Genomic DNA, 72089 nt, shown 5'->3' on the forward strand with positions numbered 1-72089 from the left:
TCCCTTTTCAGCCTGAAAAAACGAAGTGTCATTTAAAAAGTCATGGACTACGTAAATGTAGAATTAGGGTAGGTATATAATATGTCACGTTAATTTATTTATTTAAACTTTGTTTCACAAATACAGAAAAATGTACGAATGGCGGACTTAATGCCAAAAGGCATATATTATTATTCTCTACGGGAAAAAACATAATACAATTTTTCCGAATAAAACGATTTAAACAGTTTTCAATCGGTTATTTTTCTGAATACTGGTGACATTTGACATCGGATCGGTGTCAGTGTCAGTTCAGTTCAGTTGTCACAGTTGTGTCATTACGCTTATCAGTCGGTTGGCTTTTTCTTTAAAAATCCGAAAAAAAACCAAAATTTCATAAGTTCTCGAAAAAATCATTTGATTTTTTCCGACATTTCCAACGCTAAGTGGGACATATAAGTAGGCTGAATTATTATCATTATAATAGAATGGAAAAATAATAAACTGTAAAATATGAATAGTACTATATATGTCCAACTTACAAGTCTACCTAAAAATCCTGGCCAAAAAATAAACGCTAAATTCAACTTCCACCAACCAATATACGTATTGTAAACTGGGCTTTACTCCAACGCATTAAGGTTCAAATTCCAACCAGTTAACCGTACATTATTTCACAATAAAAATTATCGTTGCTCGCTTGTTTTCAGGGCTGCCCCAATAAGCATAACAGAAAAGTCAGTTTGAATTTAGACTTTAAGGCGCGGGATTACGGTACGTAATTAAATGTGTTTTGCAATGGCTGTTACGGCTTTTATGCGTTGTAAGGCTAGTCTCAAATGAAGGCAATTATCGAAGCACATTCATTGTACAAGGAGATTTATATTAGGGCTTGTGTACCTGAACCTTTTTACCTTTCCCTCGAATTCACACATTGTTTAGGCCTCCAGGTGAATGCGGCTTTATTTTTACACAGGTCATGACATTACAATTTTATTTTTTTATTTTTGTTTCAATTAGTATGGGTATGGTGAATTTCCAATATTTCTTTCTTTATTTCTTTATTCTGAACAATAATTATTGTGTGAATAGCTTAATACCTAATTAAAATTCATCATTATCATCATCATCATCATCATCATCATCATCTCAGCTATAAGACGTCGACTGCTGAACATAGGCCTCCCCCTTGGACCTCCATACGTGCCAGTTGGAAGCGACCCGCATCCAGCGTCTTCCGGCGACCTTAACAAGGTCGTCTGTCCATCTTGTGGGTGGACGTCCTACGCTGCGCTTGCTAGTCCGTGGTCTCCACTCGAGCACTTTTCGACCCCATCGGCCATCTTCTCTGCGTGCAATTAAAATTATGTACATTGTAATCTAAAAATAAAATAAATATATATTCCAGATATAAATATGACTTGGAACTCCGGTAGCCATTTAAGGAGTGTAATTCTCTTACGGTAGATGTCGCTAGGGTCTCCTTGACCCATATGGTGGAAAGATTTGCTGGCTATGGATGAGGTCTTGGTGGCTCAGATGGCAGAGCGCTGATGGAGTATCGATCCAGAGTCCGTGAGTTCAAGTCTCACCCAAGACAGTAATTTTACCACTTTTAAATTTATGACATGCAATGTTAGCACTAGCAAAGGTGTATTTGGCAACCTAACGAGCCTATCCTACCTATCTATTGGTTTAATGTGACCACCGTCAAAACATTACACAGAAACTTTATGATCGGCCTGATTTTACAATCTTCCGCCGACATATACATTAATATAATTTAACAGTTCTTTGGCAATATTAATTACCACTTCGCTGTGTCACTAGTAATCGTTTGAGTAAGTGGAATGCTATCCACAAATAACATCTCATAACACAACCGCATGCTTTTGTGTGCCTTGGAAAATTATTTCGTTACTGAGGTTTTAAGAATAAATGGTTAGCCACGAAAAGGGACTGAAATTCATTAGCAAATTATTCTTCTTTGTGAAATATTCCTTCATTAAAAAGGCTTTAAATGCTTTAATCTATTGTTTTTTGTTTGAAAATCTGAAGAAAACTTTTTTGTTTTATTTAAACACAGAATGAAGATATTGTTTCTAGGGGAGACTTGGTCCATTCAATAATTATTAAGTTACGTACATGTATAATTACAATATACATATGTCGGAGAATGGCTGAAATGTGCCATCTGTCGCCTTCAAGAGGTGTTACGTACACCTGAGTGGCGTTCGACGCAGTTCCGCTAAGACGTCATAGAGTGCGCTATTAAAACAATTGAAGTCGAGAACAATTGAAGTTATGCTGTCAATCAATCTTCAGATGAAGCACGATGAGAACGAACGGGAGAAGATGACGTCTGTGGCGGCTCCTGGGTCAAATCCACTGGTTTGCTTAAGATAAGAAACGTATCGCGTGCTGTGATTTGTAATGAGTCTTGTGCAGTAAAGATTGTGAGTTGAACAACGTATTTCATTGAAGGCCGTCGTCATCCACGATTGAAGGTTCTGATGTGCTACAGATAGTATGATACGCCCACAATTCCCGACACATATATCTAAAAAACCTAAGCAATTCTAGACCAGGTAGACCAATAAAAGTCTGCAACGATTTTGATAGCACACGCAGTGCAAGTGTTATTTTAAACATCAAACTTCTATGAAATTATGACGTAGATATAAAAATAATAATATGAAAGAACTAAATGTACCTAATCAGACGAAGTCACAACAGAAGCTAATACCATTTAAAATTGCAAAGCCATAAATACAAGCATTAAAACTTGTTAATTTGGGTAAACAATGTGATCGTTAACTTAAACGACCGTTAACGTTAATTGTCCCATTAAGCGCTTGTTAAAAGTAACTTTATTGCCATTTAAAAATGGACTTAAGTACTAAGAGCATAAGATATATTTTTCCAGTGCAAGCGAAAGATACGTGCTTGTAAGGAAAGTGTCTAAGGCGGTCGTGACATTGGATCCGGTGTGCGAGCGGGAGGCTATATGCATAGCGCTGTCTCGCTCACGTATCGGAGCGGAGTGAGGATCCACATTAATACATTCAGCCCCAAGAACCCGACTGTCGGGTACTGTTCGTAGCGACTATACGCGCTCCATACGGCGAAACCGTGGCTACGCGCTACGAGCGTAACCCGTAGCACTTAGTGGCAATGAATGTGTTAAGGTGACGTTCCGGTGTTAGCTGCAGCTGCAATACTGTTGCGTCGTTGTTGCCGCCGCTGTATCTGTCAATTTCCTTGACAAAAATGAGTAAAAGTGACATTCCATTTCCAACTGCAGCTGCAATACTGTTCATTTTCTATGGAAATTGACAATGACAGCGACGCGTTTCCATAGTAAAATGAACAGTATTGCAGCTGCAGTTGGAAATGGAATGTCACTCTAACGGTATGAGCGTCATAACCGGGGCAGTAATGCGGCTGCAACATCACTCATTTTATAGAAGTACATATTATCAGTGGGAAGACACTCCTGACTTCGGTCGAACTCGGCTCCGTTCGGCTCAGCATTGCTTCGAGTAATTATTAGGGTTGGCACCACTTGACTTCCTTGTGCATGCACGACCACAGATAAGATAGAGTCTGTGCGGAAAGAGAAGAGTCGTGGAATGTATGGGGCCCAATACATTCCACAACTCTTCTCTTTCCGCACAGACTCTAATCACTTGAATTTTGACAACCCTAAATAGCCGAAAGGGATGGTGCTATATATTAGAATGAGATAGCGTGATTCGACCCTGAATCGCTGTCAAACTTCGCGTTTGTAGGAAGTGTCCTTTCTGTACGGTAGTACTATTATTTCTTCTGCGATATTATTATTAGAAGAAATTAAATTATTTTCAGGGGGCGCCATAAGCTTCTAGAAAAAAGTGCATATATGCCGCTGTGGCCCGGTGGCCGAATGGCACAGGGACCTTTTTTTTGACGGAGTGGGAATGCGGTTATGCACGGCGTGTGGGACTCGCCGCTCCTTTCCCCTCTCCTGACAAGGGAGGGGGAGGTCTTGGCCCTACCCACTAAACCCACTCCGGCGTTCACCCTCTGCCGTACGTGACGGCGCACTGGGATCGACTAGGAGCCGCGATAGTAGAGGACGCTGGTTCGCTCATTTTATCAAGAAAATTGACAGTGACAGCGCCCACGTTAATGGTAACATTCCATTTCTAACCGCAGCTGCCCTACCGGTACTGAACGCGTCGCTGTCATTGTCAATTTCCATAGTAAAATGAACAGTATTGCAGCCGTCGTTGGAAATGGACTGTCACCTTAATGCCGCATCAGTAATGCAGCTGCAGTTGTCATCTGAACGTCACATTTACTTTTCGATTATCGTTTATTGAAAAATGATTACCATGTTATGATTAAAATTTCATTACCTATTGTGAAATTACCTAACTGTCAACTAAATTGTCTATCACTGTTAAAGCGTTTGCTAAATTGTACTGTATGGGAAGTTTCATAGTCAACTGCCGAGTGACGTTAATCAATCGTCAATTGAGGTTGGTGCAACTGGCCCTTACTGCCGTATTCGAACTTCAAGATATTCACAAGAGACGACACGTAATAGATCCATTCTAGATACGTTATAGTTTAGATATCAACTAGTTCTCTTTTGCAGCGCAATTCGGGCAACCAATGTCACTTTTACGTTAGATAGAGTAAGATATCTATTAGATGTGAATTGGATATCTAAGTCATATCCTGTGGAAATCGTTCAAGAGTATCTCCAGACTCGGGCAAATGTCTAATTTGACAGGTTAGATCTTAAACATAATCGTTATTCGTATCTTGGCGATGTCTACAAGATGTCTAATAGATGTCTATTTCATAAACCGAATCGGGCCCCATTACTTGTTCCCACTTAAGTAATTGCACAACGCAACTGCATTCAATCTCAAATGAAATCACCAACCAGCATGGACTGTTTGTTAGCCATCAAACGAACGACTTGACGGCAAACGGGCCGGCCTGCTTGACGCAAACATTGCAAGACTTGCCAAGAAGGACGGGTCTTAGTGCAAAATCGTTGGCGGTTAAGCCCTTTCTTACGAAGTGTAGGGCAGTTCACAAAGCTGATAAATACGTGACGATGGTTGGGCAGCCAGTGTATGTTAAGTAGGTATCGAGGAAGGTGAAGAACATTATGTTATGACATTTGCAAAATTACCCTTTCACATGGGTTCAGGTTAGTAAGTAGGTTGCATAATACATGTAGATATGCTAACGGCTCGATTCAGAAAATGAATTAGATTTCTACTAGACTTCAACAAGTTACGATAAGGATAATTTAAAGATATTTGTAAGATAGATAAGTATGTCAAATTTGACGTTTCCGCGATTCTGGAGGTCCTCTTGAACGATTTCGACAAGTTATGACTTAGATATCCAAGTCACATCTAGTCGATATCTAATGTAGATCTAGTTGATCTCTAAATCGTCTCAAGATCTTGTGATTATCTCGAAATCCGAATAGGCCTCATTTTCAAGACACGACTTGTGTCAAGGTCAATTACAGGTGCTACAAAATTACTGCCACAAGAAATATCTGTACGGATATGATAGTCGCTCTTGTCTACGTGACAGCGTGATAAAACGGTGTCAGTCACTTTCTATCCCACGGTGTTAAAAAGTGACAGTTATTTTATCAGGTGGATAAAGATGGATAAAGCCATCCATAATACACCGGCTGACTTCCTTTCAAGTTAGCATTATTCCATTTCAAATCAGCGGCTGTACCAGGGCATTTTCATTTAACTTGTACAAGTTAAGCGCGACTTAAGTCGTGTTTCGGTAACGTCTAACCGTTACATTCCTGACAAAATGTATGGGATTTGACATTGACCGTCAGTTTTGTAACGATTGCTAACCGGCCGTTAAAGGTGTTTAATTTTTAAGTGAAAATGCCCACCACAGTCGTATTGTTATCACTTGTCACCATGCCAGTCACGCTTTAACAAGTATGTAAGTGCGAAAGTGACATGTATAGTGACAACAAAAATGTAACCATGCTGCCATCGCAGAAGTTGTTTTAAATCAGAAGGGATATTTTACGTAAAAAAAACATTTATAAACGTTTCACAATCCCTATCGTTTTGCAAAAGGACAAAGCAAGCAGGTTTAAAATGAAAAGGTCTAGCTATACTAGCCGGTCTAACCGACGTACATAACGTTTTATAAATATGTGGCCAAAACAAACTGAACTAAGGGCCCGATTCGGATTATGAAATAGACATATATTAGACATCTTTTAGACATCACCAAGATACGATAACGATATATGTTTAATAACGATATAAGGTTAGACCTGTCAAATTTGACATTTGCGCGATTCTGGAGATACTCTTGAACGATTTCCACAGGATATGACTTAGAGATCTAATTCACATCTAATAGATATCTTACTCTATCTAACGTAAAAGTGACATTGGTTGCCCGAATTGCGCTGCAAAAGAGAACTAGTTGATATCTAAACTATAACGTATCTAGTACGTGTCATCTCTTGTGAATATCTTGAAGTTCGAATACGGCAGTAAGTTGCTTGTGTACTAACTAGCAGAGCTCGGTAAACATGGGTTTGCAGCTGCAGTTCTGTTGCAGGCGTTCCAATGGTCAGCTGTCTGAATAGCGTAATGGTAACATTCCATTTCTAACCGCAGCTGCACTACCGGTACTGAACGCGTCGCTGTCATTCAGCCGTATTCGAACAATGAGATACCTACGTCAAATAAGTGACGTTTTTGTTTGAAGAAATGTCAATTTTGACACTTGTTTGACACTGACATATCTAATCTATATCGTTTCAATATTTAGTATTTGACGTATATCATTGTTCGAATACGGCTGATTGTCAATTTCCATAGTAAAATTGACAGTAGTGCAGCTGTCGTTGGAAATGGAATGTTACCCTAATGGTGTTTTATGCAACGGTTGTTAAAAGGCTGTTAAGTTTTGGTAGGGTAGGCGTTAATCATACTAGATACTCGTATACATAATTCTATTTTATTCAAAATATATTTTTTGTTAATTTTTAATAAGTATAAATAATCAAGTATAATTAATCTCGAAAAAAGCTAAAATCGTAAAAAAAAACCCTGCATACCGTATTATAAATTTCTCATTCACTTAACATTTCGCAACCCCCCTCTTCCCCCACCCTTACCCTTGAAATGAGCCTGACGCATTTGAAACAACGTCGCCGATTTTAATCTGCATGAATAATAGACCTATAAATCTATTTCATTATCAAAAGAGGGTCCAAAGAAGAGACCCTTACCATGGGTTTCCGAACGATCCGAGCGTCACCTTAAAGTTAAAGGTTGAGTCACGTTAGACCAGGCTGTGTCCGGGCCGGAGCTTCCGGAGCTTACTTTTCTATGACATGACAGGTGATCACGTGATGCTTTCCATAGCGAACGATGCGCCGGAAGCTCCGGCCCGGACACGGTCCGGTCTAACGTGAGTCATCCTTAATTCGTCGTTTGATTTAAATTCTTGACAGAAACCCACGCGTAAATTTCATTCGATAGCATGACGGGCGTTCGCATTTGGTTTTTATTTGTCTATTTTAGTATAGGATTGTGAACAGGCGCGCCAAGCGGAACATCTGGGAAACTCAAAATCCCATACAAAATGACACTTAAAAAGGCCCACTGATTATCAGTCCGCCGGACGATATCGGCCTGTCAGTTGTTCGGAGCTTTCAAATTTTGCGTTTAACTGACAGGCCGATAATTATCGTCCGGCGAACTGGTAATCAGTGGGCCCCTTAACGCGTACGTCACCAGTGTTGCCAACTTGGCATAAATGATGCCAGATCTGGCATATTTTCACTCGCTTTGGCACCAAAATTTTCCATTTTGCATCTGGCATATTTTTTAGCATAATTTAGTCTAAGCCAAGTTTGTACCAACTTGGCAGCAACAATATGCGCCATCGCCTTATATGGTTCATATTTTAATATGAATTTTGACTTTAATGGACGGATGGACGACTGGACGTCGACGAACTATATGTATAAAGTTAGTCATGCAGATCTTGTCAGTAGAAGGCGGCAAATTTGAAAAATGTATGTGGTTTTAAGTGTCTAATTTCAAGTGATATTTTAGCATAGGTATTTCGACAAAGTTTGGCATAATTTTGGCATTATAGACATTAGTCTAGCATTTTTTCAAAATCCGAGTTGGCAACACTGTACGTCACGTCACTCTATCGAATGAAATTTACACTAGGGCAGGCGTGGCTCACTCCGCGATTTCGTCGCTTTGCTACAGGTAGCTAAAAGTACATCCGTTCCACACCAATTTTGGTGACTATCCATAAGCCGCGCGTGGCGCTGTCGTCACCTAACGGCCATATCTGTCCTGATCGTAACATACGCGTTTTTTTAGAGAGTGAGTCTTCTGTACCTAGTACTATTATTCTGTGACTAGGGGTTCTGTTCGAAACCGACTCGTCTCAAAGTTTCTCGAATTCACAAACCTTAACCAAACCTCGTGGTAAGCGCTCTGAAAGGTTTTCCTTGTCAATGAGAATCGTTAGAGATTTCCGATCCTCCCTATCTAGCGGGCAGAGATAAAGAAACAGATGATTTCGTAGCTTTTTAGGGTTCCGTGCCCAAAGGGTAAAAACAGGTCAGCGGAGTCTTAGAGTTAGATCAAGAAAAGTTTGCAGCGATTTTGATATTTCACGCAGTGGAAGTGTTATTTATACGTCATAATTTCATAGACGTCTGACGATTAAAATAACACAGCACTGCGTGGGCTATCAAAATCGCTGCAGACTTTTTTTGGCCTAGCTCTAGTAATAGGGATTACTAAGACCGCCGTTCGCCTGTCTATGCGTCTATTTGTCTGTCAACAGGCTGTATCTCAACCGTGATAATTAGATAGTTGAAATTTTCACAGATGATGTATTTCTGTTGCCTCTATTAACAACAAATACTAAAAAGTACGGAACCCTCGGTGGGCGAGTCCGAATCGCACTTGCGGTTTTTAGTTATAGGTACTAGAAATCTATATTCAAATCTGTAAACTCCTAATGAAAATAGGACAGTGTATAAAAACTAATTTTCATGGTGGCAAAAACAAACTCTTGCTAAATATCTTACAACGTAATTAGGCTCACTAATAGTGCAGTGATAGAATTAGCAGGTAAACAGATTAGGTATAATCTTAGACATGGTAAACTAGAGTCAACACGGGCTCAGTCCAATTAGGGCGTAATCTAGACTCGGACGGGGCTAGATAAATAGCCTTTAAGGTTGCGGCACACATACTAGGAGCTCTGCATCTAGCGTATAAGGTATTATACTGTATTTAAAATAAATTATTTTACACCATGCATGAAATAAAGCACCAGATAATTATTAGAAAAACACAGATAAAAGTTATTTTTAAACACAAGTTCTATTTAATAAATCGGATAGAAGTATAAAAAGTAGGTGAATTGACCGTGACGTCACGATGTAATGTTTCATATAAATTCCATATTATCAAATCGTTTTGACAGTTCTAAAAAAGTTACTGATTTGACTAGTAGGAAAATACCCTATTATCGAATTCGCAAATGGATCTCAGCATGGATCATCTAAAACTATGAATAGAACTCAACCAACCATAAGGGATGAAAGGTATCTATTATTTTAAACGAATTATTTTCACCAATAGTTCGCGTCTGAGTCAGAATGATTGCTGATTTTGACCCGAGTTAAACACTCTACTTTAATTTTTTTTGAATAAGAAGAAAATAATAAAGTCTAATGTATCATTCATAGCTGTTGGAATACCTTGTATAAATAAATAAATAAATAAATACAGTGAAACCTGGTTATGTGGGACCTGGATAAGTGAGAAACCTCTATAGCTGGGACTCATGGTGCGGTCCCGACACTTTAGCACTGAATTACCTCTGTTACTGAGAAAAAGCGGCCAAGTGCGAGTCGGACTCGCCCATGAAGGGTTCCGTAACAGCAAGTAACACAATAAAATTGCGGTTTACGGTTTATTACGTATTAAAAAAAAACTACTTACCAAATCTTGTTCAAACCAATTTTCGGTGGAAGTTTGCATGGTAATGTACATCATATATTTTTTTTAGTTTTATCATACTCTTATTTTAGAAGTTACAGGGGGGGGGGGTTACACACATTTTACAACTTTGGAAGTGTCTCTCGCGCAAACTATTCAGTTTAGAAGAAAATGATATTAGAAACCTCAATATCATTTTTGAAGACCTATCCATAGATAACCCACACGTATGGGTTTGATTAAAAAAATTTTTTTGAGTTTCAGTTCTATGTATGGGGAACCCTAAAAATATATTGTTTTTTTCTATTTTTGTATGAAAATCTTAATGCGGTTCACAGAATACATCTACTTACCAAGTTTCAACAGTATAGTGCTTATAGTTTCGGAACAAAGTGGCTGTGACATACGGACGGACAGACAGACAGACAGACAGACAGACAGACAGACAGACATGACGAATCTATAAGGGTTCCGTTTTTTGCCATTTGGCTACGGAACCCTAAAAACGAACCTCTATAACTGGGATTTGTTGTTGTGATTTTATAGTCACATTTACCTCTATAATTGAGACAGAGAGTGTATTTTACCTCTATTACTGAGACTATATTTATAAGATTACATTTTCCTAATTGTTTTTTAGAGTTTTATAGGGAATTGACTTCTGTATCTGAGATAACGTCAATTTATGACCTCTCTAACTTGGACTTCATTGAACAATTTCCGTATTCTTACTAACTCTTAGTCTATCCACAAAATCCGCATTTGCCTAATTGTGTCTAAACAACTTCAAGTTTGATTTAGTTAATTTATGTAAGTAGTTAAAACTATCGAAACGAAAGCTGAAATTTTGATCAGTAATACGAAAAAATAATTTATTATTTATTATCTAATAAGCAATGAAGTCCGTATCAAATTTAATTTAAATTTGAAATTTCTATCCTTTGAAGAATCATTCATAATAAATTCAATTAAATATTTATACAGACTTAAAACATATTTAGGGACAAGGATTATTTTACCTTATTTATTTTTAAAGATAATTACTAAATACCTTATTAACCACCTCTATAACTAAAATATACTCTATTCTCACCTCTATAATGGAACCCTCTGTAAATGAGACAGAAATTTATTTGTACCTGGCTAACTGGGTAAGTGGAAAACCTCTTTAAGTGAGACCAATTTGCTCGTCCCTTGAGATCCCACTTATCCAGGTTTCACTGTATAAAGTTTAAAAAATTGTAATTTTTGTAAATTTGATTGTAATTATTATATAATCTGTGATTGTAAGGAGTATAGACAAAGTCAATCCTTAGCTTTTAGCTTGCCAAGCGGCTTAAAGAATAAAAAGAAGGAAACCATTAAGCCAAAGAGATATTGGTTGACAGTTACGTGATAGCTAAGTAGGCCAGCTAAGTAGACCATGATTATAAGTCTGTAACGATTTATTTAGTTTCAAGTTTTTATTTAGTTTCATCTGGGGCCAAATTCGACATGTACAACTGTCAGATTTCGCATCCATGTCAAATCAACAGTTGATTTTATTGCATACTGAGTGTTGATTCCATCAACTGTGGATAATATCATTTTGTACAACCAAAACTCAACTCCAAACTAAGGGTGGTTCGGTTTTTTTGCTTGTCACCCTAACTGTGGATTGTTAATGTAAAATTTTGACATTGTACGTATTCGAGAACTTATGATTTTTCCCACATCAACGGGAGATCAACACGATACGTCAAACGTCGCTTGTCGAATAGGGGTCCTGACCGTTGTCTGTAATCAAATCTTGCAAGTTAAATTTGATCCACTTCCCGGTTTCCGATTGAGCTGAAATTTTGCATACATACGTAAGTCGGGTGACGATGCAATATTATGGTGTCATCGAGCTGATCTGATGATGGAGACCAGAGGTGGCCATAGGAACTCTGTGATAAAACAACGAAACCTAATTGTGTTTGGGGTTTTTAGAATTGTCTCGATGAGTATTACCTAATTAATTGCCTGTGGAAAGAAAAGTACAGTCAGCGATAAAAGCTTGTACCAAAAATGAAATTTTTGCCAAAAACTTATTTTTAAACTTACCTTGGCCTAACTCTAGCCGTCTTTTTGACGGCTATTCTATATAAATCAGACGTGATATGTGGGCGTGAACCCGAAATCACACACGATCGGACAGTGTATGTACACTGTAGATACACGCTGGGCGTCTGTAAACGACCCGGATGATGTGAAGAGGAACATTTACTGCTGACGAGACGACGGCGATCATGGATGTTCCAACTCTCTCTCTAACTAGCTCTTAGGGGGTGTGTTGCCTCCCTGTCACACATACGTACGAATGGACAAGTGCGACAGAGAGGCCACAGGTCGAACGTGGTTTACAGTAGGCCCTCAGGTGACTAAATGATGTAGCCAATATGATAGATGACACATATTGTTAATGGTTGGTGGAGGTCGGTCGATTCGGTTTGTTTTGAGGATCAAATATATATATGAAACCCATTGTGTTAAAGCAAAACAAAAGACAGAAATGACTTATGACTATCAGTGACGATCAATTGCATTGCCGCAATTAATATCATCACTACACCTTATAAAACAAAGTCCCCCGCCGCGTCTGCCTGTGTGTTTGTAATATAAACTCAAAAAGTACTGAACGGATTTTCATGCCGTTTTCACCTACCAATAGAGTGATTCGGGTACCTATGATTCCGATTTTGATTTCTTGTTCTAAAACTATGTTAATAGTTGAGTGAATTGCAAAAAAATTGTGATGATGAAAATTAAATGAAAAAAATTGTACATAATCGATATTAAACTTTCGTGAGACATATTTTAAATTGTTTATACGACAACGAGTGAGTGAAACCGTTGTCGTATAAACAATTTAAAATTGTACATAGTTAGTTAAGCCCCTGTAATTAGTCTAAAGTTTATTGATTCCAATTGTGTTATCAAAGTTAAGCCATTTCTATGTATTTAAGTTTAGCTAAGCAGAGTTTAGTTAAGCATGAGAGTGTGTTAGCGTATGCTATAGACTTCTATGTGTACGAATTAAGTACAATACAATACAATTTACAAAGTTAATTTTCGTAACACAAACGAATCAATTAAGACTTACCACAGCTTCTTAACTGCGCTTAATTACGTACAATGTTTTTGCAATTCACTCAGTTATTTTACACAGTTGTTTAATTCACAATCGGACACCCGGGCTTACGGTTCCAAGAGTCCTTACCACCATCGGCTTATGATCACAAAGGAATTGCTGAACTATGGTCCAATCTTCACATTGTGCACATCACACTGAGGGTTTCTAGGAACGGAGCATCTGGCGGATCCTTTAGATCCTTAAGCTTATCTTGTCTGTCTTGCTTTACGAGTAGACGTGGGTATATCTCAAGAACAGCTACAGATGGCCTACCGCGAACCACGTTCGACGTGTTTCCTCTCTGTCTCACTTGTAAATTCGTACGTAAGTGTGACAGGGAGGCAACACGTCGAACGTGGTTCGCGGTAGACCCTCTGTTCTTTAGCTTGTAATATATTATAACAATATAATAATATAGTTAGGGATCATAAATAGAATAATTTTAGGCTTTAGATTCACTTGTTTTAAGTCATTCGTGAACGCTGCTCGCACTGATATGGTAACATTCTATTTCTAACCGCAGCTGCATTGCTGTCAATTTTACTATGGAAATTGACAATGACAGCGACGCGTTCAGTACCGGTAGTGCAGCTGCGGTTAGAAATGGAATGTTACCATTAGTGCTTGAGAAAGGAGGACCTATAGGCTCTCCGAAACATAACGCGCGAGTGATTTAAAACAAAGTGAGTCTAAACCGTAAACTTATTAGTTTTTTGGCACATTTTTTTTGCATTTACCTTGCGATAGACATTATCCAAATCTACAAATCTCGCTAGGAAAGGTATCATCTGCGTGAGCAAATGACACCCCCCCACCCCAAGCCGCTTATGTTCTTTGCGTCTGCTCTACAATAAGATTTACTTCAAAGTACGATTTAAGGGAAAGTCGACTACATATTTAATTACACAAATAGGTCTACCGCGATATAATTTCATTGTTTTTACCTTAAATTCTGACGTTTCAACTGACTTGCACCAGTTGAGTGTGGTGTGGTGAAGCTGTGGTAGGCCCGTTTGTGTAATTAAAATATGTGTACAAAACGCGAGAGTTTAAAGTGTTAGAAGGTCGACTAGTTAAGTCCCCGTAGGTTAAGTAGGTAGCAGTGGCGGCGCGTCAAACATATCCATAGGCAAGCCGGGGCTAATTTGGCTTACATATTTCCTTTACAACTCTGCTCAAACGTCTAAAAACAGGCAAATCGGTGGAAATCGACTTTTATGGACGCGCCGCCACTGGTAGGTAGTCCCCGTTTTCCTCTCTGAATATTGACATTACGGATAATATTTTCAAATCATAGGTCATTTGGAACCAGAGAGCTCCTAGAGTTCTTGTGCATAAATGAAACTTTGGCGACGAAAAAATTACAAGTAATGTACAGTCACCTGCAATAAGTAGTGTTGGATACGATCTTATTCGTAGAGCCCTAAGAGCGTGTCACATAACAAAAATAATAGATAGTATAGAGGGGTCCTGTCATAGTAAATGTTGTAGTCACTGTAAATTTACTGCCATCTATCGACACACGACTACCCGTAACTCAAAATAAACACGCATAAAAATGAATATACAGATATAATATAGAGAATGAGTATATGAATGTTCAAGAGTGAACAGGCACCTTCTGGGCGAGCTCGCTCCATCGTAGGCCACGTCTACGCCTCGGCTAGTCTGTGGCCATGAGTAAGCCCATTCATAATAAAAAAAATATATATATGGATACATTATTTTATTATTTTTATATCATTTTAACCCATGTTCATTCACTAATACCTATGTGTTAAAATTGTTAAATATAAAACGGTGTCGTCACGCCATCTAGCCGAGGATAGGCTAAAGGTGTGTGGGGCATCTATCCGAGAATGACTTTTTCTTGATTTCCGAGGCACGTTTTTTCCTTGGACTTTATTCATCTTATAAGAAGTTACATGTCTTTGGTAGAGCCCTAAAAGCGTGTCACATATTTTTGCCGCCTTCGAAAAGTAACATACTAGTGCAGATAACTGTACAAAGTCAACAAAAGAGGCAGACGTTCCCCTTAAGCCCGATCGATCTCAGAGTACCTCATCTCATTGCCACGCAAATTGGATCGCTGTGCGAAGCTCTCGATACGGAGCCGTCTCCAGTCTCCATAGCCGAGCCATATCCTACAAATACCATAGAGAAATATAGTAAGAATAGAGTGCTAAAAGATAAAAAAAGATAAAAATAGTTTATTCATGCACGCATATTACAATGCGCTTATGAACATCAAATAAACCTGTACCGGCTCCAACCCTACACCTCTGCCTCGAGAAGATTTAAATCCCACCTCAATTGGAGGAGGGTATCCCGATATGGGACCGGCAACAAACTCACTCACTCCATACATCAGTTTTAATGCCAAAACGACCATTATTTTCGCAGTCGACATCTAGCATCGAGTAGCGGAATTATCAGTACCACTACTTGATACTAGAATTCTCTAGAGTCGCGACTCACGAAAATTGTATTGAACAACAATTTACAAAGAATATTAAAAGCAGATGGAGTTGAAAATAGAGTTCCAGTTAATCCGGTTATAATATTAGCTGACATTTGTTAAGCATTAGGCTTTCCGGTCGTCGGAACATCTATTGTCAAGTAGCAGTACTGATAATTCCGCTACTCGATGCCAGATGTCGACTACCAAAATAATAGTGGTTTATTACTAAAACTGATATATGAAGTGAACACTCTATGTATTTTTTTCTCTATGCTAATACTGTGTGGAAACCTACGATAAGGTGTATGACTGGTTTCAATACTAGGCAATATTGAAGCGAGATCTTTCCGACTTTAGTTCGTTTTCTTTGCATTAGAAAAAAGGTAAACAATATTGACGTGTCTTTTTATTGAAAAACACTTTTGAAGAACAAGTCACAGCAGCAAATGTAAGAAAGTAAAAATTATGAATCAAAAAGAATCCTGTCAAAGGGTAGCCCAAGCCGAAGCTGACGCGACAAAATCAGTCTCAAAGCGACCCGAACAAACACGCTTCTTGTTCCTCAAAGATCTGCTTTTACACTCTACGATATATGCTACGATTAACATTTTTTAGGGTTCCGTACCCTAAGGGTAAAACGGGACCCTATTACTAAGACTTCGCTGTCCGTCCGTCCGTCCGTCCGTCTGTCACCAGGCTGTATCTCACGAACCGTGATAGCTAGACAGTTCAAATTTTCACAGATGATGTATTTCTGTTGCCGTTATAACAACAAATACTAAAAACAGAATAAAATAAAGATTTAAATGGGGCTCAAATACAACAAACGTGATTTTTGACTAAAGTTAAGCAACGTCGGGAGTGGTCAGTACTTGGATGGGTGACCGTTTTTTTTTTGCTTTTTTATTGTTTTTTTTTTGCATTATAGTAAGGAACCCTTCGTGCGCGAGTCCGACTCGCACTTGCCCGGTTTTTTGGAATAATAATCCAGCAATCGATTCCTTAACTATCTTATCTTATACCTTGAAACGAGCAATAAATGTATTTCGGGGATCTCGGAAACGGCTCTAACGATTTCGATAAAATTTGTTAAGTACATATGGGGGTTTTCGGGGGCGAAAAATCTTATCTCAGGGAAAATTATAATTAATTTTTATGTTTTCCGAGCACAGTTTTCGTCGCCTGAATCAACTTTTTTTTTTATAAAACGAAATAAAATTTCCAATGCCGGAATTTTGATTTTTCGATATATTCGATTCGATTCCACTTAGTAGGCAAAGATGAATGCTATAGAAAAGTAGTAGCTATGAAAATGTTTTGCTTAATTTAACGGGCCAATTCTAGTTTTAGTTGTGCGATCTGATTCCGATACGATACATTAAGCCGGGGTTAACGGGTAAATCGTTTTTCACTGTTTCTGGTAACCAGCGTAGGACGTCCACCCACAAGATGGACGGACGACCTTGTTAAGGCCGCCGGAAGACGCTGGATGCGGATCGCTTCCAACCGGTACGAGTGGAGGCCCAAGGGGGAGGCCTATGTTCAGCAGTGGACGTCTTATGGCTGAGATGATGATGATGATGATGAACCACGGTAACTCCAGTTTTATCCGGTTAGTGCAATGGTGCAAGTGGTGCTTAGAGTTTAATCTTGTGTTAAGGGCTCCGGGGATTTTTGTAGTTACTCGAGCATGTTAGATTAAGATATATGAGTGATGGGTCAAAAACAAAACTGTGTTCGCGTCTTTCCTGTAGACATACACAAGAGTTAAGGGCTATAAAGGTTAATTTTCTTATTTAACCCTTATCCACGTAAATTTTTTCGTACGTTTGTTGTTTAACCTCTTCTTCCTGTATTATTTGTATTGTTTTCTGTAATGAGGTGTGCAATAAAGAGTATTTGTATTGTATTGTATTTTTTCTCCTGTGGGCAATAGTTAACAGCTTGTGGGCATGTAAGTAATGATTTTATCACAGTTCTCTGAATAAAAGGAGGACCTTTTCACTTGGATAAGGGTTAAATAAGAAAATTAACCTTAATAGTCCTTAACTCTTGTGTATGTCTACAGGAAAGACGCGAACACAGTTTTGTTTTTGACCCTGATATCTTGCTACCCGTGGAGTCTACCTTAACCACTTTTATAGTGACGGAAGTAGTGTCATAAGGTGCAAATTTTGATATCGGATGAATTCACTTAGCACAGCAGTAATATACGTAAAGCTAAGCTATTTGAGCCCGGTAGACAATAGACATCCGCCACCCCCTGGCAGTTAGGCAGGGGGGGCAGTCAAAGTAATTTGTAATGGATTCAAGCTTTCTGCTCCTTTTTAACCACGTTAGAGGATGAATTTTTAAAAAAGCTGAAATTATGTTTCTTGTATTCCTATAAAAAGTTTCAAGCCCCACACTCGAAAACAATTTTGATCTCCATACAAATTTTCAACCCCTATTTCGCCTCCTTAGGAGATGAATTTTCAAAAACGCTGAAATTAATTTCCATGTATTTTAATAGTATACCTTTTAACGAAGTTTGAAATTCCTAGCTTAAAATAAAACATGAACCCCATACAAACTTTTGTCCCCTTTTTAACCCCCTTAGGGGTTGAATTTTTCAAAATCGCTTCTAATGTCTTGTACACATTATAAACGTAACCTGGTGTGCAAATTTCAACTTTCTAGCATTTCTAGTTTCGGCTAATAATAGTAATAGTTGAATAAAAAAATAGCACACCGAATTTGATTTATTCGTCAATATTTTTATTTTTTTCTATTCAACTGTACATCAAATGTCTTAATAACGGATTCCTCATGCCCGATTTATCTGGAAATGATACCAAACTCGAGGTGGTAGGTAAATAGAAGCCGATATGCGGCGTGTAACTTTGGATGCCCCCCTGCCTACCCACCAGAGGGTGGCGGTTGGCTAACGGGCTGGATTGGCTTAGCTTTACGTATACTACATCTGTGCCAAGTGAATTCATCCGATACCAAAATTTGCACGTCCCATACATTGGGTGACACTACTTCCGTCATTATTAGCCGTCTATGTTGGTTAGAGGGCAGTTAAAAATTCGTTAAGTAGATTGTGAATTTGGTTAATTTGGTCTACGTTGATGCTGTAATTCTGCTACATAATCTGACAATTATTTGTACACATCTGACATTGTTTTTCTTAAGGCCGTTCCCTGAGCCAGAAATGTAAAAATACCCCAATTATTATCCTATTTTTCTAAGAAACGTTGATATTTGTAGACGTGGGAAAAATATATATAATTCTTGATTATATTATCTTTAATAACACAGCTTTCGATACACGATTCATAACACTTCGCTCGATACAATTTATTCCCAAAGTAACCTCCAATTCGAATTTATACTCCAACTTTACTTGTTTCTTTACTATGTGACACTATGAAACAAAAAAAGGAGAAAAATCAATCATAACTATAACAATAATTTGACAGCTTTAGAAAAACGATAATAAGAGGCAATATTTTTAAAATAAATAAACATCAACTAATTCTATCGTAACAAAATATCGACTTCGGCCTGCATGCTCTATCTCCGTCCGTCTTTAGAAATGAGACAGTGATGGCTGAGCGCTCGTGCCAGACGGACCTGTACTACGTGTCCCCAAAACAAATATAAGATTTACTTATAAAAACTGTGCTGTGTTGTGTGTCCTAGTGATATACCGTGTGCACCAAAACCTTTAAGTTATAATGGGTAACAAGCAATTGAATAAAAAGAAGACATCTCGAAAAAGACAACTCGGAAGATTCCAACAAACAATGGAACTAACGTAAGTAAAAATGTATATTTATTACACAGTGAAATAAGTAATTATTACTTAATTTAATATATAATCGATCGTACTAATTAGTAATCCATAAAACTTAAAACATTCTAAAATTTAATAATCGCTCCATCTACCGGTTAAACATTGTCATCAATTCATCATCTAAATAGCTTAAAAGGATATTGCGATTCGCGACGTTTACACCACGCGGCACTAGCGCCACGGCAAAGGCAGAAAACATTGCCGTCTATGTGTGAGTCTCCGTGAGTCGTAGTTACGCGGTTGCGGTGTAGTGGGCCTTCCTATAAATACGAGCACACAGTGATACATGTAACGCACACAATTAGACGCATAAAGCGTTCTTTTAGCAATCCATCCACTATCGAGGGTTCGAACCTCGGCTCGTGATTTGTCATGCGTCTAAACTTTTTACTTTTTTGTCTTTCTAGGAAAAGAAGAAAATTGGATAATTTCACAGCCGAACATGATACTACATCTTTAGACTACATCGAGTGAGTATAATTATTTGACTTGTGCTTTTTAGCCCTACCTACGTAACACAATACACTACTACAATTTAGCTTTATTTACAGACTGCAAAATATGGAAATGGAATCTCCGATTTCATCAACCACTGACATTCAAAGTAACGAGTAAGTTCTAATTCTAATTGTGGCATTATCTATGAAAAGGGACCTTATTGTCTATGGCGCTTACGACGCACATGTCGCGCGGCGTGGTATTTATATCAGAACATCGTTGATAATGGCGGAAGCGCCATCGACAATAAGGTCCCTTTTCATAGATAACGTCACATATGTAGGTACCTATGTCGCGCGTAACTTCGTGCGTTGCGATAAATACCTACCTACTCACAGCGGCGGCGTACGAAAAGACCTTAGTTAGATTAAGATACCTACTGTTTTCCTATCAGTGCAGATGCTTATATCTTTTTATGCTTTGAATTGATATTCTCAATTATTTGGACATATTTTGTAAGTACTTATTTTCCTAGATGGCTATTAGTACTACCTACTTAGCAAATGTTCGCCGAAAACTAAATAAAAAGTCGCCAATCAATAATATCGTACGAGATACATTGCCCTCATCAGTTATTTGATATTCTCCAAGAGGTACTTAATTTAAAAATAACCGGCCAAGTGCAAGTTGGACTCGCACACGCAGGGTTCTGTACCATTATGCAAAAAACGGCAAAAATCACGTTTGTTGTATAACTATTTATTTTATTCTGTTTGTAGCATTTGTTGTTATAGCGGCGATAGAAACTCAATCATCTGTGAAAATTTAAACTGTCTAGTTACCACGGTTCATGAGATACAGCCTGATGACAGACGGACAGCGAAGTCTTAGTAATAGGGTCCCGTTTTTACCCTTTGGGTACGGAACCCTAAAATTGTACACTGATAGAATGTAATAGGGTTGCCTGAGTAAGTCCCGGAAATTAAAATCCCGGGATTTACCGATTGTCCGTACTTTCGTTATTCTTTTACGTATTTTTTAATGAACTGATGGTTATTTTATATTATACCTACCCTACACAATAGTAAATGATTTATTATTTCCTTTTCTTGAGCGTGTTGACCGATTTTTTATTTTAATAAAACTAATAATCTTGGGCAATTATTTCCATTTTCAATTTCTCATTTACCTGTGATAGAGCATTTTTAGGGTTCTGTAGCCAAATGGCAAAAAACGGAACCCTTATGGATTCGTCATCTCCGTGTCTGTCTGTCCGTCCGTATATACAGCCACTTTTTTCCGAAACTATAAGAACTATAGGTACTGTTGAAACTTGGATTTTCCAACAAAAATAGAAAAAAAAAACAATACATTTTGGGGGTTCCCCATATCATATAACTGAAACTCAAATTTTTTTTTTGCATCAATTCCATGCGTTTGGGGTATTTATGGATAGGTCTTCAAAAAAGATATTGAGGTTTTTAATATCATTTTTTTCTAAACTCAATAGTTTGCACGAGAGACCACCTCCAAAGTGGTAAGATGTGTGTCCTTTAACTTCTAAAATAAAACAAAAAAAATATGATGTATATTACCATGCAAACTTCCACCGAAAATTGGTTTGAACGAGATCTAGTAAGCAGTTTTTAGGGTTCCGTACCCAAAGGGTAAAACGGGACCCTATTACTAAGACTTCGCTGTCCGTCCGTCCGTCCGTCCGTCCGTCCGTCTGTCCGTCTGTCTGTCACCAGGCTGTATCTCACGAACCGTGATAGCTAGACAGTTGAAATTTTCACAGATGATGTATTTCTGTTGCCGCTATAACAACAAATACTAAAAATAGAATAAAATAAAGATTTAAGTGGCGCTCCCATACAGCAAACGTGATTTTTGACCAAAGTTAAGCAACGTCGGGCGTGGTCAGTCCTTGGATGGGTGACCGTTTTCTTTTTGCATTTTTTCCGTTTTTTTTTTTTGCTTCATGGTACGGAACCCTTCGTGCGCGAGTCCGACTCGCACTTGCCCGGTTTTTTTAATACTTACGTCATAAACCGCAATTTTATTATGTTACTTGCTAGATGTTACTATTTGGCTACTTTGTTGCTACAAAGTATTTGACGCCGACTGTACCTGTAACCAGCACAATGGTTTATTTACTTTCAAGTAGTTTTCTCCATTGTCATCACTTGTTATAATATAGGTAAAGCCTGACAACAGTTTATTTAACCCTAAGATAGTGTCGCTGCAAACAGCTTACGTATGGCAATAATGTGCGTACGTCATGTATAGTCGGGGTAGTGGGCATTGGCTTCGTGTTGATACTCGTATAATGTCAGAAACATTGCTTACAGAGAATTCGGTTCTTTCAATTTACCTATTCGTCAAAATCTGATTCTAAATATTCAATATTTATGTTTCTTCGTTTTCTGACTCTGACGAAGTCTGATTTTCATCAGATGTTGTGTCGCTTTCAGGACCACCAACCTCGATTATAAAACGTTCAGTCTCCAATTCGATTATAGGACCTTTATTCCTATAATCGTCTTAAATTTTTTTAACATGGTCACAGCAATTGCTCCAATTTTCTTGAGTTACTTCCTATACGATACGATAACCAGTCCAATACAACCGCACTATAAAACGTCAATACCGGCCATGTCAACAACCAACTTTAAAACATTGTTTATTGGAATGCTATGTAATCCTGTCTTTTTTAAGCTGTAAGTATTTGATTGCATTCACTACAATTTTTTTCGCATCTTTGGAATATATTTTTGGCATTTTTGTAATAAAACCGTTTATATTTGAATAATATTCGTAGATATTTTACATTTGTTTACATCGGTGACATTCGATGACATCGAACGTTCGTTGTCAAAGAGTACTTGTTGCCAGTAAAAGAAATTAGTACCATTGAAAATCCGCAAAATGGCGTGGGTCAAATAAACTGTTGTCAGGCTTTACCTACATAAAAATTTTGAAATTAGTCTGTCTCACTTTTCGAAATAACTGCATTTCTGGAATGCTGCGTTTCGCGGGTCCATGATCAATTTATGAAATAGTATAGTATAGTAGACTAATTAGGGGTCATCCATTAATTACGTCACACGAATTTCTAGGTTTTTTGACCCCTCCCCCCTGCTTGTCACACTTGGTCACATTTGGCAAACCCCTCCCCCCTAGTGTGACGTCACATTTTTTCTACGAAATCGCCAAATCGAATTAAGTAAGTACTTAATATTTAAGTTATTAATATTTTATCAAAATATTTTTGACGATATAAATATTAGTAATTTTATAACCCAAAACTGCTTAGGAAAGAAAATGAAACGAATAAAAACGATTATTGTTTTAAAAACTTGTTATTTAAATGTACAGCGAATAAAATAATTTAAATAAATTTTCGGTTACTGATGAAGTTAAAGTGACGTCACAAAGTTTGTGTCTCCCCCCTCCCCCACGTCACAATATGTCACATTTTCTTGACCCCCTCCCTCCCCCTAAACGTGTGATGTAATTAATGGATGACTCCTTAAATTGAGTGATGTTGTAAAGAAATGACTGGCTGCTACAATTCTTCGACCGACAGATTTGTCCGGATGCTTAATGAGAGGCAAAATGTGGCTGTTATTGTTCATCATCACTTGATGATAAAAAATAGTGCGAAAAATAGGAAATTCACGAGTGGCGATAAATTAAAACACGACCGAAGGGAGTGTTTTTAGTTGACATGAGTATTATCTTATTACCTATTCTCACATTTATCGTACAGCGTTTTACAGTATATATAGCCCTTTAAATATTTGACATAGTTACGTAATGTGTCTGTGCATTATCGCACTAGTGCGGTAAAGTCCATATGTACTGTAAAACATCATACATTTATTTAATTTTGGTTTTGACAGTGAGGCGACCGGCTCAAACATTTTGAACCCACGCATTGCACAGGTGGATGACACTTATCGGGTTACTAGTCTATTAGAGGAAGAAGATACCCATGAGGTAGGTGATTCATGCTAATTATGCTTATTGATTGTATGCAGAGAACAATTTTACCTTTTGTACTAACTACCTAGCTAGAATAACATTGTTTCAACTTCGTGTGCCAGAATTCCATCGTAAATTGATTTATCACACAATTCGTAGTCTATTATACAGGGTCTTATTTCTATTTCTCTCGTTGGTTCTTTACCACCGGTGCTTTATATGAACAGTCGACGTTAAATATATGTATACATTTTTCACCTTATTAGAAAGGAGTAAGGTGCAATAGGTACATATCTTTGACGTCGACTGTACATGATGTGACAAATTGTAAATGCTAACACATACAATATATTTTATTTTCAGTTACAAATATCGTTCAATGTGGAAGAAGGGCTTCCTGACAAAACCGTCGGTCGAAGAATTGTCGCAGTTAGTTACCATTCGATTCGATTCCTCAGATTTTATCCAATAAAAGATTGTATGGAAACTACATAAACGCAATATTTCACCTGCAATTTTCTTGTTTTGTTCATACTTCAAGATGGACTCTTTGTGACCTTGACGTCACGGTCACATATCGTTTTGTTCGGGTCGTTTCGCGAGTGAAGTACGACTGTCGGACTTTGACTATAATTTCTGATGTTTTACGTACTTGTAACCATCAAAATTTAAAATAAACTGCACTAATACGGCTACCATGAGTTGGTCACTGACATATTCGCTAGCGTCTACGTAGACTTTCTATGCATCTCATTCAAGTAAGTTACGCAGACGTTAGCGAATACATCAGTTTGACAGTGCTAAAGGCAGTCGTGGTAAGGCTACTATTCTCTTTTGAAATAAAGTTTCAGGATTTTTAGTTACTCACTTTTCAAACCTCAACAAAAACTTTCTATCAGCTGTATTCGAACAATGAGATACGTCAAATACTAGATATTGAAACGATATGGATTAGATATGTCAGTGTCACAAGTGACGTTTTTGTTTGAAGAAATGTCAATTTTGACACTTGTTTGACACTGACATATCTAATTGTTCGAATACGGCTGTATGGCTGTTGAATATATGTAGCGTCTTATATTAAAACCAATAAAAATAATTAAAAATATTTATTGCACTTCATTATCACATTATAATCATAATATTTAATACAAAAATATTGGCACTCTATCAAACATACACTTAATTGAGTTCTTATAATTTAATAGTTAACATAATCGCAATAAACTAACTAATACTGAGAAAGATCACATAAATATAGGCCACAGCCCCTTATATGTCTTTTATTTTATGTTATACAGGGTGAAATTTTAAACACCGTTCATACTCTAAGTACGTAGTGACTTTATAGGTAATACTGAACAACTTTTATTATGGGACCAATACCGAAATCGCGAAAAAAATTTGGCTGTCCCATACATTCCGACTGATGATGCCACTGATTTCTATGGGACAGTTAATTTTTTCGCGATTTCGGCATTGGTCCCTTAGTAATTCAGTATAACCTACAAAGTCACTACGTAGAGTATGAACGATGTTTAAAATTTCACCTGTGTTATATTCTACGTTAAATAATGGTAACATTCCATTTCTAACCGCATCAGCTGCACTACCGGTACTGAACGCGTCGCTGTCATTGTCAATTTCCATAGTAAAATGAACAGTAGTGCAGCTGTCGTTGGAAATGGACTTTCACCTTAAAAATGACATTCGGATGACGACTGCAGTACAATTACCGAGGGCCTACCGCGAATTATGTTCGACGTGTTGCCTCCCCGTCACATCTACGTATAAAAATAAAAGTACGACAGAGAGCCAACACGGCAAACGTGGTTCGCGTTAGGCTCTCTGTTGCGACTTTACTGTAAAGGTGACAGTCCATTTCCAACGACAACTGCACTACTGTTCCCTTTACTATGGAAATTGACAATGACAGCGACGCGTTCAGTACCGGTAGTGCAACTGATGCGGTTAGAAATGGAATGTTACCATTACGTTGACGCGTATTTTTTTTTATAAAACGAGTGACAGACTTTGATGCGTTACTGCAGCAATTAGAATTAGAACGTTTAGTTTGTCACTCGTTTTATCAAGGCAATTACCGGTGTTCGGTTCATTGCTGTAACAGTAACGGCCTGGCCACGACATTGCGCGACCGGCTTCGGCTAAGTCGAAAATCATAGGTGGGAACGAAACGTCTCATCGCTGTGTCTCGCTCCAACCTATGGTTGTCGCCTTAGCCGAAGCCAGTCGCGCAATATCGCGCTACTGCAGTCGACATCCGAATGACACCTTAATAAAACAACCCAAATCGTGAAAGCCTTCATTCTTAAGAATACCTACCTATTATTTCGACGCAGGCACTTTAAGTACCACAGATCAACATATGTAAACTAAATAGAATGGTTAATTTAACCATTCTATAGCACAACTAAAACTAAACACACGAAGCGGAGAATAGTATAGTCAGAAGCAGTACTCGTAGCACATGGAGCTACAGACTATAATATTATCTGCGCTTTGTGTGAGGTTCACAACTAAAAATGCTTTACGTATAAAGGATAACTCGCGTTAGACCGGGCCGTGTCCGGGCCGGAGCTTCCGGCGCATCGTTTCCTATGGAAAGCATCACGTGATCGCCTGTCATGTCATAGAAAAGTAAGCGCCGGAAGCTCCGGCCCGGATACGGCCCTGTCTAACGTGAGTCATCCTTAAGGCAAGTTCATACCATCAAATTTAAAGAAACACTCTTAGAAAACATTTTAACCTTCAACTGATATACTTAGTTTTGCGTTGATAGACACGACCACTGAGAAACCAAGATGAAATCTAGCTGTTTCATTATTTCTCAAAACTTCTGTGTCCAAATCACACATTTCAAAATTACTATCATTAATAATGCCTTTTCTCTCCTCAATAATATTCCCGTGTCGTAATATATGTATAACAATAACGTTCTATCACAAGTCTTAATATAAGTGTCATCACAACCGTGTCCTCACCGGCAGCGGTGATCCTCTCACATTGGTATCATAAGCATCAAAATGTCTGCTACTAGTCGTTGCAAAAGCAACCGGACTAGGCTCTTCAGGCTGTGTTTTTACAGCTGTTATAGCAATCTTGGCTGGACTTAAAAACGCCTTTTTAATATCTACTGTTGGCACATCATTACTACTATTCGTTGCAAAAATTGGACTTTCCTGTTCTTTTTCTCGTCGTTCTACTGCAGGGCTAGGAATCTTGCCAGGGCTTGTTTCTTTTAAATCTTCAGCTACTGTGACGTCAGTTTTTTCACTGGAGTCCTTTTCTGGAGTTTTGGTTTTCTCATTGCTGTAGGTGCGTTTCTTTCCTGAAAAATGGAGATGTAAAGTTATAAGGAATAGTGTTACCGAACGCTTAGTGTCTCCAAAAACACATTTCTATTTATTACTAACTTCTGCGAAAAAAATCAACTTCATGATAAATATCAATATCTACTGTTTAATTCGTTTTATTTGGGGTCCCATGTATTTTTCACTTTAATAGGTATATCCATCACTATCATCTTCCCACCCATCGTTATATTTTGGACACATTACATAATTGAAAGAGGGACAGGAATAACTCAATGATATTGTAATAAGTATTTTTACCAACTGTCAGCAATATCTTAATTTTAAGCAAAGCATAAAATATTCAATAGTTAAATACCTGGCATCTTATTATAAATGGTAGCAACGAGCGGATGTAGCAGACGCTCGTCGAAGACATCCGAATCAGTGCTGGTGATGGCTCCGATGATGCACCCGACGATGACGCAGGTGAAGGTGCCGATTACGGCGTACCACATGTAGGACACGGAGTACATGCTATGGAGGGCCGTAGTGCTGGAGAAGATAAAAAGGGTAGGATAAGATAAGATTTATAAGTAACAAGAAAGAAAGAGTAGCCAGTCGCTTTTCGGCGAAGGAAAACATCGTGAGAATACAAGACTAATCCCAATAAAGCCTAGTTTACCCTCTGGGTTGAAAGACAGATGGCAGTCGCTTTAGTAAAAACTTGTGCCCACGCCAATTCTTGGGATTAGTACCCAAGCGGACCCCAGGCTCCCATGAGCCGTGGCAAAATGCTGGGACAGCGCGAGAAATAAATGATGAAGAAAGAAAGAGCAGAGTAAACAATTTAACAGTAAATTAACCAGCACGTCGGTCTCTGCTTAGTGTACCTAAATTTCCGTCATCGTCATATTAAAGCCTAGTTCTTGTAGGTGTAGCAATTTCCATTTGTAATCCTGTACCTTCTCTTTAACAGTCAGATACGACACGAACGTTCACTTTTTTATTCAGTTAATGTAATTACTTCTTGGCTTCGCTCTCTTCCGTAGCCACCCTACCTATACTTTTCGTGAACAAAATTCACGAACCGTTACTTCGTAAAGTAACTCGCTTTGTAATGTTGTGTGTTTTCACAGCTATTACTTTATCAACTTACATCACAGACTCCTGGGGGACGTACACGCGGCTCGTGTTCATGTTCTGCAGCAGGTGTTCCAGCTGCATCAGCGTCTGGTTTACTCCGACTGGCAGCGGCTTGTGGAACACGTTCATTGTTCCGTTGGGACACTCCTGCAACATCATCATTGTCGTATTCATTATCATATTCAATGTAACATACTGTTAGATTAAATCGAGACCTTTTAAATTGATTATAACATTATAATTATTATGATCGCTTAAACTTTGTGAATTGTATTTTGAAGGAGATCTTTTCATCTTATGATGTCTTTTAAATAAGCCAAACGGCAGTTTTCATGATTTGAATTTTTGTAAGAACTGATTCTTCGCAGTCTGATTATGTTTTATCTTTTCTTTTGAGATGTAAACGATAAATGTTATAATTTACTTTTTTATTTTTAGGTATGGTGGTGTTAATTTGAGTTGTGAAGTTTATCTTTTCTTTCAGAAGAATCCTGAATGGAGGGAATGAATGATTTCCAATATAAAGGTACAATAAAATCTAATACTCACATCAACAGACAACGGCAGCATAGCGACACTAGTATCCACATAAATTAATCTTCCAGCGGCCATCCATGTCGTAATAAAATGTGCTGCGATCATGCCCCACAAGGCTCCCTTCCCGTTGGCGATAGGACAGAGGGTAGCCAACACGAAGACCCCCAGTAGGGCTCCTGAGGTGGCAGAGGTGACAAGCATGGAACCCTCGATGACGCCACCGACCATGCCCACGCAGAGGGATAGGCACATGATTATGAGGGCTGGAAAGAGGTAAGTTTAGTTAACATAATTTATATAATTATGAACCTCCAGGTCTTTTTTGTTTTATATTTTGTATTGCATTTTTGATATGTTTACGGGACTGTTCGGTAAAATTAAAAAAAGATTCTTTAATTTTTTTGAGAGCTTAAATATAAATGAGTTACAAACATTTTCATCAACGTCTATTTAAAATAATGAGAAAGGTATTATCGTTCTCGAAAGCAAAAGGTTGCCTTAAACCACGAGAGCTTATAATTATTCTTGGCGCTGTGCGTAACTCTCGAAATTTACGATTATTGGAAACTTAACTTTATTTAAGATCTATTATTTATTTATTTACTAATCAGGTAAGTGTGTAATACTTCCATCATCTAAACATTCTAAACAATAAATATAATTTAAGATTGAATTTCCAATGATCATAAATTTGGAGAGTTGGCCGTATAGTAAGCAAGAGACGAACTATGTATGATAGGCATTCAAAAACTATTATCATATAATAAGTATCATTGTTAATAAGGATAATGACTTACAATAGATGACTCCAATGCTCTTGATCACAGTAAGCTGCTGCTTATCAGATATGCCTTGGAAAGCTGGTGCAGCAGACACAAAGTCTTCCCACGTCACCGTAGCCAAAGAGTTCACATTGGATACCAGGAAGCTGAAAGTGTGTGAAGAGATTTTTAGTAACAAGCCTTCTTTAATGAGAGTACTTAATTACCTAAATTACACATTATTGAAGTTCGCAGGATCATAATTCATGAGATCATACTTTATTATGATCCTGATGATCGCTAATATAAACTTATTATACAAGAATCAGTTCTATTCAGTAGTTATAGGGATCGATATCTCTCTGACAAGATTGAAGGAATTCACTACGTTGGACCAAATTAACCGTACAAATAACTTTTAGATATTGCAACTGATAAAGCTGCAAACAGATGAAATTCCAGCCTCTTACTCTTTTTCTCAGAATTGATTAACTGTTCACAATTGAAACTGGACTCGACCAAGACTCACCTCAAAGCTCCGTTGAACAAGCTTCCCAGGAACAGTCCCAGCATCCCAGGCAGGAATCCAAATTGATCCTGCACGTAGAACGGCAGGACCTCGTCTGGAGCCGCGATGCTGCCGGACATCAGAGGGTCACAGTATTTGTAGACAGCGTAGAGCGCCATACCTGGAATGTTATAATAATATTATGGGATCTGTAGAGGAATAATTTTATATATACCCGCAAGATTAATGGATGGATGGATGGATGAAAGACCGGTAAGATGGTATAAGAGACCGAAATAGCTCAGTGCTAGGCTCTGATTCAAGTGTCAAAGAACTATAAATTTAGATGAGGCTAAGGTCGCAGCTATTTTAGAATGGCCTTCTGGCCTTTCAAATTTTCCCTCCACAAGGCACTAATTATTTCCTAAGGCTCGGGAAAAAGCACAGTTAAATGTAAAGTCTACTTATACAGTAGGTGGGTTTCTCGTTTGTTGTTTCTCTCAAGACAGAATGGTCTTCATCATTATGTCAACGATTGGTTGAAATAAATAAATGATCAAACGAAACACTTTACTTGGTCTTTCTGACTTATACAGTAGGTGTTACATTAAAAAACAACTCAAGACAAGCTGAACACTTGAGCAGTACCCCCACAGCCGGCACATTACCGTTAGTTCTCTGGACTCAGGCCTTGCTGTTGACGGTCTGTTGGCAGTTGACATGACATGACATGATTGACTTACCGACAACCCAAGACAGGCTGAAGAGAATCCCCACAGCCGGGACATTAGCTAGCAGAGTTCTCCGCACTCGAGCTTCACTATTCATGGAACAGTAGCGCTGGACGAAGGTCTGTTGGCAGCCATAGATAGAGAGGGACATGAAGAGTTGGCCCACGATGGCAGACAGGGTGTCCACGCGGATTGTTGGATCCCAGTGGAATCTAAAAAAATTAATAAATTAATGTTGTTTAATAAAATATTTGTAAAGTGGAATATAATTATAATGCCACACACAACCTAACTTTATATATTCATCATCTTTCATGTCTCCCATGGCTCATGGGAGCTGATTAATTTATTATAATTGTATTTTTATTTTGTATTTTTGGTATCTTCAAAATATTTAAAAAAAGTGCTGCTTGAAAATGCACATTCAGTTAAAAGATTAACCATATCATGTATGATGGCCAGAGTTTATAATATTAGTAGGGAGTCTCTTTAAGCTTAAAAGAGAGAAATAGTTTAACTAGTCCCTCTAGATCAACAATAAGCAAGCAACAGAATAATGAAGCTACTTACTTGAAGAACTGCAATCTTCCTCCATCTATATTGTCTTCTAGAACCTTCTGCGGGCCGCCAGCGCGGATGGTCGCTTGGATTATGAAGGCGCCACTTACTAGTATCATTGTCATGGTTTGGATCACATCGGCCCTGAAAAAATTGAAGTAATCATGTTTAGAATTTAATAATCATCACCTAGTATGAATTTGAGAGAGAGTGCCAAAGAAAAATAAAAGAACTGCATGAGAATAAGTCAAATTCCATTCCATTGAGAAAAAATCATGAGCGCTGTATGTAAAGCTCATTGAGTAAGTATGACGATGATGCATTCCTGTTATCCCTAATTAGGGACATAGGGCTCACAAAGGAATCCTCCATTTATCACGATTTTGAGCGACTATTTCCAGCTCCAAAATTAAGTATGTAAGCCTTAAACCCAAACTCACTTGAAAGCAGCACAGAGTCCTCCAAGCAGGTTGAACACAATCCCAACCGCCGTGAGCACAGCAGCTGACTCCCAATGGGGCAGTGCTAGTACCGCATGAAGGGCTACCGTTGGAGTGAACAATAATAAACCTTCACCTCAATCCTTAAAGGTCAAACTCACTTGATAGCAGCAGAGAGTCCTCCAAGCAGGTTAAAGACGATCCCAACTGCTGTGAGCGCAGCAGCTGAGGCCCAATGAGGTAATGCTAGTACCGCATGAAGGGCTACCGTTGGAGTGAACACGGTCACAGCGAGGTTCAAGAGTTGGCGGACGAGGAATGTGGCTGCGGCCACTCGGCGGACCCAGGCGCAGTGGAATCTCATCTGAAAGTAATACAAAAAGCACAGTTTAGATGATGCAAGAACTTGCAATCTTCATTGCATTGTGGTATTTTATTTATTGGTCTAATCGAATTCGTGGCCTAATAGGCATTTAAAACTTTCGGGTTTTGAATACATAACTTACATTTATCGGTACCTATAGTAAAATAAATTCGCGATAGACCCGTCTATAAATGTGAGTTAATTGTGTGTGAGTGTTAATGACATAAATCTGGGAGTTTGCATTGTACTCCTACGTACATACAAAATGGATTAAGACTATATGAATCAAGTTTCAAAAGTCTATTAATAATTCATTTTTCAAATCGAATACCTATGAGTAACCAGAGATTATACAATAAATGACGTTAAGCTGAAATAAGCAAAGGATGAAATTATATTATTCAATATTATGTTTGCTCAGTTGGGCTCTTAAATTCTCCAAGGTTATTGCTTGCGAATATTTGTACAGCAGCTCACATTACAATGAAAATCAAAACCGTAATACCCATTTATAGTCTTAAATCTCCCACCTAAAGGACCACTCACGCTACAACGGTCCGGGCCCGGGCCGGGGCGTCCGACACTTCAGTTTTCTATAGAAAGTATTATTGTGATCACCGATCACCTGTCACAGAAAAGGGCGTGTCGGAAGCCACATCGTGGAGCCTCGGTATGTACACCAGCTCCGATGGAAAATCACCTGTAAGTACTCGTAGACTTAGTTGGTCTGAAGCCTGTAGTAGACCGGCACGAAGACCCAGCAGACTATGGGGAAGGCCAGGATCATCCCGTATAGGGCCTCCCACATCGCGGAGCCTCGGTACACCAGCTCTGATGGAAAATCACCTGTAAGTACTCGTAGACGGAGTTGGTCTGAAGCCTGTAGTAGACCGGCACGAAGACCCAGCAGACTATGGGGAAGGCCAGGATCATCCCGTACAGGGTCTCCCACATCGCGGAGCCTCGGTACACCAGCTCCGATGGAAAACCTGCAACAACGGAATATATTCAATTCAATTCAATTCAATATCTTTAATGTCAAAAAACACATGTCAAAATATACAATAGGTACACAATAAAATTCAAAATACCTACATAATCCACACAAATTAAAAAATTATAAATGTTGTTTATTTAAATAAAATGTAAAACTAAATTAAAACTAAAAACTAATAATTAGCAGAGCTCGGCGGGGGTGAGCTGTTTTCAGAGTTTGCAGAACATGGACATGCCTTGTCATTCGATGGTATATGTGGTGTAATTAAATAACTAAAGAAATTATTTTATTTAGGCTGCCTTTCCGCTACGATCTTTACGTCGCCATTAAAACAAATGAATTTTATTGCAAGCTTTTTTAGTAAACCTCTTCAAATAATATGTATAGCCATCTATATGCTACTATTAAAGTTTATTTGTACCTACATAAGTCATCATCATCTCAGCCATAAGACGTTCACTGCTGAACATAGGCCTCCCCCTTTGGGGGGTGTATGCCATAATCGCCACGCTTGGCAGGCGGGTTGGCGATCGCAGTCGAGTACACCGAATTTGAGGGACGCTGCTGCCCGTGTACATAAGTATTTTAGTTTAATTATAATTAATAAAGTTTTATTTTAATATTGCTTTCTAAGGTGTATCTATATTAATATCTACACTTGACGTAAGTGACGTCAAAATGGCTCACCCCTGCCGAGCTCTGATAATTAGGTACTAAATAAAATTAAACACAACTAAAAACTTGTTGTTTAATTTTTTTTGTCAATTAATTTCGCCAAAATATTGTAGGCGGCTAAAAAAACACTGTACAGTGTTTGATTAGTTCAGCCGGGTCACTCACGAATTCGAGCCAATTGTATAGTCTAATGGCTCCTCTACACGATGGGCCAACGCCGGCCACTCCGAGGGACGCAATTGTGCGTTAGAGGGAGCAAGTAATATTGCTATCTCATTCTACCGCATGGCTGCGTCCCTTGGAGTGGCTTTGGCCCATCGTGTAGAGGAGCCATAACGCAACTAGTTGCGAGTACCTATACAACGAGGATGTTTTGTCTGTGTATACAACCAATCGCGCGCGTGATGCGAACTCATTTACCAATCGCTTTGTAGCGGTAGCACACCGCTGGACTTATACTGTATGCATTATTATTTGCGTTATTTGACACATTGTGACTGACGTATATAGAGATGTAACTAACCCAAATCGATTGTCACAGCAAGCGATTACGATTGGATGGCACGTAGACTGAGATATCGAATTGTGACGTATAATGAATTTTTATTTGTGATTTAAATAAAGCTAGAATTATATGGTTTTCCCGCAAGGTAAATGCATTTAATACACCGACCGAGTAGGTCGCACCCATCGTCAAAATCTAAACTAACTGGGGATCTATTTTAAAGTTTATTTATGTTATTTCTGTGTCAAATTTGTTGTCTGTTAGGTGACGATAAATATATCCATATTTACAGTTAATTATCCACCTTTTCTTTACTTTTATTAAAAGAAAAATGAAAAATTCATATCGATTTACTTAGATAACTACCGATTCATAACGGTGGTGTCCGGCCAACCCTAAAATAAAAAAAAAAGACGTAGAACGTAAACGTTCGCAGTGCAATTGTTTTCCTTTGTGATTTCGATATGCAAGACATTTTACATTGTATTGCTGTTGTGAGTGACAGATGTCAAATAACGCAAATAACGATGAACACAGTATAGCCCCATTCATGCACCATTCTTATTGCCCGTAAGGCCAGTCCGGAGTGGAAAAGACGACATATCAATAAAAACTGGATAAATGTCAAATGTCAGTTTCAACATCATTTATACAGCCATATCATTAATACAGTCGACCATCATAGCCTTGCTGAGATATACTCGTACGTCAAAATACAAACCTCAGTTAGCTCAAAATCGTTTGTCTTTATCTGTCATTTTGACTTATTTATTTGAAAGAAAGGGATATAATTTAATTTAACTAAATCAGGCCTGTAAAGTTTTATGAATAAGAGGGTTACGGATTACTTTTGTATAAGTAATGAATTACATTCAAGAGTTATTATGCATCTTCACTTGTTTAAACACGGACATTTGTGTGTACCTATGTGATAATATTTATTTATAAGAAACAGGATATTCCGCGGAACTTTAAATTTATATCTTATGTAAAACTCTATAGAGTTGACAGTTCACTAAGTCGTCATAGCAATTGGTATTTGTAGCGCTCACACCAGAAAGATTAAATGCGTATGCAGAAAATTAATTTCGTTCGAATTGACATTCTTTTGCGCGCTTGATTCGGTGATTAAAAAGCAATTATGCGGATGGTTTTACAAAAAATAAGCACATTAAATAATAAAATTGTACGATAATGGGGTTAGTATCATTTACGTATATAACTGTAGTAAATGATGTAACTTTTGATTTTTACTGTCGAACAAGGAACAGTAGCTTTTTTTGAGATTATCGCGAACACACACAATACAATAGGTACACACACGCGAATACAAACAAACACACAAACAGAGACGCTTTGGAGGACTTTGTTTTATAAGGTGTAGTGATTATGCAGTGAACTAACATAGAAGTGTGTGGCTAAAATAAAGAATTGTTTGATACCTACGCATCGTGTGTCTTGTGGTAAACATTGTGTTTTCAGGATCACGTGGCCGTCTACGTGGGGTTTCAGGGGTTTCTAATCCTCGACAAATTTTCATTCATTTGCTTTGCAGTCACGTGTTGCGTATTAAGCTATCAATATTACACTTCAAACAATATGACTCAGCAAAAACAAAACAAATTACAGTGATCAACTTAGACCAGTTTCAAAACATCAAAAGGATGAAAGATCTTCTTAATTTTGGTAGGTTTTGATACTATTTTTTACTCATAAATGTGCCAAAATTTTGTCAAAATCTATTCTATTCTCTATTTGTGTGAAAAACTTAAAACCAAAATTGTCTATGTATGTATTTATGTATATACTTTATTGTACATAGAAATTAAAACACGAGAAACACAGTTACACAGAGTGAATTAAATACAACCAAGGCGAACTTATCCCTGTATGGTTTGGTTTGTGTGTGTGTGTATGTATTGTTTATCATTCTAAATTATTTTTAACATTTAACTTCCCGTTTTCACTTTAATATATTATCTAGTATGTAAGGTACTTGCGCCTAATAAGGCCCACCTTTAATTTAATTGTTTATTTTTTTCATTTTTGATATGAACTTGCAATTTTGTCCATGGTACTAACCAAACATGGGCGAGAAATTTAAACTCATTTACACTTATAAAAGTATGAAATTTTGAAATTGAGCAAGCTTTAAAACTGGGCCTTATTAGGTGCAAGTACCTTATTAGTTATCTTACGGCGCGATTCGGGAAAGGAAATAGAGATTCATTAGATATGAAATAGTAAAGATATGTGACGTCCCACGGAAAAAGGTACCATTGCCCCGGCTGAATATTGGAGCGGCGTTAATAATAGCGTAAGCGTCAACCGCCATACGGTACCTTTTTCAGTGGAACGTCACATATCTTTACTATTTCACATCTATTCATTTCCCGAATCACGCCGTTAGCATCTTATTAGCCATGAGTAAATTCTAGATCAAACAGAGTTTCTTCATTGTTTCCTTAGCCCGATAACACACATGGACTACTTACCATTTAATTCACATTTAAATTATCATTCCCCGTGTTATCTGCCAACAGTGACTTGCCTTGCCTTGATAACATAACATTTAGTGTCATACAAGTGAGTAAGCAAGGCCATGCCGTAGCAAATGTACGAATTGCAGAAATTGCAGAAATGTTCTCGGAAATTTCAGAGAAATTACATGAAAGAAACTAAGAAAGTTCTCTGTGAGAATGTTCCCATGAGAACTTTAACGTTTTGTGTAATATATAATATTATACGCCACATAACAGTAAAGCGGGCGTTGGTCTTGACACGATTAGATTGTTTATTAAATTTAAGTTCCAGAGAATATTCTTCATAGAAGATTCGCAACTTAAGAAACTTCTCCTCGGTGCATTGCTTCGCCCACGCCTTCCTTGAATACGTTATGTGAAGAAAAATAAAATAAATTTAAATGTATCTTATTACTTACAAGCTTTCGGAAAGATTCACCTAATATTGCCATAGAACGAGGCACGTGAAAGAAAAAGATTCGAGCCGTATACCAGCAGGGTGTAACAAGATGGAAAGAAGAATTATATGTGTATTTGTTGCCATGTGAGCTCTTGCTCTACAGAACGGCGCCAAGTAGATTTAGGGCGACCATGTTTCCGTTTGCGTGGCGTTCCTGGTTAGGGCTACTTTAGAATAGGTGGGTGTCAGGTTTCCTGAGGATATGCCCAATCCAATGTCAGTTCTGCGTCTGGATCTTATGTACCGTAAAGTCGGGTAACTTTGGCCATTGAGATTTAGGTACTCGGTCCAGGTTACATTATGGGAGTACCAACAGCATTCTAAATATGATAGCTAATAAGCATACATCGTTATCGCGGGAGCAAATACGATTTGACAATACTGAAAGATTATAAAAAACAGTCAAAAACAGAAATGACATTCGTATAGAGAAACGTTTATACCTACGACCTTAAAATGTATAATTATTTTATTGAATATCAATGCTATCTTACCTCCATACTTGACTTGATTGGTACTTAAAAAGATTACCTATTAGGTACGCAACCTTATCAGTCAATTTAGACATTTGTCAATCTTGACTGATCTTTATTTGTAACAACATAATCAAATAGAAGTTGCCTTTAAAATGCCTCGAAGGAAAATAACATGTGATGAATTTGTGGGGTTGTTTATACAGGATTATCCTGAGCTAGAGGCTCGCGATACAAATCTATTTTGCTCGAAGTGCAATATTAGTTTTTGTAAAACTAAATCTTCCGTGAAACGTCATTTTAACTCTGAAAGACACACTTCTCTCAAAAAAGATTTTAGGTTGGAACTGACAAAATTTCTAGTAAGCTGTAACATACCGTGGTCTCAAATAGAGAACCCTGTATTTAAAAATTTCATTGAAGATTGTGTATCTGGAAAATTTGAAAAAACTGTTCAGGTCCCTTCAGAATGTTTGCTGAGGCAGACTTGCGTGAATGAATTATACGACAAAGAGATGGATATAATTAGAGACGAATTAAAAGACGCGTATATATATGTAAGTGTTGATGAAACCACAGATGCTATAGGTCGTCAAATCGCTAACGTTATAGTAGGTGCTATGCTTGAAGATGATGTTGGAACTCCACACGTGCTGTCAAGCAAATGTTTAAATGAAACGAACAATATCAGTATAACTAATACTGTAAAAAATGCCCTGGATGATTTGTGGGGCCCTGGTCACAATAAGCATGACAAGGTGTTGTTGTTATTGACTGATGGTGTGGGGTATATGTTGAAAGCTGGCAGAAATTTGAAAACACTTTTTCCGAACATTGTCCATGTTACATGTTTAGCCCATGCTCTTAACAGAGTTGCCGATCAAGTTCGTGTTCTTTTTCCAGAAGTTAACCTATTAATTTCAAATGTAAAGAAAGTATTTCGCAAATCTCCGAAAAGAGTAAAAGCATTAAGAGAAATGTTTAATGGAATTCCTTTGCCTCCAAACCCAACAATTATTCGCTGGGGAACATGGATCGAGGCTACCACTTACTACAACAAGTATTTTGATGAAATAAAAAGCGTTATAGACACATTTCGTAATTCAGACGCACAGTGCATCGTCAAAGCAAAAAATCTTTACTCAGTGCAAAAGTTCGAAAAGATGTAAAATTCATAGCAAAGTATCTGCAAGTAATACCAGATGCTATAAATAAACTGCAGTGCCAAAATCTATCTCTTAGTGAAAGTTTGACCATAGTACAAAATACATACAAACATATATCCAAATTAATTTTGAATAAAGATGGAAAACAGATTTTAAAAAAGTTCAAAGTGGTTTTGCAGAAAAATGCCGGATATGAAGTTATGAAAAAAATGTGTGAACTGATATCGGAGAAGGAGATAGTACTAGATTCAACGATATATCGTTCTACATTTGATTACTTCCGTCGTTTTAAAAACGCACCCATTACAACAGTATAGCAGTCGAAAGATCATTTAGCCAATTAAAATGGATATTTACTGCACGACGCCGCAGATTAAGAGTAGAAAACATAGAGAAAATTTATGTCGTATATTACGAAAATCACTTAAGATCAACAAAAATTAAATAATGTTGTACAAAATAAATCATGAATATTTATTTGATATGTCGATTCCGGGTCATTATTTACTAACAGAGTGTAAAGCAAGATTTATGAACATTATGCAACAAAAACTTCGTGCTATGTATGATGAACTTCTTGGAGGCTTATAATGTGTAGGCAGAAAGGTCTGTTTTTACTAAACGGGCAGTCTGTTTTACCACTTCTTTAATAAATTTATATTTGCTCCCGCGATAACGATGTATGCTAATAAGCTAGATTGTCCTCTGTTATGGGCAATGGGTCAGCGGACATAGTCACTTTTCTTTATAATTTATTAAATATTTTATTAGGTTACTGTTGTTACTAATATAAATTATAAGCAATAACTAACAAATGTAATATAAACCATATGTTGTCTTTAATAAAGAAATTTTAATTTAATTTAGTTATTGCACTATAATTATGGAAATATGCCATGAGGTTGGTTTTAGGTAACCTTTGACATTTTAATGTTTTTTTATTAGACCCTTTTAAATGAGGTTTTCATGTGGGTCAAAGTTACCCTCCATTGGGTCAAAGTAACCCAAGCTTACGGTACCGGTGCTTGTTTAGTTTCTCGTTTGTGATCCAGTTAGTTCAAAAGATTTAGAATTACTACTTAAATAATATATCTTACCCAAAAAGCTTCTAACTCCGAGCGTGCCCCTAGCAACTGACAGCACCATGGCCAGCGTGCTGACCCCGCCGCCCGCGAATATGTACGCGCGCTTCGCGCTGCCACCTGCGCGGGCGCCGCGTGCGCGCCACAGCGGCGCGCACGACGTCGCGCACACGAACACGCCGAACACAACGCATTCCCACGCTAGCCAGCCTGTCGCCATGCTTCTGGAAGGAAAAAACAAATATTATTATAGACATGTCTTGTCTGGCATACTGAGTGACCCTGCCTGTGAAACTGATGGCCTTGGGTTCGAATCCCAGTAAGGGTATTTATTTGTGTGATGACACAGTTATTTGTTCCTGAGTCATGGTCGTTTTCTATGTATTTAAGTATTTACATATTATATTTATGACACCGTAAGATTGTGAACCCGTTAGTTTATAATCTAACGTAGATTAGGTTAGATTATAATCGCCCTGCCGTCACTTTATAATCTAACTAGCGATATTATAAACTGACGAGTGTTTACAATTTTACGGTGACATAATATATTTTATATCGTTGTCTGAATACCCACAACACAAGCTTTCTTGAGCTTACTGTGGGACTTAGTAAATCTGTGTAAGAATGTCCTATTTATTTTGTAAATATGTTATAAAAACAATGACATTGTGCATTTGTAGTTGTGTAAACAAACGTGTAATTGGTTGACAATAGCATTTGTTATAATGCTAAATTTACCATTTGGATTTATTTGTTGTTATTCAAATGTTTCGCTACCGTATTGTGATCTAAAAAAGCGTTAGACTTTACAAAAACCCCGTGGTCTGAGTGTAACTACTCCTTATGGAAGTTATGGAACAATCACAACAGTCGCACCAGGGACGCGGCTCGCAGGCGCATGGTAGCTTTAAAACACGACACATGCGCCTCCGCAAACATCCCTGACGCGCTGCAATATCGCGGTAGCCCCATCAGCGAAACGTATATTTTAATAAGTTATTTTGTGACGAAAAAAAATATTCGTTTATTATCCATGAAAACAAAAAAAGCACGATGTACTTATTATATAGTCGAAATATTATATAGGTATATTATTAATAGAGACAGAGAGTTGTTAGACAGTTTACTCGTAGATTAGTTAGTTTAAAATTGACTTCCACATAGTTTCAAAAAAAATGTATTAATATGTTTTTGGTTAAAATATTTATTCGCTTCTTTTATTTGATTTTCAGCACGTGTCCCTAATAACTGTATACCGAGATGTAATCACTCGTAAATTAAAGGAGCACGTGTCAAAAAGTAACTACAATTTTAGAATCTATTACCTTAGAGATAAGATTCAGAATGAAATCTACAAATACCAATCATACTCCCACAACCGGGATCAAGTGGGTAAAGATTATGTAAATGTCAACTGTTGGATGTAAAATGACATTTCCGTAAATGGCAATTGACTTTGACGTCAGAGTAAAACGGACGTGTAAATTAATCGCTCAAGACTCGGACCGAGTTAGTCAGCAAGGAATTAGCAATAACAAAATGTGGTACCTAATGTCTTTATAATTACGTTTTTTAAACATTAACTACGTATTTCTAAGATTTGATGTTTTTTAATACGTCCCGCCGAGTTTCTTGCGATGTGTATTGTAGTTAAAACCGGTGGTAGTTTTTTACATTCATAAGTACCTTGTAATATTTATGCCTAATTTGAAGAAGATATTCACTTCAATTTATTTTAACAAATTAATATCAATTTTTTAAGAATATGGCGTGATAATGACACTCCCTCGCTTTGCTCTGTTCTGTTCAATACGTGGAAAGAGACTAGGGGCCCGATTCAGACTATGAAATAGACATCTATTAGACATCTTTTAGGCATTGCGCGATTCTGGAAATACTCTTGAACGATTTCCACAAGATGTGACTCACATCACACAAGTGACATTGGTTGCCCGAATTGCGCTGCAAAAGAGAACTAGAGGGTATCTAAACTATAACGTATCAAGAATAGATCTAGTACGTGTCGTCTCTTGTGAATATCTTGAAGTTCGAATACGGCAGTAGGGAGGCCTTTGCCCAGCAGTGGGTGGGACACTCTAGCTACGCACATATTATATTTAATTATTAATTATATCCAATTCGCTAATATTTAAGTAAAGCCTGACCAGTATTTTATGATCACGTGCCATATTGCGGGTTTCACTGGAACTAATTTTTAGGGTTCCGTACCTCAAAAGGAAAAAACGGAATCCTTACAGGATCACTCGTGCGTCTGTCTCTCTGTCCGTCTGTCACAGCCTATTTTCTCGGAAACTACTGGACCAATTAAGTTGAAATTTGGTACATATATGTAAAATCCCTAAGAGAGAAATTCAAAGAAGTTAACATTCTTACCGTTGCATCTCAATACATACTAGAGAATATTATGTATGTTCGGAAAAACATCCACGAATTCAAGGTTAACAGTGATATCCATAACTATAACACTAGAAACAAACATAAACTTGCTGTGCCCGCCCACCGCCTCCGTAAGGTTAGTACGTCTTTCGTCGGGAACTGTACACGTTTTTATAACAAAGTCCCCACTGATGTAGTGGATTTACCACTTCATAAATTTAAGTCGCACATTAAGCACTCCTTGTTACGTAAGGCGTACTACACTGTAAATGATTTTATAAACGATAGAGATGCTTTTAAGCCGGTAGCTTGATTTCATTAGTATAATAAGAATTAAATAAATATTGTTTTTTTTTACATTGTGAATTAAATATGCTAGTGTTGACACAGTAGAATTGACACATGAGACAATGATGTTCTCGCTTGATTATATTGTTTAATTTAATTTTAGTTTTGGACACTTGGAGACCTTATACATCTCTAAGTACATATTTATTTATTTGATTTTTATTTTTGATTGTACATACTTACCTATATTTTTAATGTTTCTGACACTTAGAGACCTTTACATCTCTAAGTCAACTTAGGCTAGTAATTATGTGAAGCTATATTACTGTCTTTTTATGTAACATATGAGCACAAAATGCCGTGTCTTACAGCTACATGTTATTACTATTTTAATATTAATATAGGCCGGTAGCTTGAACATGTCATGCTCGCTTAAAAGTCTTTGCTTACGGTGGCGTTGTTGATCGGGTCGCCACTTTCCCGAATGAAGGTTGAGGGAGGCGATGGCTGAGATACGCGTCATACTCGTGAACGGGTGCTGTTTGTGGAGACTGGTCTGTTAAGCTAACACGAGCTATTATACTTAGTAACTTTTATTAATTAATTACAGTGAGACGCCTCATTCTGTTCTCGTATGTTTCTTTTCTTTTAATGAATGTATTAATTATACAGGATATTGACTCTTGGAGACCTTATACATCTCTAAGGATAACTTGATAAACTATATAATCTTATAGTTCTGACACCTAGAGACATTTACACCTCTAAATATTATAGATTTTTTTTGTGTGTGTTTTTTTATCTGTATTTTGTATGTAATTCGACATTAAGAGACCATATACATCTCTTAGTAATTGTAATACGTTAGATTGAATTGTTAGTTTTATTTTATAAAATTGTTGATGTTATTATTTTTGCTTTTATGTAAATTCAATGTTGACGTGTAAAAGTGCCCTTGTGGCCTATTTGCTGAATAAATGTTGATGTTTTGATGTTTTGATGTTTTTGAATTAGTGACCCAAATATGCCCATGCTTTTTTATAATTTTAAAATACATAGGTTCGAAGTTATTTAAGAAAATAGCCAAAAAATTACCATTCCCCCCTTTATCTCCGAAACTACTGGGTCTAAAATTTTGGTAAAAATACACAAAATAGTTCTTTACCTATAGAAGACAGAAAAACCTATTAGAAATGTGCAGTCAAGCGTTAGTCGGTCTTATGTACGGAACCCTAGAAACGCGAGTCCGACTCGCACTTGGCCGGTTTTTTCATACTTTAATGAACTGTCACCCTAAACAATGAGAATAGCAGGGCCCTCTTGCAAATGTTACTAGTCAGGTTTACTTTTGGTCGGTAAAATGATTGGAGTATAAATATTGTGGGTGAAATATGAAAATGTGATTATTATTTATTTATTATTTAAATACATTACACGGCATCACAGCGTATGCCAATACACCGCATAATTAAACTAATTACGTACTTAAACATTAAAACTCAAATGCAAGTGCTGGAAAGCCTATCATCCATCCATATGATGTCATACACACACACATGTATGATAGCCATCATTCCTAATAAGATGACAGATATAATCTAGTCTGTCGCTGCCATTAGCAATGTCACAGTAACTTAGGTACGTAGAAAATTGCACAAAATTGCTTTATTTGTTATTTTAAACGCTACACGCTATTAAAGTAATTGTAGAAATATTTATATGGAATCACGGGAAATCTCAGTTTATTTTGTTGTATTACTTTGTCACTTTAAATGTTTGTTTTCTTTTATGTTGCAAGTTAGCGGAAGGATCGAAAAAGTTAATTTGACAAGGTTTAAAACGTTTGGAGTAGCAACAAGCTATAATTATGCATAAATATATTACAGTAACAGAGTGCGAAACTGGCAGCATAATAATAATAATAGATTTCAGTCGGTTAAGAGCGATTGAACCGATGTTCCAAAAGGTTACAAGGAGTCTTTCTGTTTTTCCTTTATTTTATTTTTTAATTACTAATCATGTATTTACAAACAAGATATAAGTAGGTAGGTATATACAGTGGTACTAAAAGAAATTAATAACTAGCTTAATCTAAAATAGGTCTTTGAGGCATTGTACCAAGGATGCTGGCGGCATTTCCTCGCTGTATCGCAATGCTGATTTAATTTAATAATAATATTTAAGGTCGTATGACCTTGACCGCGAGCGTCAATCACCGTTAGCTAGCGCTGATTGGTTCTGACGAAATGCAATCAGATCAGGAGTTGTCTTATAAAGTATTTCGCTCTTACTTCTATCTAGAAGTCTCTATCTTCATCTGCGCGTGAGATGACTGAAGGTCGAATCAAAATAAAATAAAATGTGTATCAAATCGTTATAGCAGAATCAGCCTCTTAGTTACATGACTAAAGGTCAAACACCGGTTTATTTTATCTCAAATCCTGGCCTTGACTTTGCTGCATCTAAATATGTATTACATTTCATATTAACTCACATATAAAGACGACTATCGCGAATTTATTTTATTGCCTTAACTTTATTACCAGACGATGATTTATTACTATACGACCAGTGAAACCTCTGACAGGCGTGGCTCACTCCGCGATTTCGTCGCTTTGCTACAGGTAGCTAATAATACATCCGTTCGACCCCAATTTTGAGGTTTGCCATAAGCCGCGCGTGGCGCTGTCGCCACCTAGCGGCCATATCTGTGCTGATCGTGACAGACGTGTTTTGTTAGAGAGTGAGTCTTCTGTACCTAGTACTATTATTTATTCTGTGCCTGTGTCGAAACGTCGGTAAATAAAGGTCATAAAATAAATTCGAGATAGACCCATCTCTATTAATGTGAGTTAATATGTGTTCAATATGCGAAAGTTTTAAATACTCAATATAATACGTGTACATTTTATTCTAAACCTAAAATACTACTACATTAAGTTCTTTTTCAATCTGGCCGAAACAAAAAAGAGCTATCAACAATATTTCTTGTTGAACTTTGAACTTAATATTGTTTAATAATAGAGATGAAAATATGTTTGGTATGATATTAATTCTAATTATGTACATAATGTAAATTGTCTAGACTCAGATGAAGACGAGTTTGGCACTAGTTTCGAGCGTCATGTCCAAGTAGTACGGAAGGTATGACGAAATAATTAATGTTGTGATGTTATTCTTACTCATCTCTAATAAGTACCTATAATTATATTATTTTATAATAGGTAGGCAATATAGGCCAAGACTCATTTTGGGTCGTTGCGCCATTAAGTAAGTAAGTAATATTTTTTTCTCAAACATGCAATGAAATATTGATGTTATGTTCCTTATAATAGGCTGCGAAGTATGACGTTTCAGGTTCGGCTAGGACAAGAGGTATTTAATGGAATTTCATACAAATCTTGCAGGCCTAGGCCGGCAAAGTCCTCTTTTTTAATTTCCATTTCACAGATATTTGTGACACAGCATCGTGGCATTCAGCCATTAAAAAAAAAACTAGAGGCAGTATTTGCTTTATGGTTCGTAATGACACTCTGCCACTACGCCTATAAAAAAAAACAAAAAACAATGTTTGCTACAATTTGCAGTTTTATTTGTATAAAATCAACATGAACTTAATAAATAATACATTATTAACCAAATTCTGTAATTTTAAATTATAAATTTAACTACACAATAAATACATTTAAAATATTTCATCTAAACGTTAGCGGTGAAAAGGTCTCCTAAAACACGCGTAGTTATTTTTTTTTAATTGTTATGGAGGCAGAGTTGAAAAATATTCATTCTGTATTTCTGTTTTATTGGATTTATGGTGCGTTGTTGATTTTTTTACTTTAATATGTCCCGACAAAATAATGAAATTAATTTTAATTGTAATCGTAGAAGTTGGAATTGGCAGCGTAACCAGAATTGATTTTAAATAACTTGCTACCTCTGCCGCCAAGTCAAAGACGAAGTATCTATATGGTTGCTTATGGCAATTTTATTATTTTAGAATCTAAGAAAAATGGCTTACAGTTTATTAGAAACAGTTTTGTGGCATATTTTAAAGAAATGAAAGTAACTACAAAATCGTGAACACTGTGGAAATTATACTTATTTGCTCCATGCATAAAGCAACGATGTATGTGAAACATGATATCAACATGAAAGACTATGTAAACTTATGTGACGAAAACGACAGTCAGACGGTCAAATCAAAGATACATGAAAATATACGGGTAGTAAAAATACACGACTCGTGTAAAACATAACGTGATAAAGATATAGGTACGTGTTTAGTTATATTTTGGGTGTAGTTTACTTTTAGTTTTTTCTATAAATAAAACTTGGGTTTCGTGGATTTCTTATTTTATTTATTTCATTGCATGTTTGAGAAAAGCACTATACATACCTCGGCGGGAAATGGGGTTGCCCGCGCTCAGACCTATCCGGCCTCGCTTCGCTCGGCCGTCTATATGTCTTCGGCCGGCAACCCCTTTTGTCCCGGCCTCTGTAGTAATGTACTAATAATAGGATTCAATAAATGTAACTTAACAAGTGTAATATACCGGGTGTGGCCTGTAACATGGGCAAATAATTAAAACATAGATTGTACTCCTCAAACGGTGACACTTTTGTTCAACAACTTTTAAACATTATGAATTTTATACTCCCTATTTTTCATACAAATTAAATATTATCTTCAATGGACGCCATCGCCACGTCATATCATTCTGATTGACGTTGCTTGTCAAGCCTTAAACATAACAAAATTCGCAATACATTGCGTCTTTGAATAACCTTTAAAGTGTATTAAAAATCAAACTACAAGTTATTTTCAAAAGTCGCTGAACAAATGTTGATCAGTGTGAGGAGTACAGCCTACAGTTAATTTTATTGCTCATATTACAGGCCACACCCGGTATAATTACTAAGAGCCCACTGATTAACAGTCGACGACGGTGGACGGTATCGGCCTGTCAGTTAGAACAAAATTTTAACAGCTCCGAACAACTGACAGGCCAATACCTTCCGGCGGACTGTTAATCAGTGGTCCCTTTAATAATTGAATTTATTAAATGACCAAAATAAAATAATCCAGGTTTTTTGGCAGACTTTGATACATGGAGATTGTTTTCCTATAAAAAGTGTGTTGTGGTTCAAATCCCACAGTTTTGGTTCTTTATACATAACTACGTAAGTAATATCACGTTTTCAGGCCAACCGTGGCACCGGGATTCACGGCTATCTAGCTGAAATGTAAATGGATTTTACGCTTACTGACCATTCGTAATAATAACATGAGTTGCCGTATTGAGTCAATTTTGATAAACATCATGTCACTCTTGCATGGCATTTTAATAGCAAAATGGGGGCAGAAACGGACCCAGTAGGCTGTGTGCTATCACCTTATATTGATATTTAAAACTTTCGCGTTTTGAACACATATTTGTATTAACTCACATTTATCCCGGTCCCGGGTTCGAGTCCTGGCAGAGGCATTTATTTGTGTGTTCATCACAAATATATGTTCCTGAGTTATAGATGTTTTCTATGTATGTAGGTGTTTGTACGAGTATATGTGTGTATAATATACTCGTATATGATATATTGTCGTCTAGTATCTACCCACTCACCCACAACACAAGCCTTATTGAGTTTACTATGAGATTAAGCCGATCTATGTAAAATTTTCATATAATGTTTATAAATTTATATATCATTTATTTATTTATAGGGTCTTTTGCGAATTTACCTTTAATTACCGACATTTTGATTTACATAGTACCTTAGGTCCCCCATATGCTCTTGTATACTCGATTGATATCTAACGTCAACATTCATACATATGCCCTTTATTACAGTCATGTAAGTGCCAATTTTATGGTTTAATCAGCTCATTGTGACGCAACACTTCAGCCGGTTTACAAGTGTGCGCGTGAGTTCATTAGTATGCAAAACTCGCCATAATGTTGGAATTAATTGGGGTTTACTCCTTAAGAATCGATGTTCATATACTTAAGCCCGGGGAACGAAAAATGGGGAATAAAATCAAACGTTACGTTGTTTCGTGCGCAACTTATCTTGCGCATCATCTACCTATAGTTCGTTTTTTTTAGCATTAGAAAGAACTTGCAAGAAGGTAAGCGATCTTAACATGTCTTTTAATTGAAAAACGCTTTTTAAAAATCAAAAACGATTACTTATGAAAGCAGAAGAATATAAAGGATCGTATTAGATTCATAATTGTTACATACTTGCCGTAACTTATTTTTAAAATGTGTTTTTCAATTAAAAGACACATCAAGATTGTTTACCTTATTTCTAATGCTAAAAAAACGAACTATAGCAACGGCTACATGGAAACCATGAATCTAGTACAACTGGATCAGTCATGAGGGGTGGGGGGAAATGACCAAACGGGATAGTCTTATGTATCTTTCACCTATATACCTACATTTAAACTCGCACTACTTTTTGCGGTGATAATTTTTTTCACTCACAGATTTGGGACTATCTGCCATAGTAAAAGTAGTAGGACTTAGGATAAGCTATCCAGTGACATATTGCTTGTCCTTATTGGTCATATAGGCCAATTTGCCCATCCTCCTTTAGTATGGATTATGGTGGGCAACAAATAATTTCGACCAATCATAGTGTCGCATTTCGTATGTTCTGTTTCCTCACGGACGCACGCATGTAGCACATCAGTCTATCTATAGAATCCTACCATCTATGATGGAAACACTTTATTTATTCAATATGTCAATTGTGTTTCGACAACAACACGGTTTGCATACATATTAATATAATCAATCAGCTGTGTCTACGAAGGTACCCGGCTATCGTAGAGCCACAACGCGTAGCAGAGGGCCTACCGCGAACCACGTTCGACGTGTTGCCTTCCTGTCACACTTGCGTACGAATCTACAAGTGCAACAGGGAGGCAACACGTCGAACGTGTTTCGCGGTAGGCCCTCAGACGCTTCCCGCTTTGTAGCGGAGTCGAACAATGGCTCGGCCTCGGCCACGACAACGTCATTTTTAGGGTTCCGTACCCTTTGGGTTCCGTACCTTTTGGGTTCCGTACCCTTTGGGTTCCGTACCCAAAGGGTAAAAACGGGACCCTATTATTACGACTCCGCTGTCCGTCCGTCCGTCCGTCCGTCTGTCACCAGACTGTATCTCACGAACCGTGATAGCTAGACAGTTGAAAATTTCACAGATGATGTATTTTTGTTGCCGCTATAACAACAAATACTAAAAACAAAATAAAATAAAGTTTTTTGCATTATGGTACGGAACCCTTCGTGCGCGAGTCCGATTCGCACTTGCCAGGTTTTTTAAATTTCTCATTTATTTAGGTTTATTTGACGTTCATAAGCGCATTATAATATGCCTACTTGAATAAACTATTTTTTATCTTTATCTCTATACCTCCCAAAAAGTGGCTTTCATGTTAAAATTCATTTGTGTACGTAAGATGTCCGTCTTTGGGTTACTGATTTACATATGTGTACTACATTTCAACTTAGTTGGTCCAGTAGTTTCCGAGAAAATAGGCTGTGACAGACGGACAGACAGAAGCACGAGTGATCCTATATAAAAAACAAAAACGGTGCCCTTTACGGTGCGTCACTGCAATTCCGCACCGTCACCGTTTTTTAAGCAGCGGTGTGGTCGCATCTTTATAACCTATTGGATTATGTCTCATTAAAAATTAATTATATTTCATTATCGATACTCAATAACCAGAGCTGACCGGAGTGCGAAACTCGTCTAACGTAAGAAGATAATAGTTTAGATATAAGAAAGGCAATTAAATGTCAATAGATTTTTCCTATTGTTAATAACTGGAAATCAATGAAATAATTACGCAAAACCAGAGGTTAAATTTAAAAAAAAGCTGTTAAGTATAATGGTGCAGGCGAGAGCGAGCCGCACAGAGATTAATATTAAGTCAGAAAACCACCAGCCAAATAACACTAACACTAAACCCTACTCATAGTGTTCTGTTCCTGCCGGTGAGTAAAAGGGCCCACAGATTACCAGTTCGCCGGACGATATCAGCCTATCAGTTCGGATCTGAGCGGCTACCGCGAAAACCGAAATTTGCAAATTGCGGGGATCTTTCTCTTTTACTCCAACGAAGGCGTAATTAGAGTGACAGAGAAAAATCCCCGCAATTTGCGAACTTCGATTTTCGCGGTTATAGCTGTCACCTTTTGCGATTAACTGACAGGCTGATATCGTCCGGCGAAGTAGCGTGGGCTCTTTAAGATTGCTAGAGCTCAACGAGAAGGTCCGGGGTGTTAGGGTCGGTCAAGTAAAATTTATTTATGTATATTATCAACTGTTAACATTAAACGTAAATTATGGCTGTTCTGATTTATTTCGTATCATTCACGTGTGAATGCATAATTTATTGCAATTTCTAGCTTTTTATTATCGCAACAGCATAAAAACATTTGTATATAAATGATTAATCATGTCGCCGTGTGCCTGCTACACTGCCACATCTCAAAAAACCGTTTTTTCGAGAAATCGCGTCTCAAAGTTTTGAGAGTATAGTTCAGGGTGTTTAATAGGATCTTACTCCTTTAGTTTTAGGTCTATGAATTTAAAATTTAGCTTTTTTTACTCGGAATGATATAACCTTCCTTATGACCACGCCACTTTTTAAAATAAATGTATATTTTTTAAGACACAAGGCCCGAAAGACAGGTATTTAGAGTTGTGGCCGTATTGCAGAAACGTTTTTTAAAGATTTTGAGATGCGGCCAAATTTAAACACAAAATTATTGGATAAAGGTTACCATGCAAATATAAATAAAAACACCAAAATAGTTAAAATCCCTTTATTTTTACCCGACTACGGCAACGCAAAAGGAGGGTTATGATTTTGACCGGTATGTATGTGGGTATGTATGTATGTATGTATGTTCATTTGTTCCCTCATAACTTCTAAAGTACACATTATAATTTGACAAACGATATGTCATTCGAATTATCTTAATCGTCCGCTGGTTATAGGCTATATGAAGTCCCAAAAAATTAACAAGGCGTCCTCTAGAGGTCATAAAGTCACGAACGAAAAAAATAAAAATAAGTAATGATTACGTGATGTATATCATTTGAAAGAGCTCAGTTAGCACATTTCAAATATATAAATATTGTTAGCTTTTGCGACTGGCTTTGCTTGCATGCACCCGATGAAACATTAATTTATCGGGTAGGTAATTCGAACTACGAATCTACAAGCGCTCTGGATTCTATCCGCGTATTACCCGACTACGGCGATACAAGAAGGTATTTGCAAAATAAATTTGTTTGGCCGCTATAAACATAGTGTTTTTTTTAATGACCTGCAATATTTTATAACGTGAATAGGTATAGAAGTCCAGATCAGCCAAAATGTATGAAACAGCCGTACAAGAGACGTAGGAAGCTCGCTGTATGCGTTCCAAAGCCGGGCGCCTTCGGCGCCCTCATACTAGAGGAGTCGGGCGTAGCCTGACGTGCGTGGCGCGCTGCAAGCAGTCCAAATCCAGGCGACTTCGACTTTCTCATACTAAAAGTGTCGACATACGTGACACGCTGGACGCTTGCCAAATCCGGGCAAATGCATGAAACAGCCGTACAAAAGACGTGCGGGCACGCTGTACGTGTTCCAAAGCCGGGCGCCTTCGGCGCCCTCATACTCAACGCGTCGGGTGTAGCCCGTCGTCGTACGAGGCGCACTGTATGCGTTCAAAGCCGGGCGCCTTGGGCGCTCTTATACTAAAAGAGTCGGGCGTAGCCCGACGTACGAAGCTCGCTGTACGCGTTCCAAAGCCGGGCGCCGAAGGCGCCCTCATACTAAAAGAGTCGGGCGTAGCCCGACGTACGAAGCTCGCTCTACGCGTTCCAAAGCCGGGCGCCTTTGGCGCCCTTATACTAAAAGAGTCAGGCGTAGCCCGACGTACAAGACACGCTCTACGCGTTCCAAAGCCGGGCGCCTTCGGCGCCCTCATAGTAATAGAGTCGGGCGTAGCCCGACGTAGGAGGCGCACTGTACACGTTCCAAAGCTGGGCGCCGAAAGCGCCTCCATGCCAAAGGATAGCGCAGCCCGATATATGTGGCGCTCTGCGTGTATTTCTGTACTGGGGATGCCCTCGAAAAAGTAATATAAAGTGACTTCGAATAGGTAGTTAGTAACGAAGTCATGACCCCAAAATTAATTAAATAAAAAATAAGTTCAAAAACTAAAACCCGACTACTGCAAATCGCGCTCTAAAAGTATGAAACAAGATAGAATTCTTATCTGAAGTTATCAAACAGGAAATATTATAAATGTTATAATTTTTTTTATAAAAAAATACAACGTAATATGTATAATTTACTACATTATTTATATTTTTACAGAGATTCAGAGGATAGCTGTGGTCGTATGCCACTTTACCTTAAAGATTATAATCGTGGCATACGACCATGCACGGCGATCCTTTGAATATCTCTGTAAATATATCAAAAATGTAATACATTTTATTACGTTGTATTTTTTTATTAAAAAAATTATAACATTTATAATATTTCCTGTTTGATAACTTCAGATAAGAATTCTATCTTGTTTCATACTTTTTAGAGCGCGATTTGCAGTAGTCGGGTTTTAGTTTTTGAACTTATATCAACTTTGATAGGAACAAGGGGTGCCCCTTAATACGCCTAACATTAATTGTCATAATATGAATTCGCATAACAGATTTGGCATAAAATAATTGTTCATAACATTAAACAGGCATAATAATAAAAAAGCATAACACTTATTGCGCATAATAATGACTCCGCATAATTTAAATATGCATAACATTATTAACTATAACTGTAACTGTCATAAAATGAATTAGCATAATTTTATAATGTAAATGGATCAGGACGAAACCAACTTAACCAACTCGGTTAGGTTAGGTTCAGAAGGCCTTAGCCTTCGATGTTAGGTTTTTTTTAATAACAGATCGATAATATTATAGATATATTCACATCCTGATTATCTCCTCAGATGTATTAAATAAATAAAATAATATATACAATCAAAATTACATTTGTCAATACCTCTAACTGGTAAATAGAACTTATACCTATAAATCGGTAGGATAGAAAAAAACCATCCAAACTAAACTTTAATTTAAATTGGCTGCAATTGCCTCCAAATACCGCTTTATGGGGACATAACAATCTGTTACCTTCCTTTTATATTTATACCATTTAATAATTATGCAAAGTAGCGTTATGCTTATTACATTTATACTAAGTCATTGTTATGACAATAAACGTTATGCGCATTAACATTATGCGTACTCAGTTATGCGAAATAATGTTATGCGATTTAAAAGTTATGCGTAATCTGTCTTATGCCAATTTGAATTAGGAGTATTACGTTATGCGAATTAATATAGACCCAGGAACAAGATCACTGTACGCGATAATAATATTATGTGTAACTCAGCTAATTATTATTTTCTAGGACGCAACTCAAAAGCTTCATTTAAAACGTGTGCTTTATAGCCACAACTCAAAAGTGGCTGTATTGCAGGGAATTGTCTGACAATTTATGGTCAAATGCATAAGGCCACTTATGAGAAAAAGGCTCTTAAAGACCTTTTTTGCTATGGCTCTCGAAATAAGGTCGTAAATTGAACAATTTTGAATACGAATCTGCAATAATCCAGAAAATCAAAATTTTTGAATTGTGGCAGTATAGCAGGCACACGGCGATGTGGAAATCAATATATGAAATGCAAATATTGGTTTGAAATATTGACAATCTAGATTAGAAATGTCAAGATATTTATAATAATTATTATTTAAATTTAAAATGATGAGTTACATTTTTTTTATGATGAGCTTTATAACGTAAATGGTCTGATGCATTTTAGGATAATGCAAATATTTATTTTTACTTTTAACATAAATTGATATCATTAATTCTCACTAGGTACCTTCTTCGTAAAAAATGGTCGTAAGAACCCATGTTTTAAAATCATACATTCATACCATAATACTTATGTGTGACTTTGCATATATTATATACTAGTATGTAAAAATTAATTAATTGATAATATAATTAATTTAAATTGTGTTTATAGTGCAATTCATTAATTTTAAGTGTAAAAAATAAAAAATAAACTTAGCAATATTATTGTTGGCATATATTTTACAATAGTTACTTCCAAAAGTTGCCTAGAAGAGATCGCACTTCAGCGAAGACTTGCAGGTATAGGCTTTACTTTGACCTCAATAGAGTGTTCATATTATATCATGTAAACTTTACTTTTTCCCATCAACCCAGACAAAACACTCACAAGTCAAAACACAATTGTTCTCAAACAAAACGTCCACTAAAACACCATATCTCTGTAGACTCACGTGTGTTCCAAATATAGTTTGATATTGGCTTCGGTCCCAATGTATAATGCACTACCGGGTTACGAGATGAATGTACGCAAGGTACGTGCGGCCGGATTGGCGCGGTGGCGTAGACTGTTTTCAGACGATTGACGCTAGTACACACGGGTGTCTTTTTATAATGAATATGTGTGTGCAAATAGATAATAGTGATTACAGATTTAAAGGGATGACGGTCCGATGGGTTAAGGATGACTCACGCTAGACCGGGCCGTGTCCGGGCCGGGGCTTCCGGCGTTTACTTTTCTATGACATGACAGGAGATTACGTAATGCTTTCCATAGAAAAAGGAAGCGCCGGAAGCTCCGGCCCGGTCTAGCGTGAGTCATCCTTAAAACGTAGCTTTGCGCTTATTAGACTTCTGTAAAGTAAAATTATGCTTCAGCAACTGATTGGAGAAAAAATTAAGTCGTTATTTTTTACTTATAGGACCTATTTGCAAACTTATTAAAAATAAATCAAATGTTTCAATTACATCTTTGCTTCCTTAAAATTGACATTATTTAGTTTTTAATTACCGATAAATGATACGGTTAATAAGACGGTATTACCTATAACTTCGTATGCACATCGCACGCATCGGACGCATCGTAGCACGCAACGAGTTTTAGTATTCTTCGTATAGAAAATCACACAAGTGCGTCCAGCTTCCACTGATTCGCACCGTGGGCGTGAACGACGGCTACGGTTATCGCTTACCATCAGGCATTTCGTCTGGTCGTCTGCCTCCTAAAAATAAAATAAATAAATAATTCAGCCTATATTACGTCCCACTGCTGGGCGCAGGCCTCTCATGCGTGAGAGAGCTTGCGCTAGCCCAATGCGGATTGGGGACTTCATATACACCTTTGAATTTCTTTGCCTCCTATATATCATAAAAAAAATATGGTGATTGTTCGAGCCACGATTTGACCCACGGATGACCCATGACTCCTACTGTGTTTTGATCCGCTACCTGAGTCAAATATTATGATCTTTAATAAGATAATATTTATTTAAATATTTTAGTTTTTCCTGCAAAGTCTGGTTTATATTTGTGTAGTCTGATTGTGAGTGTTATTGTTAGTCTTTGCAGACAACACACATCTGTTAGTGATACGGTGATCTGTGGATGAATAACATGTTGTGGCCAGGACGGCCACCGTGAAAATCGAAAATCGTCAAATTGCGGGCATTTTTCTATGTCTCTCTAATTACGCCTTCATTGGAGTAAAAGAGAAAGATCCCCGCAATTTGCGAATTTCTGTTTTCGCCCCTCAGAAGTGGCTAAACAGGCTAAGGTAGAAGTACTAGTGCTCGACGCTGCACTAGTATTCGACATGGGCACTTTATGTCAAAGTAATACAGGTTACATTTGAACGGCGAAGATTTTTCTGTATTCAAATTTAATCCTTGTCACTTTAGTGCCCATGTCGAATACTAGTGCAGCGTTGAGCACTAGTACTTCTACCTTACCTGTTCAATTTTTTTTAAATAAGAAACAACAAGATTATTTAAACTAAAACTTGTTTTCCTTGGAAAACATACATATATGAAGAGAGTTAATGGTATAGTGGTTAGGGCTAGGGCTGAATTGATGCGGTAGGGCTATGTTTTCAATATTATCACAGAATGCCGGTTTCAGGTCAATATTATACACCACTCTATTTCTACCAATAAACTAAATTTTAGAAAATTAACATAGACAGTTAAATAATTATAGCGTATACGTAAAAACTGGCCAAGTCAAATCCTGAACTTTAATTACATCCCAAGCGAACTAGAACTTGGCCCATAGATATTAATTATTTTTCCGGCAAAGCCAACAACGACGCATACCCATTCCTAATATTGAATTTTACTCTCATTTCACATTTATGTTTTTAATGGGATTATAATTATGTAACAGTCTACCTAAGCTGATTCTGCAACCTGATTGCTAATTAATTTAATTACATAAACAACGTTAAAGCCCGTGAATCACTGCCATTTAAGATTGACTCCTGCTAGACCGGGCCGTGCCCGGGCCGAGGCGTCTGACATGTCATTTTCTATGACGGCTATCGGCGATCACGTGGTGCTTTCCATAGAAAACGAAGCTCCGGCCCGGACACGGCCCGGTCTAACTTGAGTCATCATTTCGTCAAAACAACAACGTCCATGCCTCAGGGTAATTTAGGTTTAGACTTTAGACTTATGATCATCATTTAATTATGTTACAAATACAATAACACCAATTATTTTTAAATAAACAACTAGCTACATACCACGTAGGTATTGTAAAAACACAGTTTGTATGCGTCACTCTTTTTTTTAAATAGCTCAGTCCCTGCACGTTATCCAAAGTGTCGTACGTAATGCTTAAGTCCTTTCCACAGACGAAACATCCTCCAGACAGCATAGTCACGCTACCCCCTCTGCCACGCATACGGTAATTTTACTCCATGTTCGAGTCGAAAGTGTCTTTGTGTGACGTCCGTGTCTTTGAACGGACCAATCACGGCACGGGACTTCGCTCACCTCGTCCCGCGCACCCTCGCATTTTTGGCATCATCGGTTGCATGAAATAATTGCTCTAAACTCGGTCTAGAGGATTCCTAGTCTATGGTCCTTTCAAACGAGATATGTCTTAATAGTACACATCACATGCATGGTACAAAGACTACAAAGTGCCTATTCTCCTTTAGGTATTTTATAGGTGCATAAAACTACAGCAAACTCTATAAAGAGTGCTTTCACAATGTCTGATCCGATATCGCAAGTCGGATACGACTGCAAAACAAAAAGTGCCTTCTTGATGCCATAAGGCATTTTCTAGCAGCATGTCATCAGATCTAACATCTGATATCGGGTTCGGATCGGACAATGTGAAAAAACGCTCTAAAACGGGTCATAAAAAATATTGACATTTGCTACGTCAGTGTCATGAAAGCGCTAATTATACCTACATTAAAAAAACTCGTTAAAATCTAGTTTGGATCATGCTAACTGATAATAATGAAATGAATACTAAATAAATATAACGTAAGGCTACGTTTTGTCATTATTTAAATATTACGTAGCGAATCACCAAATTTTATGATGATGTGACAGAATAGCGGTTCCTTACAAGGAATCTTGCTAGTGCAAACTACACACTAGTTCACACATTCAGATTTGAACAAGTTTCTTCACCATTTAGATGGTTGGCAGTCCTCAACTGGACGTTTCTCCAGACACTCCCTGCGTCGAGCTAAACCAAAGAGTAAAGTAAGTATAATAGGTAAAGAGAGCCCTCTTGAAGCATTTTATGGAAACTCATTTGAAAGCGCCATCTCTGATTTTCCCCCGAAACTAAGTATGTATGTGTGCGTGTACAACTACATATGCATCCATAGGTGTACTTTCGTCCCACATAATATTAGGTCTACTTGGTCGGTTTAAAAGTCCATTTTTTGATTGGTTTCTTGTAACAAATAACTGTAATTGTTTACAAGAAGTCAAACAAAAAATGTACTTGTAAACCGCCCAAGTAGACCTAATATTATGTAGAAAAGGTTTTAAAGAGTGGAATGAATATAACAGAAACATAATAGTAAGTAATAGTAAAGTATTTTATTGCCTTCAATTTGGTATATACAGATAGTACCTATTAATAGCAGGAATCTACCGCTTGCAGCTTCTGACTCTATATCCATTGTCTAAGCAGGTACCTCCATAATATGCGCTCCAGTTCCTCCCACGACGTGTCTTTAGCGGAATCAAGACGCACGATTTTTTGCAGAATGTCATAGAACATGTTTGTCGTGACCAAAATTAAAATTGCACTATTATAGTTTCGAACTTATACACAGGTCCTTTTCATCGCTATTTGCAGTGAGCGCTAACGATGGAATTTTTCATTTTTCGTTCGAGAATATCTAAACCTCCCGGCATTTTCTTGAGCACTATTAAAAATTTTAAACCTCCAGGTGTTGGAATATTGGGAGGCTAATTTCCCTATTTTCGTATTTAATGCTTGCTCCATTTTTACTCGGTTACACTTTAAAATAAAATTAATAGAGAATAATTATCTTATATAATTTGTTTACGACATTTATTTTGGTCTGACAAGTAAACAACAGTTGCTAAGTAACCAACATTATAAAGAAAGGTCTTGACAAACTAGGTATGTAACCTTCTCAATGTTGTATTCATGCCTTAAAATTGTATCAATTTTATAGTGACACATCTAATGACGTAGTTTGCATAATCGGAAGTCTGCTTTACGCAATTTTTCTTTCTTTCTAAATTGACGCCATCATCCGCCATCTTTACTGACGTTAACTATGTTCCGAGTGTCCCCCCCCCCCTGAGCTAAACTGTGGAATTAAATGTCGCGCGCGATTCGGGAAATGAATTAAAAAATCAGTAGAAATGGAATAATAAAGATATGTGACGTTCCACGGCAAAAGGTACCTTGTGGCATTCTCGAACCGCTCCGTCGGTCTCGGTATGTCCGGACCGATACGACCTTCAAACCTTCAAGAAAAGAGCCTACTCCCATGTTAAAACTAAGTAAAACTACACACATATAAACTGTACTGTGTTATATATTGTTACAGTTATGTAGCACTATAAAAAAAATGTTCCATAAATAACTAGACATAAGATTAATTTGCAATGCCCTACCAGGGTGCCATGTGTTCTAAAATGTTTTTATTGTAACTACTTTATTATGTACCATGATTCGCAATAAAGGATTCTATTTTAAACCCCGGCAACCCAGGTGATTGGTCTTGTTTGCTTTCTATAGGACATAGACATAAAAAAAGTTACTAATAAATGTTTTAATTATATTCGGTAATTTTGGATCACTTCCGAATGTCACGTAATTCCAAACTTAGACTTAATGTGATGGTTATGGGTGGTTTTCTAAATAATCATCATCATCATCTTAGCCTTTATCCCATATCCTAGGGTTTGGGATCGGCTCTCCGTATCATTTTGCGCCATTCTTCTCTATTTTGCGTCATGTCAGGGCTTGCCGCTTGCGCCTATCGTCCTCGAATCTATCGACACTGTGCTCATCCATGTCGTGATTTTCTAAATAATGATACTAATAAAAACCGGGCAAGTGCGAGTCGGACTCGCGCACGAAGGGTTCCGTACCATAATGCAAAAAAAAACAAAAAAAAAAAAAACGGTCACCCATCCAAGTACTGACCACTCCCGACGTTGCTTAACTTTGGTCAAAAATCACGTTTGTTGTATGGGAGCCCCATTTAAATCTTTATTTTATTCTGTTTTTAGTATTTGTTGTTATAGCGGCAACAGAAATACATCATCTGTGAAAATTTCAACTGTCTAGCTATCACGGTTCTTGAGATACAGCCTGGTGACAGACAGACGGACGGACGGACGGACAGCGAAGTCTTAGTAATAGGGTCCCGTTTTACCCTTTGGGTACGGAACCCTAAAAAATATATTTACGGAAATATTGTAACAAAAGTGAATGTCACGTCTTTTTTATTCCTTGAACCTAACTAGGTTGATAAAAATCCGTTTAAACAAACAAATTCGTTTATCTGCCATCTGACCTCAGCACAGTTAACTATTCCAGTGTTCTCAAAATATTCCAAAGCCATTGTGACAAACGTAATTTTGAATCAAATACTGAAATCCATTTACAAACAAACATACAAAAGTTATTTGTTCTTACAGGTAAAGCATCAGACATTGCCAGAGTAAAGGTTCTTGCAGTATTTTAACTCGCAGTTTTTTATTATATACATGGTGTATGGTGTGTCTGACCAAGGGGCTTTAAATCCAGGGCTTGATTTTACTCGCTAAACTGAGCTACTTTTACTATGGGACCAACCCTAAAATCGGGGTTTTTTTTTGGCTTTTCCATAGAAGACGTCGACATCTGATCAGCCAAAATGTATGAAAAAGTAAGAAAAAATTTCGGGATTTCGGGGTTGGTGCCATAATAAAAGTAGCTCAGTTTAGCGAGTAGAATCGAGCTATGGATTTAAAGCCCCATGGTCAGACACACCCTGTATATTATATTTTTTTAAATTTACTGTATGTAGGCTTGTAAGTAGGGTTCTTTAAAAATCGGACTGAATCTACTATAAGTTTTTATAGTTATAACGATACAAGTGCGAAAAATTGGAAATTATAATTTAATCTAATCTAAGGAAATTACTAATCGACACGAGTTGCGAATTACCTATTCACAAGTGTATCGTATAACGTTTTACAGAACATAATATGGCCTCTTTTTTCTGCAAATGATTGTCATTTTGGCTAGACCGACGACGAAAGAATTGAAAGCAATTTTTTAAGGAATTTGTACTTCAAGGGTAGGTACATCGTTATTTTAGCATTAGAAAAAGAATACACGATCTTGACATGTCTCTTTATTGAAAATCACTTTTGGAAAATAAGTCACAGCAAATATGTAAAAATGATATTGCATATACGTTCATTTTCATTCTTTTGATTTCATATTACTTATGAAATCAAAAGAATGAATAAGTTAAAATATTTTCAAAAGCGTTTTTCAGTAAAAAGAGTCAAAGTCAAATAAACTGTATTCATGTACTTAGACCTAGCAACAAGCACTTATGAAATGTACGTAAGTATTACATATATGTATTATCTTAAGCTAATTATTAGAGCAATTTATTGATGTTCATATTATTCCATAATAATAATAAACCATAGACACACTCTTAAAATGTAAGTCTTTTCCAATAATAAAAAAATCGAGGTATAGGGTAAAATACTGAAAAGTTATTTTATCTGTGGTATTGCAGTACAAACTCTATGTATACGCACGCGCTGCCCACGCGGACGCCATGCGTTATTATACTGTACAAAATCAAAACGTCCTAAGTGTGAGTAATATAAACATTGGAACCGAGTTAGTCTTTGTGCAAATACTTAGCTCGGCGTTTTTTAATCCCTTATGCGACAATTGTATGTGCTTCTGTCCTACATTTCTAAATAATGCGGTTTTTAGATTTTGTAACCAGATTTATGGGTTAAGACATTTATTCTCATAAGAATAATATATACCTACGAAGTGCTGGTAGCCTAGCGGTAAGAGCGTGCGACTTTCAATCCGGAGGTCGCGGGTTCAAACCCCGGCTCGTACCAATGAGTTTTTCGGAACTTATGTACGAAATATCATTTGATATTTGCCAGTCGCTTTTCGGTGAAGGAAAAACATCGTGAGGAAATCGGACTAATCCTAATAAGGCCTAGTTTCCCCTCTGGGTTGGAAGGTCAGAGCCATATGACCAAGCGACTGCCAAGTCGCTTTCGTAAAAACTAGTGCCTACGTCAAATCATGGGATCAAGCGGACCCCAGGCTCCCATGAGCCGTGGCAAAATGCCGGGATAACGCGAGGAAGAAGAAGAAGAATAATATATACCTACATTATACACTTAAAATGATAATTTCAAATTAACTTGATGCCGTAGGTAGGTACAATAACTTGGTGTCTATAATGTTTGCTATTGCTACATCTGTAGGTATATATTATAATAATAGGTAATAAAATTATCTAACCCCATCAATTCTCAATAGCCCTTACACCCTGGCGGGTGCTGCCTCTGCGTGCGTCCCATGACACGGGCAAGGGCAGCATCCGCTCGGTGTACCCCTTATATTTCATTAGTGTCAGAATAGGGCGTCTACGTGTTGGCTTCGGCTCCTCGCACGCCTCCCAAAAGTCCGTACCACCATTTTTCCGTGATGGGGAAGACATATGTAACACAAATGATCTCATATTGATACGTAACTGTCTCGTTGTTAGTTACGTATAACCACCAGACCACCACGTCACTAGGTACATCGTGACATCGTCAAAAATAAATAATACCTTAAGTACTTACTAATCCAAATGTCTAATTTACGTAGAGTTAGATCAAGATAAGTCTGCAAAGATTTTGATAGCGCACGCAGTGCAAGTGTTGTTTTAAACGTCAAGCTTCTATGAAATTATGACGTATAAAATAAAACTTGCACTGCGTATGCTATCAAAATCTTCGCAGACTATTCTTGATCTAACTCTAGACTGCTTATGGGTCAAACAGAAAACTATGTTACGTCTTTCCTGTAGACATACACAAGAGTTAAGGGCTATAAAGGTTAATTTTCTTATTTAACCCTTATCCACGTGAAAAGGTCCTCCCTTCATTTAGAGAACTATGATAAAATCATTACTTACATGCCCACAAGCTGTTAACTATTGCCCACAGGAGAGAAAACTAGTGTGTTCGCGCGAACTGTACATTTTTCTGTTTGACCCTTATGTTTGAAGATAATCCAATTACTAGATATCTTTATCGTTACGTTAAATATCAGTTACAAGAACAGGTTATTTTTGTCATAGACCAATTTAAATCCCATTAGAAGATTAGATATTTGACCGGCTAGATTCAGATATAACAACTTGTTACTGTTTTGATACGAGCTTGACGATCGCCTTGGTCAAAGAGAATTTAAAATAGAGAGTTGATCTCAAGGTAAATTATGTAGCTACAGTACATTTTCTGCCATCTTTCGACAGACGATTAAAACTGTTAGAACGCCATTTCACTTTGATCACTTATTCTTGCACTGATATGTTAAGTTAACGGGTGTTAACTTGTTAAATATAGGCGAGAGTAGGCTGAAGGTTATGGTGCCATCACTCGAAAATATTGCACCATACTTTAGGCCTATAGTCGAGTAGATGGCGTTAATATTAATATTTAATTAATATACATATCAGTGAAAAAATACCTAAGGATGAAAGTCAAATGGCGTTCTAACAGTTTTGATCGTCTGTCAAAAGATGGCAGTAAATTTACAGAGGCTACATATTAATTTACATTGCCAATTCGTCTCTATGCACTCTATTCTCTTTGGCGCTCACGCACGACTTTCAATCGTATCAAAAGTGTAACAAGATGTTCAATCTGAATCAGCCTCCGGTTATTTTCCAGACATTGGTGCTTTACCTAATTAGAATCTTTCCGGAGACAAATGGGTTTTGTCATTGAGTATCTAATCTAAGCGGGGTGAGAACGAAATCCATAGGTACAAAGGTCTGTAGGTCTGGTTCAATTAGAAAAAAAATATCGTTTTTTGGAATGGGGAGTTAAATATCAGAATGGAAACTGTCCAACAACCCTAGTAGCATTTTCGTTGGGGCCCACGGTGCCAACGGTAGGGAAAACGTTGGGATGAGGTTCGTTCCGTAGCCAACATTAATTTTGTATTGGCCCACCATCGCATTTACCAACATTCGCTGTGGCACAGATGCCCAACAATGGGCCTTTGTGTATTTTGGTACCGTTGGCTAAACAACGATAACATTCGTTGGCCCAATGGTGACGAATACCGCATTTACCAACATTGGCTGTGGCACGGATGCCCAACAATGGGCCTTTGTGTATTTTGGTAACGTTGGCTAGTCAACGATATCATCCGATGGCCCAATGATGACAAATATCGCATTTACCAACATTGGCTGTAGCATTGATGCCCAACAATGGGCCTTTGTGTATTTTGGTAACGTTGGCTAATCAACGATATCATCCGATGGCCCAATGATGATAAATATCGCATTTACCAACATTGGCTGTGGCGCCTGTGGCACTAATGCCCAACAATGGGCCTTTGTTTATTTTGGTAACGTTGGCTAGTCAACGATATCATCCGATGGCCCAATGATGACAAATATCGCATTTACCAACATTGTCTGTGGCACTGATGCCCAACAATAGGCCTTTGTTTATTTTGGTAACGTTGGCTAATCAACGATATCATCCGATGGCCCAATGACGACAAATATCGCATTTACGAACATTGGCTGTAACATTGATGCCCAACAATGGGCCTTTGTGTATTTTGGTAACGTTGGCTAATCAACGATATCATCCGATGGCCCAATGATGATAAATATCGCCTTTACCAACATTGGCTGTGGCACTGATGCCCAACGATGGGCCTTTGTTTATTTTGGTAACGTTGGCTAATCAACGATATCATCCGATGGCCCAATGACGACAAATATTGCATTTACCAACATTGGCTGTAGCATTGATGCCCAACAATGGGCCTTTGTGTATTTTGGTAACGTTGGCTAATCAACGATATCATCCGATGGCCCATTGATGACAAATATCGCATTTACCAACATTGGCTGTGGCACTGATGATGCCCAACAATGGGCCTTTGTGTATTTTGGTAACGTTGGCTAATCAACGATATCATCCGATGGCCCAATGATGACAAATATCGCATTTACCAACATTGGCTGTGGCACTGATGCCCAACAATGGGCCTTTGTTTATTTTGGTAACGTTGGCTAATCAACGATATCATCCGATGGCCCAATGACGACAAATATTGCATTTACCAACATTGGCTGTAGCATTGATGCCCAACAATGGGCCTTTGTGTATTTTGGTAACGTTGGCTAATCAACGATATCATCCGATGGCCCATTGATGACAAATATCGCATTTACCAACATTGGCTGTGGCACTGATGCCCAACAATGGGCCTTTGTTTATTTTGGTAACGTTGGCTAATCAACGATATCATCCGATGGCCCAATGACGACAAATATCGCATTTACCAACATTGGCTGTAGCATTGATGCCCAACAATGGGCCTTTGTGTATTTTGCTACCGTTCGCTAAACAACGATAACATTCGTTGGCCCAATGGTGACGAATACCGCATTTACCAACGTTGGGAGTGGCACTGAAGCCCAACAATGGGCCTTTGTGTATTTTAGTAACGTTGGCTAATCAACGATATCATTCGATGGCCCAGTGAGGACAAATGTCGCATTTATAACCATAGCCGGTCAAGCAAGTTTGTCACTAGAAAAGGTCGCGAAATTCAAATTTTCTATGGGACGATAACCCTTCACGCCTACATTTTTTAAATTTGTCGCTCTTTTCTAATGACGGAAATGGCTTGACAAAGTATAACACCATAAACAAATAAATAGATATCACACGAGCATTTTAACAGAGGCCAGGGGCTGCGTGACGTCATCAAAATAGCTACCAGTTGAGTTTGCTTGTGGCGTCACTAGATGGCGTTACTGTCTCCTAACATCGAAGTTATAGTTATTTTCTCGATTATTCCGGATATAATCATAATATTTTTTTAAAGTAACTTGTAAATCTAATAGCTATAACTATAAAATTTATACATAAATTTCAAAAATTGTATTTTACCAACATTTTCTCAATTGAAATCTCAAAAAACATAAATCTCGCTTACGAAGTTTCGAAGTGCGGTTAGTATATATACAAATTAGAGTGTATAGTAAGTGTACTTGCTTCGGCAGTACATATACTAAAATTGGAACGATACAGAGAAGATTAACAACAACTGCTGCCTAGGGCCTTCATGTGGATACAACCAATGCCTACCGTAGTGTAATTGTAATATTTATCAGCAAAGGCCCAACGTCGTATTACACAACCACTTACCTAACGTAGGGTAACTGTAGGACTCGTAAACAAAAGCCCATTACATAATTAGACTGTAGGCCCACTATAAATTACACAACTATTTACCTACGGTAGTATTGTAAGAATCCTACACAAGGCCCAACGTTAAAGTTACAATGTTGGCCCTTTGTGGGACAAGCTGTGTTGGGCCTTCAACCTGGTGCACGACTACCTACCGATCTACCTGACTTGCCGTTGGGTAATTGTTGAATTTGCAAACAGAAGCGCAACGAAAAAATTGCCCTTTTTTAATTTTTTGCAGTTGGCCCTACAGCAAGCCATACGGCCAAATGTAACAATTAACCAACCATCAAACAAATGTGTATAAGCCCAACCACGGCCCAACCAAAACCACCACCGTTGAATAATTGTATGATTTATTTAAATAGGCCCAACGAAAAAATTACTCTAATGGCCCTCTGTTGGGAATCTTCGGGAGGGCCTTTGTCGAGGGCCCTCCAGCAAATCGTACGGCCAAATGTAACAATTAACCAACCATCAAACAAATGTGTATAGGCCCAACCACGGCCCAACCAAAACCACCACCGTTGAATAATTGTATGATTTATTTAAATAGGCCCAACGAAAAAATTACTCTTATGGCCCTCTGTTGGGAATCTTCGGGAGGGCCTTTGTCGAGGGCCCTCCAGCAAATCGTACGGCCAAATATAACGGTTGCCCAACTAATACGTAAACAAAGGCCCAACAAAATCCCTACAAGAAAATGCTATTAGGGAAATCCATTAGCCTAAAACAAAAAACCTATTGTAAAATAGATTTAATAACGTACTTGGAATGTAAAATGGTCTAATGCAGAAATGTATCACATTCAAAACACCTTGTAAAACAATTACCCACTTGTAGAGCAGGTATTAAGAAATGAAAATTATTAATAACAGGAAAACAACTATAACAAAGGTAAATAGATTTATCTCATTGTAAAATCAAACTATTTTGCTACTTATCTTATACCTTTAAACGAGCAATTCTTGTATAGTTATTCGATGAAATTTGCTGTATGGGGGTTTTCGGGGGAGAAAAATCGATCTGGCTAGGTCTTATCTCTGGAAACACGCACATTTTTGAGTTTTTACATGTTTTCCCAGATATTCAGTCATTAACTGTGGTAAAACTACCTACCTATAAATTTAGACTTAGGCTAAACTTGTTTTTTAACCGACTTCAATTCCAAAAAGAGGAGGTTCTTAATTAGGTTATGTTTTATTTTATTTACCAATGTTCACCGATTATTGCGAGCAATGTGTAATAGGAAAAACATTGAAGGTTGCGTAGTTTAGTTTCCCGTATCACTTCTGTGTATCGACACACATAACATTTTATATCCATTTCGCAGTAAGCGGCGTCCGAGACGTGTTGTGAGATTGTCGATCGACTATTGTCAATTCTGGAAACCGTATAAGACCCACTGTTTTAAGGGTCGCCCACACTGCGGCTCAAAATACGGCGACGGTACGGAATCGCAGTGACGTGTCGTAAGCAAACTCACAAAACTCGAAAACAACCATGGGGTAAGTATATTCTAATAGCCGACGTGAGGAATTTAAAAAAAATTTTGGACGTCAAGGTTTGGACCAGGGATGTAACGGATGTGACACTTTAAACTCTCGCGTTGAAAAACAAATTCAACAAATTGAACAATTTTTGTTTGTGCTGAAACGTCGGAATTAAAGGTAAAAACAATGAAATTATATCGCGGTAGACCCGTTTGTGTAATTAAATATGTGTAACGGATGTGGTTTTACGGAACTGAAAACGGAAACAGATGTTTTCAATTTAGTTTAACGGAACCGTAAACGGAAACGGAACCGGAACCAGAATCGGAGCCTGAGTGATAGGTGGACGAGATGTTAAGGTCTATTAAAAACAAAAAATCCAAATAAATATTAATCAGCCTTTATTATGCAGTAAAAAAACTTTGCCCTTCTAGGTGTTAGAAGCAAAAAAATGTTACCTAATATGTATAATTCGCGAAACATTGACATCCGTTATAACCCTAATAGCATTTTCTTGTAGGGATTTTGTTGGGCCTTTGTTTACGTATTAGTTGGGCAACCGTTATATTTGGCCGTACGATTTGCTGGAGGGCCCTCGACAAAGGCCCTCCCGAAGATTCCCAACAGAGGGCCATAAGAGTAATTTTTTCGTTGGTCCTATTTAAATAAATCATACAATTATTCAACGGTGGTGGTTTTGGTTGGGCCGTGGTTGGGCCTATACACATTTGTTTGATGGTTGGTTAATTGTTACATTTGGCCGTACGATTTGCTGGAGGGCCCTCGACAAAGGCCCTCCCGAAGATTCCCAACAGAGGGCCATTAGAGTAATTTTTTCGTTGGGCCTATTTAAATAAATCATACAATTATTCAACGGTGGTGGTTTTGGTTGGGCCGTGGTTGGGCCTATACACATTTGTTTGATGGTTGGTTAATTGTTACATTTGGCCGTATGTCTTGCTGTAGGGCCAACTGCAAAAAAATAGAAAAGGGCAATTTTTTCGTTGTGCTTCTGTTTGCAAATTCAACAATTACCCAACGGCAAGTCAGGTAGGTCGGTAGGTAGTCGTGCACCAGGTTGAAGGCCCAACACAGCTTGTCCCACAAAGGGCCAACATTGTAACTTTAACGTTGGGCCTTGTGTAGGATTCTTACAATACTACCGTAGGTAAATAGTTGTGTAATTTATAGTGTGCCTACAGTCTATTATGTAATGGGCTTTTGTTTACGAGTCCTACAGTTACCCTACGTTAAGTGGTTGTGTAATATGACGTTGGGCCTTTGCTGATAAATATTACAATTACACTACGGTAGGCATTGGTTGTATCCACATGAAGGCCCTAGGCAGCAGTTGTTGTTAATCTTCTCTGTATCGTTCCAATTTTAGTATATGTACTGCCGAAGCAAGTACACTTACTATACACTCTAATTTGTATATATACTAACCGCACTTCGAAACTTCGTAAGCGAGATTTATGTTTTTTGAGATTTAAATTGAGAAAATGTTGGTAAAATACAATTTTTTTAAATTTATGTGTAAATTTTATAGTAATAGCTATTAGATTTATAAGTTACTTTAAAAAAATATTATGATTATATCCGGAATAATCGAGAAAATAACTATAACTTCGAAGTTTGGAGACAGTAACGCCATCTAGTGACGCCACAAGCAAACTCAACTGGTATTGTTGGGCATCAGTACCACAGCCAATGTTGGTAAATGCGATATTTGTGCTCACTGGGCCAACGAATGTTATCGTTGTTTAGCCACCGGTACCAAAATACACAAAGGCCCATTGTTAGGCGTCAGTGCCACAGCCAATGTTGGTAAATACGATATTTGTCATCATTGGGCCATCGCATGATATCGTTGATTAGCCAACGTTACCAAAATAAACAAAGGCCCATTGTTGGGCATCAGTGCCACAGCCAATGTTGGTAAATGCGATATTTGTCATCATTGGGCCAACGGATGATATCGTTGATTAGCCAACGTTACCAAAATACACAAAGGCACATTGTTGGGCATCAATGCTACAGCCAATGTTGGTAAATGCAATATTTGTCGTCATTGGGCCATCGGATGATATCGTTGATTAGCCAACGTTACCAAAATAAACAAAGACCCATTGTTGGGCATCAATGCTACAGTCAATGTTGGTAAATGCCATATTTGTCGTCATTGGGCCATCGGATGATATCGTTGATTAGCCAACGTTACCAAAATAAACAAAGGCCCGTTGTTGGGCATCAATGCTACAGCCAATGTTGGTAAATGCGATATTTGTCGTCATTGGGCCATCGTATGATATCGTTGATTAGCCAACGTTACCAAAATAAACAAAGGCCCATTGTTGGGCATCAGTGCCACAGCCAATGTTGGTAAATGCGATATTTGTCATCATTGGGCCATCGGATGATATCGTTGATTAGCCAACGTTACCAAAATACACAAAGGCCCATTGTTGGGCATCAATACTACAGCCAATGTTGGTAAATGCGATATTTGTCGTCATTGGGCCATCGGATGATATCGTCGATTAGCCAACGTTACCAAAATAAACAAAGGCCCATTGTTGGGCATCAGTGCCACAGCCAATGTTGGTAAATGCGATATTTGTCATCATTGGGCCATCGGATGATATCGTTGACTAGCCAACGTTACCAAAATACACAAAGGCCCATTGTTGGGCATCCGTGCCACAGTCAATGTTGGTAAATGCGGTATTCGTCACCATTGGGCCAACGAATGTTATCGTTGTTTAGCGAACGGTAGCAAAATACACAAAGGCCCATTGTTGGGCATCACTGCCACCGCCAATGTTGGTAAATGCGATATATGTCATCATTGGGCCAACGAATATTATCGTTGTTTAGCCAACGGTACCAAAATATACAAAGGCCCATTGTTGGGCATCTGTGCCACAGCGAATGTTGGTAAATGCGATGGTGGGCCAATACAAAATTAATGTTGGCTACGGAACGAACCTCATCCCAACGTTTTCCCTACCGTTGGCACCGTGGGCCCCAACGAAAATGCTACTAGGGAACTTCCGTTTCAAACATAACGGAACCGGAACAGAAACGGATCTGTAATACCAAACGGAAGTTCCGCCTTAACGGAAACGGAACCGGAGCTCCGTAACGTTCCTGGTTTGGCCCACCCTGGATCCCCTGGATTTTAGTTACTTATAGGCCATCTGCTAAGTATTAGAAGAACATGAAACAACATTTCATCTATCCCACTATAGAGTTCTTAGGACAAGTTGATTCTTCCATTTATACCTATTAAGTTATTTTACAAGCCTTTATTTACTTTCATCTGACCGTTGTCTGTCTGTCTGTATGTAATCAAATCTTGCAAGTTAAATTTGATCCACTTCCCGGTTTCCGAATGAGCTGAAATTTTGCATGCATGTATAAATCGGATAACAATGCAATATTTTTTTTTTTATTATTTTAATTTTTTTTTTTTTATTTAATATTATGGTACGAGCTGATCCGATGATGGAGACAGGAGGTGGCCATAGGAACTCTGTGATGAAACAATGTAACCTAATTGTGTTAGGGGTTTTTAGAATTGTCTCGATGAGTATTAGTTGTCTGTCGTAAGAAAAGTACCTACAGTCAGAGATAAAAGCTTGTACCAAAAATGAAATTTTTGCCAAAACTTTTTAAAGTTTAAACTCAATTGGCAAGTACGGCTATAATAGCCGTTACTGCAGCTGAGTGGCGGAAATGCGGCAAACATAAGTAGCCAAGTATAAGGAAAATTGATAAGAAAGTTATTTGTGCTAGAATTAAAATATGTGTACGTCACTGTCCCGTGATTGCGTCTGA

The 72089-nt window shown here is 37.7% G+C and overlaps 2 protein-coding genes across 3 annotated transcripts; one reads left to right on the forward strand and one right to left on the reverse strand.

Moving 5' to 3' along the window:
- Nucleotides 1-18832: 18832 nt before the first annotated feature.
- On the forward strand, nucleotides 18833-24404 carry LOC134674983 (uncharacterized). Its single transcript, XM_063533127.1, has 5 exons — nucleotides 18833-19445; nucleotides 19892-19954; nucleotides 20036-20095; nucleotides 23828-23924; nucleotides 24273-24404. Exons 1-5 carry the CDS (start codon nucleotides 19366-19368, stop codon nucleotides 24402-24404), a joined length of 432 nt encoding a protein of 143 aa, XP_063389197.1. The 5' UTR covers nucleotides 18833-19365.
- A 2344-nt stretch (nucleotides 24405-26748) lies between these two features.
- On the reverse strand, nucleotides 26749-55344 carry LOC134675155 (sodium-coupled monocarboxylate transporter 1). Of its 2 annotated transcripts, XM_063533331.1 has the most exons (12): nucleotides 55225-55344; nucleotides 40161-40369; nucleotides 33112-33254; nucleotides 32063-32265; nucleotides 31474-31605; nucleotides 30916-31115; nucleotides 30194-30353; nucleotides 29701-29831; nucleotides 28916-29166; nucleotides 28380-28513; nucleotides 27600-27775; nucleotides 26749-27258 (listed from the first exon to the last, which is right to left on the reverse strand). In XM_063533331.1, the coding sequence occupies exons 2-12, from the start codon at nucleotides 40363-40365 to the stop codon at nucleotides 26894-26896; spliced, it is 2100 nt and encodes a 699-aa protein (XP_063389401.1). In that variant the 5' UTR covers nucleotides 40366-40369; nucleotides 55225-55344; the 3' UTR covers nucleotides 26749-26893. The 2 variants fall into 2 exon arrangements, with proteins under 2 accessions (XP_063389401.1, XP_063389402.1); XM_063533332.1 differs by lacking the exons at nucleotides 33112-33254; nucleotides 40161-40369; nucleotides 55225-55344 and adding an exon at nucleotides 32966-33101 and having other exon boundaries at nucleotides 26752-27258.
- Between the last annotated feature and the right edge of the window lie 16745 nt (nucleotides 55345-72089).

This window comes from Cydia fagiglandana, chromosome 21, assembly GCF_963556715.1.
Source record: "Cydia fagiglandana chromosome 21, ilCydFagi1.1, whole genome shotgun sequence".
In the NCBI taxonomy this organism is placed as follows: domain Eukaryota; kingdom Metazoa; phylum Arthropoda; class Insecta; order Lepidoptera; family Tortricidae; genus Cydia; species Cydia fagiglandana.

Coding starts and splice junctions, on each gene's coding strand:
- LOC134674983 (XM_063533127.1), top strand. CDS start 19,366: ATGGGTAACAAGCAATTGAATAAAAAGAAGACATCTCGAAAAAGACAA. Junction 19,446..19,891: donor CAACAAACAATGGAACTAAC/GTAAGTAAAAAT, acceptor TTGTCTTTCTAG/GAAAAGAAGAAAATTGGATA. Junction 23,925..24,272: donor AGGAAGAAGATACCCATGAG/GTAGGTGATTCA, acceptor TTTTATTTTCAG/TTACAAATATCGTTCAATGT.
- LOC134675155 (XM_063533331.1), bottom strand. CDS start 40,365: ATGGCGACAGGCTGGCTAGCGTGGGAATGCGTTGTGTTCGGCGTGTTC. Junction 33,255..40,160: donor CGGAGTTAGAAGCTTTTTGG/GTAAGATATATT, acceptor CCGTTGTTGCAG/GTTTTCCATCGGAGCTGGTG. Junction 29,167..29,700: donor GAGCATTGGAGTCATCTATT/GTAAGTCATTAT, acceptor ACCTCTTTCCAG/CCCTCATAATCATGTGCCTA.